At 42.9% G+C, this 72,089-nt stretch overlaps 2 protein-coding genes across 2 annotated transcripts; both read left to right on the top strand.

The window, feature by feature from the left end:
- The first annotated feature begins 9,315 nt into the window (after positions 1-9,315).
- On the top strand, positions 9,316-20,404 carry mtpn (myotrophin). Its single transcript, XM_076111588.1, has 4 exons — positions 9,316-9,682; positions 12,078-12,191; positions 13,263-13,346; positions 19,042-20,404. Exons 1-4 carry the CDS (start codon positions 9,617-9,619, stop codon positions 19,126-19,128), a joined length of 351 nt encoding a protein of 116 aa, XP_075967703.1. The 5' UTR covers positions 9,316-9,616; the 3' UTR covers positions 19,129-20,404.
- Positions 20,405-46,829: 26,425 nt separating this feature from the next.
- Positions 46,830-51,911, top strand: fam180a (family with sequence similarity 180 member A). Its single transcript, XM_076111463.1, has 3 exons — positions 46,830-46,905; positions 51,118-51,215; positions 51,582-51,911. The coding sequence occupies exons 1-3, from the start codon at positions 46,830-46,832 to the stop codon at positions 51,909-51,911; spliced, it is 504 nt and encodes a 167-aa protein (XP_075967578.1).
- The last annotated feature ends 20,178 nt before the right edge of the window (positions 51,912-72,089 follow it).

Genomic DNA, 72,089 nt, shown 5'->3' with positions numbered 1-72,089 from the left:
CTCTCTAATTCATTAGCAAGTCGCAATGAGGTGTGCTGCGATGGCACCGCCGAGCACAATGGAGCGTGGAGTCTGAAGAGCGAACATGCTGAACATAACATTCAGACACACCGCCACTACACAACGCTACAAGGTCTTTTTTTAATCTGATTTACAGTCATTGTATAGAGAACATGCTGCTGAAGCAGGACAATCACAGTTTATCAGCTGAGCACTGTACATCGATTACTAATGTGCATTACCTCGAAATTATACAAAAACCTGCCATCAAACACAGTTTAAGTTACACATCAAGTTTCAGGACGGGCAGATCACTCCAGGTTTTTGGAACACAGTATTTGAAATATAAACATAGCGGAAAACAAGTGTATAGTCCCTGATTTCTCCCAGAGGCCTGTACACATCGGGAGCGTTTTTTGTGTGATTAATTCGCACGTCACTGTATTTTTTCAACTGTTGTTTTAAGAGACGTACTTTTTCCAGAACAAGGTTGATTTTTCTGATTGGTTGATCTTTCGCACTGCGAAGAAAGGCATCGACCAATCACGTTGTGCGTACACGATGTTGTAAAACAACACTGAGGCTCCTATTCGCATTTTGTGTTGTATATTCGTCATGTGCAGGACTTAAAGTCACTTTTTCAAAAAAAATTTGATTAAACAATCTGTTCAAATAGATTTTTTCAGCAAACAGCATTACCTTTTTCCACCTCTGGAGGTTACATTGTTGGTCTGTTTGTCAGCAAGATTACGGAAAAACTACCGGCCCAATATTTGTGAAACTTGGTGGAATTGTGCAACATGTGCCAACTTTGGAGTGGATCTGAATCACGGGGCGGACACACAAATTATTTTTCCTTTTGGTGAACATTGCGAGATCGGGCATTTAGCCGAGGTGGAGGTCCGTGCTCTCCGAGTGCCCTTCTCGTTCTACTATCCTATCAACGTTAGCCTAGCTTTCTGACATGCATCAGTCGGGACATGCAGCACATTTTAGGAACGCCACTTTCAGGAGAACAAGCCACAGCCTGTTGCGTTCATCGCTGTGAATTTTAAATTCAGCCTGATCATTACAGATTTAGTATTTTCCCATGTTGGAACACGAGATAAAAAAATGAACGATGTCTGGATTCCATTTTGCTGCTTCAGTCTCAGGGTCCTGGTATCGTGCCTGCTGGCTCACCGTCACGACTTACTGACTCTTGAATAAAACAGACTTATCGTTAATGTTGTTAGTGCTGCCTGTGCTTTTCCGACTGTGACTAAATGAGTGCTGCGGAAAAATGCTGATGGAACTTAAAGATTGCAGCTTCACTTTGCTAACCTTGGATATTGCTTTGAATCATGTGCGAGAGGCAAGCCTTGGATTGATGTGTACATTTTTAATTAACATGTATATTTTCAGAAAAGCATTTTTCACAATGAATAGAAATACGCGTCACTCCATTCCCAAGAGATTTGGATTGGAGACAGGCTTCACTATAGAACCTTGAGCCTACAGTCTGCTGATTTGCTCTGCAATTGAGAAAAACGTTTTCTGACAGCCTTGCCTGTATTGCCTATAGCATATACAGGACATGCTGGAAGGCTCCCTGAGTAACCAGCCGAGTGCTAATGAGCCCATCTCCTGTTCATTTAATTTTGAGCGCGCATGGCTCCTCCATGGAGCCACTGCTCCGTCTCCCGGGCTTTGCTATACTGCTCCCAGCTACAGGGTCTCTAACCTGTGTGCAGCAATACAGTAAACTGTAATGGTATTACACCTTTGCCTCATGCATGCACACTCGCATGCTCCACACCCTCTCTCTCCAGTCTCACAGGTTACACCCCTGTGTTTCCTCGTAAAACGTTGATTTTAAACGCTCACTAAACAAACCTAACAAACACAAAACACAGATGTTAATATCTATAGTAGCAGAGAAACAAGGGAGTAAAGAAAGGTGTTTTTTATTTCTAATAGGATGGGGCGGACTCTCCTATTTGTGGTCTTCAAAAGTTATGGCCCTTATGATGATCATTTCCCTTATCTGCTGCATCTTTTAAAAGCTGCATCTTTTAAAAATCCAACTGGGTGCCAAGTCAACAGCGCACACATGGAGATGAGGAAAAACCATTTGGTCTTATTTCTGGCTACAGGGGACCTACAGCGACTGTGTACTCGTATAAATGGAGGTGTTCTGTGGAACCGGAAAAGAGGCGAAATCTTGAAATTGCAAGTATTTCCCTTGGTTGCTGATCAACAAATGACATATGGAATAGTTTACCTCTGGAAATATGCCACTACTTTCTGAAACACAAGCTTGATATTCCTTCTGAAGTGGCAAATATACATAGATATATGTCATATTTGTGCATTGATCTAACTTAAATGAAACATGTAATTTTTTGCGGTTGTGTGGGAAACTGTGCTATGACGGAGGCGGTCTCCGCCGCTTTAATCGATCACTGGGGAGGAAACGTGCTCAGTCCTCCAATGCAGCGCTACACCTCCTGGAGGTTTGTGCTGAAGCTCTTTTATAAGACAGTTTGTTCTTTGGCAATTCATTAAATTTGTCTTATTATTATTTTATTTTTAAGTTGAGCTGAGATCGACAACTACGTATAAAGAGCTAAAAAAAATAGGACATTCTTGTATTGTAACTGTAAAAAGGACTCATCACTTTGCCTGTTTTTAAGACAATCGCTTGAATATATATATGTGAAGAGAAGAAGGGACTTATGGAAATTGTCCATGCTTTCTGTCATCGCCTCTTTCTTTTCTGATCTCCCCCCCCGAGGGATGAACTGTTCACAAAGCCAGAGTGAATGCTCCTGAAGTGCAGAGAAAATGTTTATGCACCAAATCCCTTTTTGTCTTCCCTCTCCGTCCGTAATGCTGCTCAATTTGTCTAAACTTTTTCTCTGAGAAATTGGACGATTTCCATTTTGCTCTCGAGTGAGGAGCTTTGGGAACATGCCTGTGTTAATCTCCTCAGGATTCCCTCTGTTTAACCCAGCGCATGTGACATACTGACGAGGGGATTTCTCCTCCTGAAATAAATCAGCTCACCTGGCATAAATGGAATATACCGGAGTTATGGAAAATCATTATTTATCCTTGTACTCATTTATTACTACGAAAGCCAATCCTGGTTTCAGTGCCTTCAGATTTATTCCTCCTGATCCATGACAGTCAAAAGGATTTATAGAAGATGAACCTCTACAGCTGGCTTTATATGTGCAGCACGGGGTGGACGGGCTGATGAGCTATGTCATGTGATGTGACTTGGAGCTAACAATGGTCAGGAGTGACATGTGCGGTCGTTTTTGTGATGGGCTTGACGCTATTCAGCACTGACGGGGCCAACAATCCGAGCCACCATATGTCCCCTGAAGGGCCCCTGTAGTAGATGGTCGAGAGTTGGGGGAGGGCCGATTATGTCTGAGAAAGGCTCGGAGGCTTCGAATAAAAAGAGATGGATAAAAAGAGAGAGAATCCCACCCGTGACAAAAACCACAGCTCGGGGCGCACATCGCTCACACACGTCCGGCGCAGAACGAAACCTCTGCCGCCTGATTTGTGCCTAATAAAGTTGTCACATCCTATCAGGACTCGCATCTACTACGGAGAGCACAAGCCCTCAGTCAGGGCTAGTCAGGGGCGATCAGGGACAGCCGCTATTGGACAACACCTCGGAGTGATGGATGATGGGACAGAGCACTGCCTGATGGAAGTGAGGTCCGGATGATGGAAGGTGATACAGGTGCACAACGGACAGCCACGGGTGTCTCTGCTCGATTTATTAGGGGTTGTAAGCATTCGAGAATTACAGCGATGATCCTGGTCTCTTGGTTGCAATTTTATCACATAGTCCATGAGTGAATTTGTAGAGATCCATCCACTTTCATGGAGCGTCAGAGAACATTTCTTGGACTGCAATGTCTTCACACCTCTGTGCTTTAAAAACCCACTCTCAGCGTGACTGTTAGAGAGGAATGAATGCGGGGTTCACGTCAGTGTGCCTCTGCTTGCCAGGTCCTGTCCTGTGCCTTGCTTATTTCCTCTTGCCCACGCTCCTATTATGGAAGCAGTGTCTATGGCCTGACCTCTAGAGGGAGGCAGCGTGTGGAGTCAAAGGAAGCGGCATACGTCTGCCCACAGGCCGCTCTCCTAAACAACGATGAGTCCGCCAGATATATCAGAACACATACCTGCCAAACAGGATATTTACAGAATTAGCGGTGTCCATTTGTTGACTTTAAAGACCCATGGTGCTTTAAGGCCCTTAAAAGCCTCAGGTCCTCGATAGGTTCATTCAATCACAGCTTGTGTGTTCATTTTCTAAGGCAGCCTTGTTCATGGATCTGTGTGATAGTCAAAATGACCTTTAATGTGCAGGGGTCTCCGCAAGTCTTCAACAACATAACCTACAGAAGTTATGCTATCAACTATCTAGCATGACTGCCCATTGCCTCATGAAGTAATATTCCTTTATCTCAGCATTGCAGGCATCAACAGAGGCTTAATTTCTCTTGAGATTAAGCTCCAAAGCTTATGGGTCAATTGGATGGGAAATTATTTACGAGCAATGTTTCCTCTGCCCTCAACACACAACACGCTCCCCTGCAGTTACCAGTTTTTATTACTTTTCCAAACTGCATTTTTTTATTCCCGCTGTATAGATTCATCAAATAGAGTCCTGTTTGCAACCCCTTTTATCAAAAGTTTTCAAATAGAGAAGTCGGAAAAACCAGATGACACTCGCCCTCTCCGTCATTATACATTCCCCGGTTTAGAAACCAAATTTGCTCTGTGTGCAATATCTGAGTACAACAGACCAGCTGTGATCGAGAGGTTGGAGCTTTAAATCAATCATGGGTGGAACGTTACTGGGAGTTGCGGAAATTGCTCTCATCCCGAACTTAGTTATGGTGCTTTTGCATGCAACACAGATCTTAGCAACAAGTTCTCTGCGAGGAAGAAAAATGAAATACAATACAAACAGAAACCACTGAAGTTGTGCTTAAGAAATGCATATTAACATAAGCGTGTTAGCCTGCTGACGTTAGCACGTCACCCTGCTCTCACAGTGAGAGCGATGATCAAGTGTGACGCTCCCCAGAACCACAGCCAAGAAGAGTGGGTCTCCCACACAAAGAGGAGAGACTCGCCGTCACCGAACGGCCCTCCATGGGCTGGCCTTTTGCTCTGCTCTATTGCATGACTATTGCAGGTCTAATTGCTGTGTTAGTCATCATCTTAGTCATCTAACAAAGGTCTCTCCGGGTTCTCCGGTTCATCCCACACTTCCAAATATGAACAATAAAAATGTTGAATTCAATTTGTGATGTCTGAGAAACTTCTGTAATTAGAGCTAAAAAACAAAACAATTTTGGCAATGTTTTAAGGAACAAAATAAATCAAGCTGCGAATGACATATGAACAAACCTCTCAATAAAAACCTTCACAGTGTATACAGCAAAGAAACTGGAGAGTTTGGTGGAGATTTCTGGCTCACAGTCTGAGAAAACGGCTGTTGAGTATTATAAAACATACACATTCTGCAAGACACTACAGGTTAAATGGTTAAAATTGATATCTACAGACGTTCATAGACAAAGTAGAAAACATGTGCATTCATGATGTTTTCTTTCCACACCTCTAAAAGAAGCTAAGAAAAATAAAATAGTGTTTTTTTCTTATTGACGTTGGATCAAATTATCATGTGTAATGTGAAAGTGGTCAGACATCGTGATGAAGCCACGAATAATTTTTTGCAGCTTCACCATTTAAGTCTTTCATCGATCTTGTTTCCAGCACACAAAACACACTGCCAAACAGCAAATGGACTGCCTTTATATTGTGCCTTTCTACCTTCAGACAAAGCGCTTTATGATTTGCCTCTCACTCATTGATTCACACACACCTTCATACACCAATGGTGGTGGAGGTTCAGTGTCTTTCTCAACGACACTTCAACATGCGAACGGGAGGAGCCAGGGATCGAACCACCAGCTTTTTGATAAAAGGTAGACTCGCTCTAACTCCTGAGCCAGGGTTTATGCTCAAATTCAGTTTGATTTCAAGCAACTTTTCATGTTTCACAGACTTTCCAGGCGCTGGCATGATAGCAGCTACACTAAACTGTATAAATCCCTATGTCCTGACAATCTTAGGCTTAGTATTTGCTGTCTTGGCAAACAGATCCGACATTTAGGCCACTCTCAGTGAATCCCCAGGATTGTGCTGGAGCTATCAAGTCAGGATACCTTGGGTGTCTGCGACAGTCACAGCAGGCCTGCCTAATCACATTACATGTAGCCGTGACAAAGACAAGGCCATGTACAACTGGGATAGATGGATTAAACCAATTTAGTATGGATTACCCTTCAGTACACTAATCAACTTGATGAGGATGGTCTCAATAAATACTGCAGAGGGGGAGAATGAGCAGATCACAAGAGGATATACGATTATTTTATTTCGCAAACATGGCCAGAACTTAAACTCTTCTAATTATTGTTAATTAAATGTACCATGCAGAACAAAAGGAAACGTTTAAAGCCAGTCTTGTGTATATTTAAGTGTATATCCTGCAGATTTCTCACTTATTTGGCATACCAGCATTCTTCAGATGTCCTCTTTCATTTTGCAACATGCACTGTTATTGTTGGTGAAGGTATGGAAAGTCTAAGAGGTTAAAAACTGAACAAGAATTTTATATTTCAATGTTGGCAGGTGTCTGCACACAGAACACCAATAGGAGAAACTGACGCTAATTTTGTGGATGCAGTATTAGTCCACAGGTAGCAGTTGAAATAGTACTCACATTTTTACTGAGGTTGTAGTACCAATATTACAATTGAAAATGTAAAGCTACTACCAGAGACAGTTAAAGAAGAAGACGTCCCACTGAGAGTCAGTTTCCTGTATCTGTGTCACATGAGTTTTAGGAGACAGAGATAACAGTCCTGAGTCTATTTAACTCCAATGGGAGGAGTGAACGTGAACACAGATTATGAATGATTCTTTCACCCCATAGCCACCAGCGTAAATATTGGACCATTTGTCACAAGCTATATCTTCCACTAACATTCTGACACTGAAATGGCATTTTCTGACAGATATATCTGGAGAAAATTTAATTTGTTCGAGACCTTTCTCTGTCTTAGCAACAGCAGCTAACTTTGGCGAACACCCTAACACATTTTTGTAATGCTAAAGATGCTTGTTAGCTGTGTAAATGTCTTAAATATATATATATATATATATATATATATATATATATATATATATATATATATATTTATATATATATATATATGAATACATTATGCAAATGTGCCCCAATCTGCTTTCCATCCATAATTAGCAATTACAGATGTCAGATTAGTTAAATGTAGCAGAGCACAAAAAATATTGCCCTTGGAAATAAAGTGAGGCAAGTCTCAAGTAAAGTAGCATTACTTCACATTTTTGCTTGTAAAAAGCCTTTTGTATTAGTTTGGTATTCCCTTACGGATGCTATTCAATAATGTGTTTTCTCCTTTACGCACAATAAATAATCCTCAATGTATCATTTCAGCTTCAGCATTAATGTACAATGTACAGCAGAACTACAGCACAATGTAGTTCTGCTGCCTGAGCGCTGCTAATAGACTGAAAAATGATGGTGCCACGCTGTCATGCCTATGGATGGAATTACTTTAACATTTCTGTCAGGCGGAAAGCTTTCTCCCTGGCGTCCAAATATAAAAAAAAAAAAAAAACATTGTGCTGTTCCCTCACATTCCAGGGGCTTACATTTGCTCACAGTAACATGTGATATTTAGACTGCAAAATTCAAACCTTCCCTATAAATGATGTAAAAAAATACACATCCTGCTACTAGAGTTCATGTGAAATAAAGCATACATATGGATTAACCATTCTGGGACTCATTTCAGGCATATGTCACATTAGCATAAAAGCAGGAGAAACCTGCAGTAACTGTCTGTGTCCTTATTACCATTTGGGTGTAAAATCTGCAACATACACTCTGAGGACAGTTTATTACTATCACATAAAAGAGTTTTAATACCAGTGTTTCAGTCTGTTGTATGCATATAGTGTTGGGGTGTGTGTGTGTGTGTGTGTGTGTGTGTGTGTGTGTGTGTGTGTGTGTGTGTGTGTGTGTGTGTGTGTGTGTGTGTGTGTGTGTGTGAGTGAGAGAGAGAGAGAGAGAGGTGACTAGGGGCGGGATGTTGTAAAGGAGAGCTATAGGAGTAGGATGGGAGTGCGATTGAATCTAATTAGGGGCATTTTTATTCTCATCACACTGCCATATTGAATTTTTTTCAAAATGGTGTCTGTTATTGTCCTCTTCATCCTATGGACAAATTGGCTGCTGATTTCATGCAATGATAGTGTTGCAACATATTCACTGGAGAGAGGATGTACACAGTTGGGGGTTGGGGGGGGCAGATGTAGGAGGCTCTAATGGCGACACTATGGCAAAAAGGCAGTTGTGTGCCCTTGATCCTTTACAGATCAAGGTAAAACAATATTTTTTTCCCCTCTTGCTATGTTGTCTTTCTGCAGCTGATCCTCTCTTGTGCAGTTATTCAAATGGTGGATGACATGGCCCTGAAAGTGCAGATTGCTTCCACGAGTTGCTGCATTAATGCCTCGGGTCCCCGGTGCATAATGATGCACAAGGCGCCCAGCCAAAGTATCATCAGTCATAAGGTCCACAGGCTCTCTGAGGCCGGTCCCACTCTCTCATACATATGTATATTATAACCTAATTAATGTCTGACGGGAGGTCAGAGTGCAGGTAAAACAGAAAACATGTAGTGTCTTGTTCCAGCGTGTTGTAGCAGGTCGGGCTGTCACAGGAAGTTAACCATGATCAAAAGATTTGATCAAAGGCAACCTGCAACTCCGACGATGAAATAATCATCAAATGGACTTCACAAATCTCTCAGTTGTTGTTCTCATTCAGCATTGAAATTACAGCAACACAACTTTAAAGTATGATATTTTCGAGGAATCTAATCTTAGTCTAATGGATTTAAGTTCCATTAATTGTTGATGTACAGTTTTTATTAATTATTTTTAAATTGTTACTATAATATTGAATATTCATGTGCCTATAGCCTCTATTTTTTTCTAAATTATGATATAATAAGGATAAAAATAATGATTGCAATTTATTTGATATCTTTTGGGAAATCTTTTTCAACTTTTAATTGTCAAAATGTAATATCAAAATATTTCAGTGTTTATCATTTTACCGGTAGCACCTGCATAGACTGTACAGTGCAACATAACGATTACCTCACTTCCGGGTAACCACAACGGAAACACTTCTGGCATGCAGAAAGGCGGATCCCTCTCGGCTACTTTGCCTTACAGAACTTCTTTTGAGCTTATTTTTACCTGCCATTCCTCGGGGGGTTACGCCAAATCCAACAAAAATAGCTTTCTTAGGTATTAAAAGGAGGTTTTTATTCAGTCGAGTCCTACAACCGTCCTCACCCGCGACGACAGGAAGAGTTTTTTTCAGCTATAGCTAGCTAACTTTTAACGCACTAGCATTTAACTTGACAACTGCCTGCAGCAGGGAAGCAGCATCACCTGAGCCAAACACAGGAAGATGGGAGATTTGGTGTGGGCATTGAAGACCGGGGACCTGGATGAGGTGGAAGCCAAACTGGTAACGGTAAGACGACTGTGTGTGTTGACTGTTTTTATTTTTGTCCAGTGAGTGGCTGCTTAGCTAACTAACGTGAGTTAGCAGACTGGTTAGCTAGCTTGCTAAGCTTGCTAGCAAGCTACAGTTAGCTGGAGTTGGGTAATGTTGAGTTAGGTAATCTAACACAAGCAAGCTATTGGGTATGGCTGGATGGCATCGCAACGTTATTTGTAGTTTATACAGCTTTAGCTAAGCTTGTACTCGTTTCAAAATATTCAAGGTTGTAACACGTTAGCGTGGACTGAGTGTAAGTATTAATGTCAAGTTAGCATAGTTAGCAACACACAGTGCTAACGTAGTCTTGATTAAACAATAGTGGGTCAGTGTTTTGCTAACTATCGTCATTAACATTATACTTTGTGGGTTTAGATGTTTAGTTCGGCTGGCAAAACGCTATAGTTGCCACTTTCCGCAGAAGGCAACCTGTTGGTAAGCATACCAACAACAACATCAGCTGGTACGTGGTGGTACACATTGTATGTAGACAGCTAGCGTTGACTGCTACCGTCGTGTTTATTGTAAATCCAGCTGCAGCAACGACAATAGTTGTTGACAACGCGTTATTGGACAATGCGTGTTATTGTCGGTAGAAAGGTGCTGTGGGATAAGTGAGCTACCAACTTAACCACCACACGGGCCCGTGCTCTAGCAGTGTCTAGCTAGCTAGGAGGCTCTGCTACATCAAATCCGGCGGCACCCTCCACACTCGCCAACATAGTCTTGTTTTGGCAGACACTGATAGAAAAGTAATCACCTATAAGTGCCTGTTAGGCCACGCTGATTTCACTACAGAGCCTACAGTGTCTTCTGCTTTTTTAGATTAAAACCTGGCGTTTGCCTCTGCTGGAGGAGGCCATTTTTTGCTTTAACATACAGTCCTACATTAGGTTATTGTGTACATTGATTTGACGTTCGCTTATAGTTGAATTAAACTACTGTATAGTTTTACTTGCAAACAGGATAGTTACACTAGTATGCTTAATAAATTATTAGAATAGGCTATAATATGTCGTTATTTCATATAGACATCTGAAAAGTGTATGTTCTAGGTCAAGTTTAAATACACATGAAGATTTTGTCATTGGACTCGTCAATCAGTAGCCTGTTCGATGCCCAAAATCAGTCTCTTGAATGTCTTAACACTTTATCCTCTGTAAGCTTTGGTCACTGACAGAATCCATTGCAACTAACCAGTGTATTTTAAAGCCACTCTTGCAGTGTAATCCATTTCAACACCCTCCTCTTCCTCCTTTTTTTCTTGTCAGTCATATTTAAATACGTGTGCCGCGAGATAGTTCTACGTCGGCACACAACATGTGTCTGTGTTTGAAAAAGACATAAACATAAATAATACAGTTTGTCACAACTGCGAGTCCAAAATTAGCCTTGAAAAGAAACAACAAACCTAATCAGACACTTATGATATTGTAATCCTTTTCCATACTTGCCTCTGAGCAAGCTGATCTGATCACTAATCACAGTTATCGGCTCGTCTGCCGACTGCACGTAGCACAATGGCTAAAGTTAACGAAGGTTGCATTAACTTGCCTTATGGTGCGTTCAATCTCTACTCAATAAATGAGATTTTGGCAAAAGTAAATTATAATGCTCTCATGTGTTTTTGGTGAGAAACTTGAATAAATTTGGTTGTTTTGAAGGAGATATTTTCCCAGCAATATGAACTAGATATTAGAGGGGAAATTATGACCTGTTTAACTTACTAACACTAGCTTTAAGCAGCGTATAATACATAATTTAAACTTTTTTGGTAAATTATTTATTTCCTAGTATTTCAAACTGTTTTTATGCAAAAAAAACACGTAGGATGACAATAACAAAGTGAAAGGAATACACTGACTTCGGGATGTTTGAAACTATTTTTCTGGAAGATTCCAGGACTTTGGGAATCGGCAGGTTAGATTTTCAAAAAAATTAGAATTGGCCAAGAAAAGTGCATCTCTACTAATGTATGTTTTTTTTACCCCAACAATTAGTTAGTCGTAGTCAAAGTGCAGTTTTTGAGAAAATGTGGAAGTTGCTGTTACTGATACGTCTTCCATTAGGTATTGTCACTGGTGGGCCACCTGGCACACATTAAGCTGTATGTGTGGTTAATGGAATGAGGAAGGGCGGTGAGTCTATCTGTCTTTTCTCTTAGCTGTCTGAGAACTAACAGCATCACAGCAGGGAAGTGAAGGGCAAAGGATGGTGCATGTAATTGTTTGTCTTTTGTATTTCAGTGTGAGCTTGTATCAACAGTGAGCGAATGGGGTCCTCGGATCCGTCTGATGCATATTGTTGGCTTGTGCCATACACTGTATTCATTTCAGCCCTGTTAATGTGTTGTCTTTCTTTTTTCCAGGCCGACGATGTAAACCGGACCCTGGAAGGTGGGAGGAAGCCTCTGCACTATGCTGCAGACTTTGGTCAGACAGATGTGGTGAAGTACCTCATTTCTAAGGGAGCAGATATGAATGTAAGAGCCACAACGACCAACTACCATCACGTTATTTTTTGCATTAATTTGCATACTGTCCATGGTTACAATGCCCACAAAAAAGTAACAGTTTGACATGTCTACTTCCCTTCATAGTCAAGTTCAAACAAATTGATAATGTTCATGTTAGCTCAAGCAGTTTAACAATAGGCTTCAGGCTTCATATACTGTTAAAACCAGTATATCATATGCTATTTCAGCTAGTGTCCATTCTCTCATTCAACAATTGTCTGTTGTTTCCAGACCTTTAGCCTGATGGGCCCTCTGAGCTGCAATAGTCTCTTCTGGTGTTGTTGTTGTCGATTGATCCAGATCCACTTAAAGGGCACTTACCCATCCAACAGTATTGACATCTGTAATTTGGATGGAGCTCTATTGTAATTTACAGCTTTTTCTAAAGGTCTCATATGCCTGTTCAGTAACCAGTAGAATTGTATGTGCAAGCAGCATGAAACTCCATTGGAAAGAAACAAAGCTTTGTGATGTGTGCGTGAAACAAATTTGGATAAATAATTTACCGAACAATTTACAAAGCCTCGATGGTTTTTTTTTTTTATTTGTACATCAATGGTGTTCTGTACTGTAGAGTTTCTAGGGTGCTTCCTGATGCTCAAAGCTCCCACATTAGCTTGGTGCATTTCCCCCGCTTGCCTGAGATTAGATACAACAGCTCAACACCATAACATCCACTGGTCCGGTCTTCACAGACGCAAGGATTTAAAGTTGCACCAACATAAAGCCTTTGCTTTGCCTCCCAAGCCCCAATATGTTTGAGCATTTCTCAATTTCTCTTGATAACCAGCTCAGCTTCTGAAACATTTGAGATAAATATAGCGTTGGAGTGCAGTGCGTGTCTTTTCATTTCTCGCTTTAAGGGAGAAGTAAAACCTCTCACAGGAGTTATTTTTCTTATTTGAGAAAAAGATAGATGTGCTCTTGTGTATGAGGCTTGGGGTTGTGCTTAGGATCGGCTCATGCTTTTCTCAAGGAAACATTTTTTTCTGTTATCCACTCATGCCTTTCCCACCTGCTCCCCCCCCCCCCCCACAGGCTCCAGACAAACACGGGCTCACTCCACTGATCTCTGCCTGTTTTGAGGGTCACACCTCCTGTGTCAAGGTCCTGCTAGAAAAGGTTGGTACTTTTATGTGATATGCATGCTCACATCATGCGTCTGCACATAGTAGTGTCCTAGTGTCCTTCACCCCGCGGTGCATGTTGATGTGTCCGAGGCTCCATATGAGTGCTGATGAGGTAACTCACTGGACAAAAGGCCCTTTAACACAGTCCTGTGGAGGCTGTACTGGAATGTTCACAGAGCATGACACAGTATTGCTGCTGTTCACTTGTTTTGAAGTGGTTTCATTCATAGATGCACGGCCCTTTGCTGCGTCTAAATTTCTGTCCCATCCTTCAACCCTCAGTTGTTTATCTCTGGGACTATTTTAAATGCTACCTTAGTCGGATAGATGTGGGCATGTGCTCACAGCTGTGAGGAGAGAGACAATACGGAGTCAGGCACAGCTGGCATACGCTGCAGAAATGCAACCGAATAACAAGCATACCGTAATGAATGTCCAATCCGACAAGCGTCATCCGGCAGAAGAAAACGGATTTGTGGCGTTCCATCACAGTCAAATGGAAAAGCCTCTTTTAACGGAGGAGCTTTTTTTATAGGAAATCCAATGCCTCTTGTACACCTTACCTGACTGTTTAACTCCAAAGTACCTGCACAGCATTCATATTCATATAAATGACAGATTTTCCGCTCATCTAGGCTGGAGCTCTGTTTCCCCACTGCCCAAAATGAGCCAGACTGCAATGGGATTGATTCCCCTGTGGACCGTGAATGCCACACAGATGAGGGCCACAAAAGCTACTTGTCTATCAAGACCTGCTTCAGTTCTTTGTCTATGGTACACCTCTATCATTAAACACTCGAGTCTCATTAGAATACAACAGGTCTCTATAACTGACCACTTCCTGATTTGAGATCAGTACTCTTTTTATATCTGTAGCATGACCCAAATCACACACAAACCTCAAGTGGAAGTCAAGCATACTGGTCTCATGCTAAACTGCAAAAGTGCAATGGTGCAAACAACGTGAACTTTCAGTCTATTGCTTGGAACTTAAGTTACTGTCACAAGAGAGGAGCCTACAGCGCCTGCATGATGCCATGTAGATGGCTCACATGTGTTTGCAGTCGAAGTCTGCTGCAAACCAGTATGTGTCTCTGAGCAGCTGTCTGTTCCCAGCCAGGCTAAATGAGGCAGGGTAAATGAAAGCTCTACAGAGTTGTTTCACGGTGGCATCATCTTGGCTTAACAGAAGTAATGGGACGACGGGAGGAGGCGTTCACGTTACCGATTAGGGAAGTCATTTTTTGCACTCTATACAATCACATATTCATATTCGGGGCACATTTTTCAATCGGCTCTCAGTTTCAACTGCACTTTGAAGCAGACGTTTGAAAAAAAAAAAAAAAAGGGAAACAGTATCTATGTATGGGAAACACTGGTGTTCGGCTAGAGAGACATTTTCGGGGTACTCTACTGCTTACTTATTCCTGTTGGCATCGGATGTATTAATCCCTCATTTTCATCAACACATCCCCGGCCCTCGCATCAACAAGCCAGAGTGTTGCAAGCAATCGGCCAGCAGCTGGCCGGCAGCTGGCTACTGCTGTCAGCTGGCCTGGCAGTGCTGTTGGCTCTGAGATAAACTGAAAGCAGCAGCCAATGCCAACAGGAAGAAAATAGCAGTTTACTACCTCGTAAGTTCTTCTCTTAAAAAGTTGCATGCGTAACACTGGTAAGCATTTGCAGGTACATTGCTGACTTCTACTCGACACAGACCTGTGGTCTATACGCTGTATTGACTTTAAGTATTATTGTGACAACAAGATGGTAGATGGTTTCTTGCTTGTCTTAGTTTGGTGATACCTAAGCCTTTTCTTTTAGGTACTGTATGTCTGCTAAGAATGAGGAAGTAAAGGCTGTAGTTCAGACCCAAGACTGGATGACACATGTTATGGCCGTATCACACATTAAAACCAGCATGCCGTCCCTTTTTTAAATAATTAAATACTTCTAAGTCTTCATTATTGACTGCAGTCATTTTGCTTTATTTCCCCTGCTACCAGTCGCATATCCACACAGCTGCAGTACATCCTCCTCAAAGCCAGGAGCTCTTCTACATCTGAAATAGGCAGCTATGCAATTACCACCCCTGCATTGGAATTTAAAGCTGGCTGGGCCTTTGTAAAAGAAAAGCCTTTGTCTGTGGTATCATATGAGACAAGACAGGCAGCCATAGCTCATCTGAACAGGGATTACGGTGGACAGCGAAGATATTGCGTACTCGTCTCCACTAAGCACCAACAAGGATTTACACCCAGATGCAGCCAAAAGGTCATCGGTCACCACAGGGACCAGATTTCAATACACCTCACCCTGGCGGCTCTAAAAACTCGCCATGTGTCTTAACATGCGATGAATAGATTGTCCCTAAGCCCCCGTATTGACTGTGCTGCTGCATATCCACTCTGTCCGGCAGCACCTGTAGCACAACAGCCACGACTTTACAAGTGGATAAAGGGAACCCACTGAGAATACTGAATTGGGACTATTCAACTGTCAGACGGTCTTGTGTTTTCCGACAAAATGGCTTGGTTCCCTGGTGCATCATGGGAGCTGACCCCTGCCCCCCTGACTGCGTGCTGTGCTGTTGTTGGCAGTGAATTATGAAAGGCCATTTTAACCCCAATAGGTGACCCAGCCGTAAGATCTGGCGAGAGTGCTGATTACGGCCTGCAGAGGCCAGCCAGTTAATCTTTAGTCAATAATGAAAGGGCATGCACACATCAATACACACACACTTTTTTTCTATGAGAAACTCTGTACATGACCCATGACTAGGAAGAAATGCCGTATTATTTTGTATTTTAAAAGCCAAGGCAACAACAGGAACTGTCCTGTTGTTGCCTTGGCTTTTAAACCTGACCCTATAAAGTGTCTTTATTGTGTGTCCTCAATACAAAGGAGGATTTGCCATTTATTTTGCTCACAGTAGTCTATAAGTAAGAATTTAAACAGACTAGCAGGCATCATCTTCCGATGGGCTTTGCCGCACGCAACCCATTTTGTGTTGCGTGATATCTAAAGCTCACCTGGAAGGGATTTCTTCAAATTTGGCACAAATGTCCACTTGCTCTCGAGGTTTAACAGATTAGAATTTGGCGGTCAAAGGTCACTGTGAACCTCACCATACACCTTTTTTGGGCCTCAAGAATTCATATGCTAATTATGATCAAGCAATTAATTGAGAAACTGATGTTTTGAAGAAAAAGGTTAATTGCAGCTCTGAATCTTCATGTGATTTGTCTAATTTCTAAATAATGAAAAGTGACCATGTGAACTCCAATCAGCCCTTCTCAATTTTGAGCAAGATTTGATGCAGCTCCCTCACCCATACCAAATACATTCATTTCAACTAGGCCCTAGCGGACACAGCTCAATACAGATATTGACTTTCCTTGGCTTTTTTTTTTGCCGGGTCTTAAAGATTTGCACTTTTACAGATCAGTAATGTTTGACTGCTGCCAGCAGGTCGATGGGTCGGATGTTAGCGTTGCATTTCAAGTGAGTTTTGAGCGATTCTCTGGCTGCCCTTATATCTGAAGACTTCTGCATGGGAGGAGTTTCAATTCCATTCTCTAAAAGCATAATGAAAAGTTAATGGACACTTTAGCAGGTCAGTGGCGTTACGTTACTGCCCCAGTGCTGCTTCGTGTGGCTCCACAATCCAGGTTGGTGATGCATCTCAGTTTGACTGGAGACACCCTGGGAGGCCATTCTTAATCATTAGGCCGTGTGTCACTTTGCCACTAGCTTCTCCTTGACTGGGTCATGTTTGGACAGTGAGGTATTCAAGTTGGGAGGGAAAGCTCATTAATGTAAGTGGTGTCAGAAGTATGCCACTGAGCTGGATGTCCATTTGGGATGGCATGGTGTATCCTAAGAGGCAGCAACAGGGAGGAGTATGGGCCACGGATATTATTGCAACTCCACCATAAATACTCAATCTGTGGCGGACCCTCGAGAATACTGTTTGGGGCAATATGAGTGTGTGTTACAAACATGATGGTGGACACAAGTTATACAATTGTGCCTGTCAGGTAGACTCCTCGTTTGTCCCAAGGCAAGCGTAGTGTTGATGGTGAAAGGGTTAGACAAATGTTTTATCACGATCTTTATTTCAGCATTTTGTTTTTAAACATGTGTATAAAACAACACTTCATCAGAAAAAATATTAAAACACTATCAGAATCATTCTGACCTGTCTTGTTTCTGACAAGATACATTCCGCTGAAGGAACCCTCTGTGTATTTGCAGGTAAAATAAAAGGAGGATGATCTTTTAATATTCTTTTTGAAATAGGAAGACCTGGACATCAAAACCATCTGAAGTAGACCTCCAAATCATGAGTCAACAGCCTAAACTCTAGGACGTAATATAGCAAGGCACATACAGTAACCCCCATTTAAAGAAAGCAATTTTTTGGTTTTCTGTTAGTCGGATCTCATTACCTTTGGACAGAGCTAGGCTAGCTGTTGCCCCGTTTCCAGTCTTTTTGCTAAGCTAAGTCGTTGTGCCAGTCGCGAGCATGTTGTGTACAGCTGTGAGGGTGGTATCAATCTTCTCTCAGAAAGAAAGCCAATAAACATGTGTCCAAAATGTCACCAGGGGGTCACCAGTTGTCATAGTTGGACTGTTACACAACCAGACTTTATCGTAACATAAGTGTTGACAATGACAGGTGAAGCATGTTATGACTTTGTCTTTGGTCTTCTTACCAATTAGGATTGCAAATCCGCTCAGCCCTGGTAAATCTCTCCTGCTCGGGATGTGCTCTGCTGCTCCTGTGGCATGGAAATTTGCACCCAGACAACCATCCTCACAGGGCCGGGCCCTTGAACTGGGTCGCATTGTTTTTGATGCCCTGCTTCTCCACGCAACAATAGACTCTCTCTGCCTTGGCGCTGTAAGCCCTTTGCTAAGAGGCTAAAGTTGGCGGGCCAAACAAAGGGACGTCTCTCCACCACATGCCCCTCCACTCCTCCATCGCCCATTAAATCTCTTGTCACTGCATTCAATACGTTGCCTGTCTCATTCTCTCTCTTCTTTACTTACGTTTTTTGTCCTCTGAAAGATTATGTCCACTCACAGCTTTTACATTCACCCGGTTATCCCTCAGAGCTTAAATGATTCTGTCTCTGCGTCTGTGGCTTTATTGTGCATGTGCTGTTTGGATAAGTGACTGATTTAGAGAAAAGTGACAAGTTTCACCATTAATGTTTTGCTAACATAAGGATAGCTGATGAATAAGGGTGTGTGGCCATAGGCAAGACAATCGTAGGAAGAATTATAGACACTGATAAGCAGTGTTTGCTCTCCATGGCACATGTTTGACCTCCCAAATGTAGTCCCTTTCCACCCCAGGAACCATTTCAGGAACTCAAGAACCTTACCTGTGTGTTGACCAGGGTCTAAACGTAGTATCTGGGCCATAGAGAGCCAAAGTCCTGACTCTCCTCTGTTGATGGGAGGGGGCGTGTTCCAATGTTCACAAAGCTCTCCCCTCCGATTGTCCGGTACCTCTTACAAATGGGCAGAGGACGCGTTATTCAACAAGAGGCTATAGATTGAGGTCTCTACTCCTCACCTTAACCCCTGGCTCAATGAAGTGGATTTGGCATCACACCGTGAGGGAGACTTGATTCACCTTCTTAGCATATTTAATATTCATGTCCCCCTCTCCTCCACAGGGAGCTGACAAAGACCGGAAAGGACCGGACGGCATCAGTGCCTTTGAAGCTGCCGAGGACGCTGCTATAAAGGCTCTGCTCAAGTGAGACACCACAGTGTGGGAGGTGGCTGGACAGGTGGGTGAACGGACGGACAGATGGATGCAGTGGTCCCTTGACAGAAGATGGACTTGCCCCTTTTTACCCCGATCAGCATCTGTCTTAACACTGCTTTTGTCTGTTTGTTAGAGGGTTATTTGTCTGTCTGGTGATTTTCCTTTACCATGTTTATTTTTCTTTTCTTTCCCCCAAGTTTGTTGGGATAGGATTCTCTCTTGTTCTGGCCTCTGTTTGTAGCCATTTAACAGCAGGACTTGTCAGCTATGTCTCCCTTAGGGACCAAACACTGGGGGAGCGCTCTTGCATCTGGATCCTAAAATCACTGCTCTGAATAGAACTCACACTCTGTAATGTAAACGCAAAGCTTGGCACTTAAATACACCTCATTTGCAGTTCTCTCTTGGAAATCAAATGGTAATAGATTAATAGTGTAACATTTTGTACAACTTCACTATAAGTATTGTATGGCCAGGACTTAATCTCATGAAATAAACAGTAATTGCACTGTACTACACTAGATCGGTTGAAAAGAAACGTTGTAAAGTTGAATTATATTTACCTTTCATTATTTGTGGCCTCTTCCTCCACCTTGATTTCTTTTTTTTAAATAGACAAAACTGTTCCAATCATGAAATTTCGGAAACGTTGGCTGAGAGAGAGGTCCTGGGGTCAAATTTACCTTTTCTACTTGGCATATCACTTACATATCAAACAGTGTTTTTGACCAATCATTGCGTTGGTAATGCATAAACTATATTCTATACTCCTTGACGAATCACCATGCTGGTTAACTAGAAAGACTTGAATGTTTCAATTTTAAAATCCGTTACTGAATCCCTTTTTTCGAAGCAACATTAACGGCACAAAATAGAATAAGGAATTCTAGAAATTTGTTGATTTTTGTCACCCCTGGAGTGAGATGTCAGAGTGATAATTCATTTTTTGTTGCAGCTTCTCTGTGTGTTTTGTAATTGATGGGCTCTGGGGGCTCTGTGATGCGTAAATCGGGGTTAGAGTTGGAACTGGATGGTTGGGGGCTGTTGGCGTTCCCCTTGCCTTGGATTTGGTTAGAAGCCCTGCCTGTTTCGCTGCATGTCAAAACTGCCTCTGCTTTTCTGCTATGAAATGGTCGCTGGTCCTCACTTGGTTGCTTTCAAAAATGAATTACTACTATGTAATGGACAACAAAAAAAAAATAAAGATGCTCTTTCTGACTTTGTTGTGACAAGTCTGTAAAAACAGAAATAAAAATATCTATAAAACATTCTGACACCTGAACTTTATTTGACAAAGGAATGAAAACTGTTGGGGCGGGAAAGCTTCGGCGTGGTTAGCTGAGAAAGAAATTAGGTTTTGATTCAAAGCATCCTGATGGAGAAAATAAGCTGCAGTTATTTGACAGCTGACAATTTGTACAAATGGAACTGCCACTCAGTCCACATTTTTCCAGAACTATAGAATCCGATGAATAACGGGTAGAGTTCACGCTGTTTGACAAATTTGTCCCTTAGTGTTCCATTAGCCTCGGGCCACGTAATCGGTGTTTGTGACTCTGTCCCAAACTCTTCCACTATGGATCAGACTGACTTTACCTCCCACTAGATTTGTCTGAATGTCTGGCTCCATATTTGTATCGGAAAGTCAGTTCTCATACAGGAAATGCACCGCTATCCAGAGAAAATTATGGCAATCAAACCAAATACTGTCAGCGTTACTTTCAGAGGTTCATTTTGTGTGACGACTGCATCACATATTAAACTCCAGGCTCATGATGAAAGAAGTGGAACCACAGTGAGGGATTACACTGTCAAAAATTGTACTCATGCACAAAATTCAGTGAAATTAATTATGTGCCGCTTGCAAAAATGTGTATTGTTAAGCCCACAATGCACTCTGGAAAACAAGATTGTTGAGGCCCAAAATCCTTTACTCAACCAAGTGTCGGGCTTCATTGTTCCAAGAGGAACTACAGTGTCGTCGATCAACATAAGCATGTAGCGTGAGGTGAAGAGCTGCATCAGGTGCTGTCAAAGGAGCCCATCCAGAGGGAAGCTTCAGACCGGGACGCAGAGAGAAGGACCAGTGGCGTGCTTTGGTTATCAGACGGACACATGCCTCTCTGGACCGCTTGCCATGTTTGTGTACACGGGGCCGGAGAACAAATACAGATCAATTATTGCAATGAGGGCAAACAACAAGATAAAGTGACTCGGCCACGTGTTGACAGCCTCGTGTCCCTGCTCCTCTCCCCCCTCCCCCATATTATTCTTGCTCATTTAAATTACATTCAAAGCGAGCAACAGGAAAAACCGAGGTCCGCTCTTATCTGTCTGGGACATTCTAGGAATATAAAAGACCCCATTTCTCCTTTTGTCTTGGTCAAGCCATCAAATAATCTTCATGTCTGCAGAAGAAAGCATTCAGGCTGATGATACAATGTGAAATGAATCGTTGGCAACACATTTTCATTTAGTCCTTGAATTACTTTTCCACAGGCTGCACAGCCTTCTTGGGCAATTCATGGGCTTTCCCGGAGGAATTAACACTGCCTGGGATCATTAGTTAAGCGTCGTGTTTACATGCTGTATGCAGCGCTCTGGTCATGTACTGTGAAGATCAGTGGTTCCCAAACCTCTCCGCTTTCTTTCAGTCCAAAAACACTCTTCACGTGGCAGAAAATATGAGCATCGGTCATCAGAAAAGATTAGTGTAACGAGAAGGCATACGTAACTCTGCTCCCACCTGCTGTTTCCCAAAGAAAACTGCGGGAAGCTATCTCCTGAATCTGAGGACGTTTTTATTTAAATAGAAAATGACACACTAGAAAGAATCAAAATACATTATTGAAGATGATTTGTGGAATTCATCCCCTCACGTAGTTTCAGGAATCGGACCTAATTGATTGCCGAGTGTCTCTGCAGTGATTACCGGATGCTGTAATTAGCACATGTGCCCACATACATGCACAGAGATGTGTGCACATACACAAACACACAATCTTTTTGTGTCTCATCTGGTGTTTTTTCCCCCCCCCACACACACAGTTGCCAGAGAGACTCTATGCGGAGCTACCCTTGCGATCAAGCAGCTCAAAATGGTGGTTAATGAAGTAGCAAATCCAAATCATTAGCATAATTAATATGGACTCCTGATTGCCTTTTGGGTATTTCTCCCTCTCCCGCTCCCTCTTTAATCCATTATTGACTCCGTGTCACGTGCAGTAGTTGAGCTTATGACTAATTTTCAACAAATCTATAACTTATTTCCCTAGATTTAGATCAGGAGTCACGTAACCTGGAGGTTAAACCATCCGTGAGATCACGCATTAAATACAAGGAGATTGAAAATCACTGCATAAATGTGTTTTGTTTTTATTTATCAAAGTTCATGTCTGTTTTTTACATACAGTTCACTGCATAAACATGTTTGGAATAATAGATTACCCCCCCCCCAACCATTTAGAAGGTATATGAACTAAGCTATGCAAGGAAAACAAGTGAACTTACAATTAAATACCACTCAGTGTCCCGTGTGTGTGTGTTTTACTGAACATCCAACGTTTACCTGTGACTATGACGTACTTCCCCATCAACAGGCCTGCTAGCTGTGGTCTCCTGCCTTTACCAATGCAACACGGACGCTGTGACATTGGGCATCACGTACTGGGGCCGCAGTCAGTGTATCAAACATTCTGGTGAGGCAGTAAATGTGTATTTAGTTGTTGCTCCTTGTACTTGCTACATAAAGTAATGCTACCTCTACAGTACCTCTGCTCTTCCTCAGCAAGTATATGCTGTTTATGATAAAAACAGCCATCGCCTCCAGAATTTCTATATAGTCCATGGCACCCTCTAAGTGGGCACAGTTTGGCTGTAAACCTGCATGGCTACAGGAGCCAACTCTGTGTTTTCTATTTCATTGTGTATACAAATACAAAGGGCAATATTCCTTAAATTATGGATTAGAAGAGGGGGAAAGCAGAGCAGTACTTCTGAATGCACATGTATCTTAAGTTGAAGTTATGTTTTTTTTTTATGACATTGTCCGAAGTTGACCTTTCACACATGCAGGAGGAGATTGTCCGTGTCAGACGCCAGTTAGTCATTTGTTCATCAATAATCTTTTGCCGTCATCAACACACTCTTTGGCTGTGAATTCTCCAGACAATGACCTGCTCTATCCATACATGGGCTCCATTGGACACCACCGAGGGTAAAGTCTAATAAAGTCTGTTGCAACTGATTGGGACACTTGCGTTCTCACATACAGCTTCTCACAGTTATATCTCGATAAGCTCAAGGTTGCAGTGCAGGAGTGAAAGGGGCTGTAGTGTGTTGCAGAATAAGCACATTTCTGTCGCTACCTGATTAAGCCTGTTCGAACTGTCTATGTTGCAATGGCTCATTATATTATAACACTATCATAGCAGTCATTTTATGAGTAGCGGTTGAGAGACAGGTTGGGAAAGATGGAGAGAATGGACTGGGTTGGAGATTTGCATCATTACCGGTGTCTCCAAAGTCCATTGAGCAGACATAGACGGCAGCAGAAGTAATTTAAAAGCAGGCAGTTGTGCCGTAACAAGCTCACATACATAGGCATAAATCTCGTACGGGCTATTTACTTATCAGTCCCTCTTTGTTTGTACTCTGAGCCAATGTGCGATGAGCCAGATCCAAAACCCTCGAGACGCCGCAGTACAAATGGTCTCAGCTGAACAGCCATTTGCAGAGAAATCGATGCCACCACAGTGCTATTAGGGACATTTTAATTGGATATAAAAGCGGATTCGTTATTACTGTTGTGACGGCCGAGCACGTCGAATGCAGCGTGGCTGCCAGCCATGGTGGTGCGTGTCGCTGAGCACTCGGAGAGCGGCTGGGTAATGTGTCCGAAGACGCAGCAGCTCCTGCACTGCGTTTTGACTTTCTGTTTCAAAAATGTATGCTGTCCACATAGCGCTATTTCTAAACTTTTCTGCAGAGCCAGATGGAGATTTAACAAACAAGTGCCCATTTTGGCACCCAATGCATACGATGTTGTATTCAATTATATGGTTTCTTACGGGGGGGATTCTGTGCAGGCTACTAAAGATCAAGGCATACGCTTACATAGATTATAGAAATACAGTACAGGCATACAGTTTACAAACGGTAAATAATACGTCTTAAAAATAGATAATAAACAAATGGTTTATAATAAATAATCCAGGAGCCTTTTTACGCAACATAACTCATCCATAGTCATTTGCACCGTTTCAAAATTCAGCTCATGCCTCCCGCAGTAAACAGTGTGTTGCAGGTAATCATCATCCAATGAACCTCTGAGACCTTTGTGCTACCTGCTCCTGTAATCAATTCAAAGGAACACAGCAGTCTGTTTCATGTAGCAGGTCAATATTCCAATCAATAGGTTGATACAATGTGCAATTAAATGAACCCTTATTGTTTTTTTCCATGTAAAACAAACTGTTTTTTTTCACTAAACTCTAACAATGTTTGGTTTACTGCTCACTCCTCAAGGCTGTTTCACAGATATGAAGTTTCCAGACTGGGGCCACAATGTTTTGCAGTTCAATTTAAAAGGGGACATATCATGAAAACCCCACTTTTAAAATGCTTGTGCACATATATTTGGGTATCTGGAGTGTGAAATTGTGTCAGTATTTTGTGGGCTGCATCGATCAGAAAACATGTTTCAACAAGCCATTCAGATGTCACATGCAGGCTCGTTAGAATGTACCACCCTCTTTGAGAGGGGCGTATAAACATGTTCTATCAGAAGCCCAAATTACAATTCGAGCATATGAAAATGAGCATATACGTCCACTTTAAGGACTATAGCATGATCAAATGGGACAGCCATGCTGAAGAATCACTCATGTGCATCTCAGAAGATCGAGCATTAAAGTGCAGCGGCTACAGGCAACGACAGAGATACACTTCTGTCCGGTGAAAACAAAAAGATCAAACTAAAGTGGCCGAGTTACAATCCTGTCACCTCAATTGGATATTTGAGGGGTGGGAGAAAGTGCTGCCTCCTGCTCCAATATATTTGTGTTGTGACATGTTGATGGCAAAGTGAGAATTTGGTGTAAGCAGCTAAAAAAACAAAACAAATGGATCTACCGTAACTGGTGCCAACCACGCAGGTGGTAAAGGAGTAGTTTTTCTTAGCACTAATTAAATCCTCTAGTTCCTTTACACCAGGGTCACGTCAGAAACCTTAATTAACATCGTAGCTGACTTGGGGCCTCCACTTCATGGCCACTGTCAACACTGGAATACTTTCTGAGGGAAAACCCACTACCAGGTTTCAGAATGATCCTGAGAACATGACAGTGGAAAGCAATGGGACGTGTGAATCTGTTGCCACAAAAGCAGAAGAACTAAAAAGTAACATGAACATACACTAACCTTAAATCAAATGTCTATGTGTGTCTCAATAGGGTCCACTGCGGGAGAAATAAAAGAGAGAACTAGAAAATCCATGTTAGAATACGGAAAGCTGAAATTAATTAAAATAGAATTGCTGGGAAAAAAAACATTAAACTGCACTGCTGAAACCCCTTCTAGTTGAAATGTCTAACCGGCAGATTTGGAAGCTAAACTGTTTTTAATTCAATATAAATTAAAAATTTAATTAAATTTAAAAAATAAGTTGAATCAACTTTAAAAATCAAATTGAATTAAATCAAAAAATTGAATTAAATCAAAAAAATTGAATTGAATCAACTTAAAAAAGTAAATAGAATCAATTAAAAAAATGAAGATCAACTAACAAAAAAGATTAAATTAAAAAATTGAATTGAATCAACTTAAAAAAAAAAAAATTTAATTTAATCATCTTAAAAATGTAAATTAAATAAAAAAAATTTATTGAATCAACTTAAAAAAATAAGTTGAATCAACTCAAAAAACTAATTAAATTAAAAACAAAAAATTGATTCAGCTTAAAAAATGTAATTGAATCAACTTAAAATATAGAAGAAGAAGAGTGCCAAAAATGTACGGAAGAAATATAATTTAAAAGAATAAAGATTTGAAGAACAATACTAGGCATTCTGAAGCAGCATTCCAACAAGTATTGCCCAACTCTGTGGCTAAACAAAGTAGTGTAGGCTCATTGTGTTTGTTTCATGGCACATGTAACTGCATAGTTCAGTCTCACCATTCTTATCCACCCAGTTCAGGCAGCTATTTTTTTCAAAAAAAGCTCAGAAAGACCCACTGCCTGCTACCTGTCCAGCACTAAATGCTAGAAAGCTGGCTAACTCTCTTGCTAGCTAGCTAATTAGCTTGACTAGAAAATCAAACATCTAGCAGCTAGTGAATATTGCCAGTGAATATTGCAACATCAGCTGTGCAGAAACACAACTCCAATGATTTAATATTGCTCCGGTTCTGCTGAACAAGTAAGTACGCGACACGTCAGCCTTATGTCCGACTCTGTATCGGTTTGCTTTATTTATAACTTTTCTGTTGTCCGTTAGCCACAACTTTAAAAAGTGCCCACTCAAGAGAATTTTTCCTGGCCAACTCGCCGTGCTAAATCCTCTGACAACGACTTAATTAAAGAAGACACCATACCCTCGAAGTGCTCAGATGGAGTGAGAGTAGCTCTGTAGTGGCCTGTGGTGCTGTGAAATCTCTGAAAGATCTCCTTTGCTTTTCCTATTGATTCATTTATTTTCTCAAGGCGCTGTTTGTCTGTCCATGGCAGAGTGATAGAGGGAACTGAGTGACTAATAGTACAGGTAGCACTTGAGGCTAAGACCAAGTCCATCACGACAGGGCTGATGTCTCCACTTGTGTCGTCCCCTTTCGACTAATGTCAGGATCTGCCATGCTGCCATGCATTATGATCATCTCTCTTCTTGGCATCGGATGACAGTTCGTCTCCGTCCTCTCCTCTGTATTAACAGGAGCCAGCGTGGACTAAATAAGAGGGACACAGCCGCTGTAGCTCCACTGTGTTTAATTCTACATTTTAATGGGAGTTTTCTGAGATTTGTGGTCTTCGCCGTGTGAGAAAGACACAAAGCAATCGGTATGATACTCTGAGCAACTGAGAGAGAGAACTCTTAACGACATGCAACAACAAAACAGAGGGAACTTTTTTGGAGCTCAATCATCAAGGACCATTGTGCTGCCTCATTAAGAGCAGCGCAGTGAGCACATTAATGTCCCTCAGACACTCCAGACACTACAGTGGTTCAGGAGCAGACGTGTAATGGGACACTCGAACAAACACAAAAGCCTGCACAAAAATGTTTTGGGTAAAAAAATCAACATATAGACAGCACAGAGGTTTATCCCACCCAAGAAAACCGCTTCATCAGTGCTCACATATAGTAAGTGTGTTTTTATTAATTTTATGCAGTCGACCACAGACGGCAGTGAATCCTCCTGGCAGTCTCAGACAGGTTGTCCATCAAAGCATTGATCAAGTCATTAAACAGTCAGTGGAGTGTCGTTTATCATGGTTATCCTGTTAATAAAGTGTACCACTGCAATTGTCTGTCCAGGCCAAGGTGCCAGTTGCACGGAGTCCTGTTACGCTGGCCAGGAGCTGTCTGAGACGAGGTGAAGCATGGAAGAGCGCTTCGTCACCCGGTTACATGGGACACCCGTTTATCTGATCATTTCGGAGACTCCACCTTCTGAAAGATACTACTGCTACGCTCATTTAAATCTGGTTTCGCAACTTTTCAATTTCAAATGAATCCTCAAGCACATAAAACATTTCAGGGAAATGCTCGATTTCCTCAAGATTGGCAGGCCCAAGGTCCCCCCCCCCCCAGTGAAGAATGTTTTTTTGTTCTTCAAACAAAGTGCGTGTTGGATCGTCGAACAATGTCGGAGACTCCCTCCCATCACATGTCTGACATTGTAATTGGGGGATAGGGACACGCTACATGCACTCCCACCCTGACCTTCATACCTTTACTTTCCACTTCACTATATGTGGGTGCAGCTTACGTCATGCGGTGACACTGAATGCTGGTCTTGGATATAAATCCTGCACTGCAGTATTCAGGGATACAAAAGGGAGGTCGAGGATATTGGGGACAATTCGTCACTGAGGCGTAGAGAGCCTTTGGGAAATATTCTTACAGAGGCTGATCAGGGATTGTTTGAGTGTGGGGTTAGTGTGGGTTTTGTTCAACATATGGATACAGGCAAGCAGAGAAGGCTGGCGTACCGCCTAGTCAATTCCAGGTATGGCCATTCATGGTGAATGTAGCAGAACTGTGTTTTTCACAGACACAGTTCCTTTATAAAAGCGTAGGCATCTATGGAAAAAAACTCCCTAAACTCAAGGTTAAGAGATTTTAAAGTTTTGTACTCCGATAAGAAATACGTACATTTTGTAGGCGTGGATTTTGAAGCTTTTACGTGTCTTGAAAAAGGCCGTTGCTCAAAATCTCCCCATGTAGGTTTGGGCTCAATGTTCAAACCGTCTGACTCCGCCTCTAAATGAAGTACCACTTTAATTGTCAACCAGTTACACCTGTTGGAATGGGATGGTTCACCAGACTCATATGGTGAGTATTGATCTTTGTCATTGATAACTGGTAAAGGACAGTTGCAGTAACATTACATGAAATAGGAACTCCAACTATGTCTTATTTATAAAGACAAATCACTGAATTTGTTTGGTTTAAGAAGGGGTATATTCATTAATGCTGAATGCTGAACTGTATCACTTCCGTGGTCTTTGTACAAAGTGGTGGAGATGCAACTAACTGCACACCTTCATTTTCCCTTTTGTTCTTTTTACGGAGAGTTGAGTTTTTCCTCCCGGCTGCGAGGGTAATTACATTTCAATCTTTTGAGGAGGATAGATGATGTGCCATCTATTAACCTTTTCAGTAGCTTAGTCTCTCACTGCACACTTTATGAATATCAATGCTGCATCCTAGCTCAGCGTTTTGCCATTATTGCAGTCTTGTACTGTAATGTATGTTGAGGCACAATAGAAACATGTCTACAGTTGAATATGCAAAGCTTTATTCGCTGTAAGTGACGGATGGAAAGAGGTTATCTGCAGGGTAGAAATTAAACGTTTCGCTCGGCAACTAAAATCAAGTCAGCTGTTTCATACAGCGCATCTGCTTCACATGCAGCCTCAGGTTTGGTGTAATGCCAATAGAATAAATGTGTTGGTTTGGGCTGCTGGATGGAAGTATTTCACTACTGTTTTATGTGTAAATTTAAAAGCCAATCACATTGTTTTGCTCTTGTTTTCAGCACTCAGGCTCAAGAGTGTCATTATTGAAGGCCTGGTAGCTTACACAATTGCTTATCACTTTATAATGGATGATATACAAATTGGAAATGGAGACTTTGTTTGCTCACTTCTCTTTAGATATTCTCCACCAGTGCTAGAACATTGTCTGCAATAATGTTCCGACTACACTTGAGAGATACGTTTGACGTCGCACTACTTTCTCTCACAGAAACGGGTTGAAAAAAAATGCAATCACACACTGCGCTCAAAGCATTAAAAAGTGTGCCAAGCATAAAATACCTGTTCTAATTTCACGAACAAGTGCTTCTTTGTAATTGCAATATGTCGAATAGAAAAGACTTCAAGGAAGCGTTTGTCTGAAAGAACACAAAAGCAGCACAAAGAGATGTGACGTTAACGCACTTATAGCGCGACACTCGAACCACGATGAGCAAGACATGAAATGCGACGTTAATGACAATGACTTGCCACTGTGGATTTATGTTATTGTCATATTTTACTTGTCTTGCAGTTAGTTTGCAAGAAATGTTTTTTTACCATTTTGTACTGACTGAATATATATATATATATATATATATATATATATATATATATATATATATATTATTTTACAATGTTTTTGTTTTGATCAAGATGTTTGTGAAACTGAACCATCATTATCCACAATTTGTTGTCACGTGTTGCAGCTGTTGAGTAGCCCTTATTATTTCTTTTGTGATTTGCATTGTGGGAGAAAAGTCAAACATCAAGCACATTAGAATGCACGCTGACATTTTCTTTGATTATACGTGGTTTTGTCACTTCTCGAGTGTAAACTAAACACATTCTGAAAACCATCTTGGAGGGAGTATGCCGTGTGGAATTGGGACACAGCTGTGATTGCCTTGATTAAGGGCACCTGACATGGTCGTCACACGGGGCGATGAAGTTATATATATATCGCACGTGTCACTTCAGAATGAGGACGACTTGGTGTAGAAAAGTGTTTTTCATCTGCTGCCATGAGTTGAAACATTTATTGTGTTTGACATTGAAACCAATTTAGCCTCACAGGATATCCGTGACCGGGGGAGCATCTGGCCCAGCTAATAAAATAAGACAGAACAACCAGAAATGATGAGTCACTTTACCATCTCATTTAAGTCTTTTGAGATTGATGGTCAGAAGATTCTCTTTAAAGGCTGATGAGATATTTGAGAAACGACAGATTAAACTTCTGAGGGCTGCAGACAGAAGATCCTCACACTTCCTGTATTGATCACTGCAGAAACTAATTGGTTCCGACAGGAGCCCAGGAAGCAGCGCGGCTGACCTTTTTATTTAAAGAACACTTGTGAAGGACTTTCTCACAGTTGTCTCTCTCTGCCTGCCTCTTGGTGTTTTTGTTCATCTTTACCCACATTGGTGCACGCTTCCACTGAGACTGACAGAAGGGATGAGACTGCTTTCCCCCTTTTTAAGATTCATCTCCAAAATAACTTCACATTAATTCCTCGTGGTCCCGCCATCTGGGTATTATCTTTACGAGAGGAAGGAAAAACTGAACAGCAGGCATTTCTGTTTTTTAAATTTTTTATTTTATTTAGCACGTCTTGAGTATCCGGAGTCTATCCTGGGACTTTTTGGGAAGCTCATGCTCATTCAAATTAGTGTTTGAGGTTAAGAAATCCACCATCATTTACTGCATAATAAGCTGTTAAAGCGAATATGTGATCAGCCCTCTTTCCTATCTGCAAGACTTATGATGTGCTGATTAGACCTTATCATCACATAGCTCTCCCTAGCCACGCTCTGAGTTATAACTGTCACATGTGGCACTACAACCTGGTAAAAAAGGCATTGCACTGAAACTTACATGAAGCTCGGGGTAAAGGGGATGGACGCCGACATTTAACTTTTAATTTGAGGAGTGGGTGGCAAAAAGATAAATTCCACTTCACTTCCCTTCCCTCGCTTCAGAGGCCAGTGGCTCTTTCGACAGAAATGAAGACTGGCTTCAATCTCTTAGTGATCAACATAAGGAAGTGAAGAAGAAAGATAGCAGCAGGGGAAGGAGGAGGAGGAGGAGGAGGAGGAGGAGGTGGTGTAGAAATGGACGTTAAGATGGCTAAATGGATAGATGGCATCTCCTGAGAAGACTCAAAAGTTTGTTGAATTTCGTTGTTTGTAGAAAATGATCAGCAGCATGATTTCTTTTATGCTAATGAACTCCCTGCGAATTCCCAAGAAATGACAGAAATAGTAGTAGCAGATATTCTAATAAATGAATCAATATGTCATTAGGTGTACCTCTGTTGGTAATTGGTTTTAAATTGCTTTCATTTCTCAAACAACCAGGTTACTTTGGCCTGAACGAATGGGAAAATAAATACTGAGTTGGCATCATGTAACACCAGTAAGCCTTCTGTAGATCTGTGCCGCGCACCTCTAATCAGTATTACTATCTCGGCCTAAAGAACTAAAAATATACCACGCCTGAAAATGTGATGATGAGATTGCACACAGACATGCAGTGGGTGTTTGTGACTCCGCGACACAGATGTTTGCAATCTAAAAGAAACAATCTGGTGCTTTTGACTTTCAAAGGTCACCGGGTAAAGTGCTGACAGAAGAGCACCAGCGCAGGAGAACCTGGAGCGGGAACAGGTGGCTTTCAGGTGATGACTCAGATGGAGAAAGTGAAAGGAGGGGGTGTGTAGAAACTGAAGCTGGAGCGGTCTAAGGTGTTGGAGAAGGATAAGCTGTTAAAGGGAAAGCTACCATTTTGGGGACCAATATGCTGCTCGTTCTCTTGACCGTTTTCTCTTTAGCCGCGCTTACAGCGCGGCTCAAGGGATGGCACTGTCAGTCAGACGGCCATTTAGGTCCAGACTGAAATATTTCAACATTTAACGGATGGATTTGTCACCTCACTTTGTTCAGACATTCATGGTTCCCATGGAGGATGAATCACACTGACTTTGTTGATCGTCTGGCGTCCTCTGGCGCCGCCATGAGGTTGACATTTGTGTTTTTTAAAGTGAAATGTTGTGATGGATTGTCATGAAATTTGGTACGAGCAGTCTTGTGCCCCTCAGGATGAGTTCATCATCATCATCTAGTGCCACCATCGGGTCAAAAACTCAATTTGTCTAATACTTCGGGCGTTGGCATGTTGGCACTGTCATTGTGCGCATGTTAGCATTTAGCTCAAAGCACTGCTGTGACGAAGCACAGTTCAACAGAGCTGCTGTTGCGTCAGCATGGCGACGGCTGAGCCGGCGGCCAGCCGCTAACAGTCTTTGCAGCACAAACAGCTTAAACAACAGCAACAGAGCTAACAGTTTACATTCCTGCACTACATCTTTACATCACAAATCGTTTGCTGCTTTGTTTATGCTCTGAATTTAGCACCTTTTGGTTCACGCAAATGCTTCTTATACCTTCTCTAATAAACATAATAATAAATCAGGCATCGGTTCAAAGATGAGGTGGTCAGGGTGACTGGACGGTTTCCGGTTCGATCAAACCAGCGGCAGGATCAATTAGCTTGCCCCTCCATCATTCACACAACTGACGTGCCCTTGAGCAAAGCCTGTACCTCCCCCCCCCCCCCCCCCCCAAAGTTTCCAGTGGAGCTACTCAGTGACTCAGACTGGTAGTGCGTGGCAGCTGGTGTGAATGTGTATCGAGTGTGATCCTGCAGCAAAACGCCCCTGAATAACTAAAGGTTAAAACAAAGGGCAGCTTTTTGATTTTGGGCCGTTGCAGTGTAGCATAAACAGCTGTGAACTGAGATGAAGGTAATTGAGTTTCGGTCAAATTTAACATGATCAATGTGATCTTTTAGCTCATTATGTATATGTCCCTGTTACTATTTGACATTTCATCCCTTTCGATTACTCCTTTGTATACTTTTTAGCTGACCACGTTCACCTCTCAGACGGTTTCTATTAACTCCACAGGGCAGGACATTGATTGCTGTGTTTATCTCAACTTTTGGAGGCGACGTAAACTTTTCTATGAGCAGCAGCGGTGCATCATCTTCCAGCCTGAACTGTTGCTGAGCCTGAACTGCTGTGATTTTCAGTGTTGCCCTGTGGTTAGCGTTTATCTATAGAGATCTAGCCGGAGTCCCCCACTGGTTAAAAAATAAGCATCTTTTATAGCCGACGTGTCTGAACTGTGGTGGAGCTGTGGATCTCAGTAGGGATTTCAGTTTGGAAAGTCGGCTTCTAAGTTGAGCACATCGTCCGTGGTCTTGTTTACAGAATTCTGTCGTAAGTATCGAGAAAGCGAACTGTTTTTTTTGTCATTTCGTTCAAATAATGCCAGTTAAGAGCCTCACAGAACGTTGCTTTATTGACTCTGTTGGGGACGATTATGCACCCTGGCAGCGGCAACATTTAGTCCTCAATGCCTCACTGCCTTCCTTTTCATTTCTTGAGCTGTTGTACAACCAAAACCGCCATTCTCTGCTTTTTCATAATTAAACAAATATTCTATCTCTTCAAAAAAACTGCCAACAAACAAAAAAAAACTCTAATGAAAATGCTATTACATTCATAAGCCAGTGCTCAAGGGGTGAGACATTGTAATTTATATTGTTTCAGAGCTGATTGTTGTGTTGTGACATTGTGGAATCTGCACTGAAGTAAATGAACTATATGAAAACAGCTAATGCTCTGATACAGGCGTTCAGCGTCTCGGGCATGCATTGCTTTGTATCTGGTGGAGGTGGGGAGCAGGTGTTTTCCGGTATTTCCTTTTTTGTTTTATTGTCACTTGGACTGGAAAACCAAAGAGTGTGCAATTTAATAATTAGTGAACAGCAGTCGTGATTAATCTGTAGCTGTGGCACAGGTCTAGGCTTGGCCAACCGATGCAAAGTTTGGACTAGTCGAGAGCCACTGCACTCTCAGCGCGGAACGAGGGTTGACAATTATTGATTACACGTGATGGAGAGCTCATTCGGAAAGGTTGGAGCCATGTTGCCCGACGGGAACTCCAGTCATTTTGTTTGTCTAACAAGCCGCGCGGCCACAAGTCGGTAATGTTTCTTCATTAAAAAGTGAAAAATGATTCTTTTGATTTATGTTGAATGCACAGAAGGGGTTTCACATATCACCATAAAAAATAGATGCAGGGAGACAATTATTCAGCCTTAACACACATCGTAGGTGACGGTTATTTCCCTCCGGCTATATGCATCCACGCACTCACCGTGTGTGCCTCGGTGAATGCCACATGTGTGTGCTTTTATCTAAATATCTCCCCCCCCCCGCTCAAAGGCCTTTTCTTTCAGCTGGTAGATGAGTCATGTGACCTACAGATTCTCACTGTTCTGCTGCTCTTTTATCCCGGACTGTTACACAACGCTGCAGCTTCTCACAGCTGCCTCCCGGTTCAGTGTCTGGATGCTCTAATGTCTGCATTTTCTTTAATGAATACATCACGACGGGTCAACAAGGTCCGGCCCATTTCAAAGGCTCCTCCACATGCTGCCTGAGGAACGCAGCTTCTTTTCACTGGAGGACACAACCAGTGAATACTTTTGGGATTAAGTATTTATATACCAATCGCAGTGAACATGGTTTTGCTAGATGAGGTGTGTTACTGAAAATGGAGGAGACTACTGAATCTTTTTATATTCTCAATAATCAGCATCAGATTGTTGAGCACAGGATTCAATATTTGAATAAGTACAATTCAAAAGAAAATGGAAGAAAATAGTCAAATAAACTCAAGTTTTAAAGCATTTCTTATCAACTCACAAAATAAGGAAATATCAGGTACCATTAAATTTGTCCCTATGTACAGTTAATCAGCTGTTTTAGGGCAGTGCCCAAGTGAAAACATGGACATGTTTAGCTCTACATGTTAATGAGGGCACCTGAATGCATCATTAGCTTAATTCTCTGTGAGGCTCGTCCTTCGGTCTGGCCTTTAGGCCCCGTGAAGGACCGACGTTTGTGGCCCACGTATACTTGGACAGGATCCAGCACCGGAACTGAGACGCAGCCAAATGCTCCAGACAGGTAAACCTGACCCATAGTTCTGAATACTTTCATCTATCTACACATACAACAAGAAAACCTTTCCAACATACCCCCACGAACCAGACAGTTGCTCTCTGAGAGCTCTTTTGTTAGACTTCCCCGTCTCATCCCTGCCGTGCTCCCTCTACTCGAGCCCTCGCTGCAGCAGTCGCTGCTTTTAATTGCACGGGGCCTCGTCTGTGGTAATTATGGTGTCAAACGCAAAAGAGGAGCGGGTGCAAATAATGTAAACGGTGCAGCGGCTGACGGATTTGTCTCGATCGCGGAGGGAGACATCGCTGTGAGAGGAGATTAAAAACAGCGACCCAGGAAGCAATTGAGCATACAAAGAACATTGACACCTCATTTGTAATCAGGAAACGAAAAGAAACTATATTTTTCTCCACGCCTGAAATAGAGCCACACAAAGGGAACTGGGTTTTACAAAATAAAAGGTTTGTATCATGTTGTCAAGGAAAACTGATAGTATGGGTCTTTAATTATGGTGCGGCAACTTTAGAGTTTAATTATACAGAGTGTTGTGTTTATCTAAGGCTCTCCTCCAATCTTTGAGAAAGTTTCACACAACTTTAATGCTAATTTCGTCCTCACAGGTGGAAGTGTTTTGAATCAGCCTTTTGTGCTCAACTCAATTAAATATGTGTGTGTTGGACAAAGTGTGATGTCTTCGGGGAGGAGTTTGTCTACTTGTCGGCGGGGGGGGGGGCGGGGGGCTTGAATCAATGCCTGGCATGGTTTCTTGAACAATGGGAGCCCCCGGAGGGGAAGCTGCAAGGTCATTCAAATAAATAAAAAAAAGACTCCTCAGGCGTTGCCATGCAATCTCTGAGAATTCAACGGTTTTCATCGCACCTGATGCAGGTTCAACGGATGAAAATCATTCTCTTGAAATTGGCTTGAAATCCAGCCTTTATTTAACCTCACCGGTTGTTGCAGAGCAGAACGCAAAGAGAACTCCAGAAACATTATCTTATATTGTTAACTTCATCGGCCGAAATATATATAAATATATAAGATCTACTCTTCTTCGAACCCAATATCTTTTCTCATCTACTGCAACAACAATAAAAATGCATCTTGGGATTCCGAGGCCGCGTGTGCTCGGTGCTGATAAGGCCTCAGATTTAATAAATATTCTTTATGTGATTTATTTTATACATTGCATTAAAGTTTTATCAGTGCAAAGCAAACCTCAGCCGGGTAATGCAGGATTATGGGCCCAGCGTTGGCCCTCTGTGCCCTGCAGTCTGCCGTTGGGATGGACTATTAACTGTGTGAGACGTGATCAATGGGGGCCCCCAGCTTGCCAGAAAGCTTGCCGGGTCAGTGTTCGCCTGTGAACGGGGATGTATCAGCAGAGAGAGGGGGCGGAAAAAAATCTATACAATGCCACTGGTGGCCTCATTCTCTCTATTCACAAACATACACGCTTGCATGGAAAATTCTATGCAGGCTGGCGAAACGTGTCTGTGGTGCACGTAGATGAGGGACTGAGTATGCGCAGCTGTGGTGCGATGTCTTTGCCCGGTTGCCTGGGTCAGAACAGTCATCGCCGGAGGGGCCTGGAACGCAACCTCGGGGGTCAACCCGGGGAGGGACGTGACAAGCAGAGGACAAATGATGATCAACAAACACGCAAACAAACAAAGACTGACGCAACATGGCCAAAGAGGCGTAATGACCCCGCGTGACCTCCGACGAAAGCGGAGGCAGAATCCCGACCAGCATGTGCATCTGCAGGGTTTTTCCTGACGCCGCTGCGCTCGAGGCTGGGCCACTGCCACATTTGTTAGCCTGCATCTGTGAGTCGTTGATTAAAACAGAAAACATGACCTTGAGGCTGCAAGCGAGAAATCGCGCGCATCCTAACACCAAGGAGGAGGATTAAAGAGAGGCAAAATGACGGAAAATGAAAGACGGAGAACGTGAAAAAGGGGAGGGAGGAGGCTCGGGGAGTTGGAGCGAGAAGGAATCAGAGAGACATAATTGAATAAGTTATGAGTCGGCAAGATGGACAGATAGAGAGCAAGGGGAGATGAATAACAGAAAGGACTGCTGGGGAGGAGGGACATATCTAGGGCAGTGCCTTTTCACGGTCTGGGTTAGTCACAGAGTTGGGGCACAGAAAGATTAAAATGAATCTAAAGATTATCCGGAAACAGAAATATGTGGCTTCAACAATTTGAGGATTTTGACTGAATAAATTCAGTTTTTTTTGTCTTAAGTCCCTTCATTTATTCTGTTGCTGTGTCCTCCCCAAGCCCCCGTGTTGTAAGGGAAGTTAAATGGGATGCTGAAGGCGAATGTCAGAGGGAAGCTTATGCTTCTTAACAATTGCCCTTAAAATCATTTTGGATCATCAGAGGGGAGAAAACTCTCGGAGGCTGTTTTAAAGAGATGGGAAGAAGAAGCGTGGCGGCATCAGACTGGCAGAGAGTGGACATGAGGACAGCCTGATCGCCAGCAGTTTATCCTTCCTTCCTATCACTTTGCTGATATGGCAGAGAAACCCAGAAAAAAAAGCCTAAATATTAACACCCAAAGCACAAAAGTGGTAGACACATCAACATATTTACTGTCTGTTTACATCCTGTGCCAGTGGGGATGCACCAAGAACAAAGACTTGAAGTCGAGATGAAATTAAAAAGGCCATTGTAACCCTTTAGATCACATCCCCGGTCATATTGTGCAAAATATTTATACAAAATCTATTTTTTTGTATTCTTTTATGAAAATCTATTCATCTTTTCTTCCTCTAAATTAAAATAAGATGTGTGCATAAGTAAGCTAGTACTAACCAATGATATCATAATATACATCCATCAATCAATCAAACTTTTAGTGACAAGGGAGGTGTGTGTGGGCTACATTCTAAGCCCACCCACTTTTTGGCGGTCCAATCAATTGTCCACTGTTTGATTTAAATCCCTCTTGTGACTGTACATCGCTCAAGTATTCTATTTCACTGGGACTTTAGGAATGAGGTTGGGAATATTGTCTGTACATTAAATACAAAGCTACAGCCAAGAGACGGTTAGCTTAGCTTAGCATTAAGACTGGACGCTTGGAGAAGCTTGTCTTAACATCCGCCTATCAGCACCTCAATGGCTGGCAACCTCACATTGACCAGACTCCAGGAAGTCACTGTTCCCGGCCAAGAAATAGTCCAACATATAACCCTCTGCAAAACCAGCTTTAGAGAGCTTTAGAAACGTATGTCTCAACGTATATATTGTGCCCAGAATAGCCAGGGTATCTCTCTAAGGCTCTGATTCATCGACTACGTCTGTGTGACTAAAGATGTATCTGTTAGTTCATGACATCTTGGACTTGTTACCGCTCTAATGGGTGGTCCATGTTTCCCCATAACAAGGAAATTGTTCACCGCAAAGGAAATCAAGACTCAACTTTTGGACATAACAAACTGAGCTGTTGCTTTTCATGGCAGAGCTGTAGCTGCGCAGCGAGGCGGATCCCAGGCTATTTGCTGTCACTGGCTGGTCCTGGAGGTGTGAGGGAACGAGCAAAGCAACCGGAGCGAGTCTGCGCCAGAGGAAAAGCCTTGATGGAGGAAGCTTTGAGAGCCGACTTCACAGCTAATGAGACAAATGAATGAGGCGGCAGAGGAGAGGATCAGTAAATAACATGAAAAGAGGAAACAAACGCAAGAGACGAATCGCTTCTGGACAAACTAATTATCAGCTGTTTGCATCTCTGATTAGGACACATGTTTTGCGTAGGCGTACATTAAGTCTCTCGGCACATCTCCATGAATCTGGGTGCATGTGTCGTGTGTTTGTGCGTTGATGAGGGCATCTTTGAAATGCAAAGATGCAGAGTTTAATTGTATAATCCAGACTCTGTGAGATGGGGATATTGCAGGAGAACCGGCGACAGATCTGATCTAGCAAGACACTTTTGCTCGGCGGCAGAAGGCTTTGAGAGGATTGGGGCGGGAGAGAGAAAGACGTGTGAGATTTTAACAAGGGAGAGATTTGGATTTGGTCGGCTTTGTGACTGCTCGACAGTCACAAAGCCGTGCGCACAATGAAGAGAGAAGAGCAGGTTCAAGCTGAGCTCCCTCCCTCCAGATGTTGTTTTTGAAATGGGATACAGAAAGTCAAGGCTTGAACGTTTTCAGCAGCTGTAAAGACGAAGCCCAAATCCAGTCACAAGCTGAGAGATGGAATGTTTCCGGCTGTTTTACTGCATTGTGCATCCACACCTAATGGTGTAGTTTAACATTGACCCACCCTGTTTGATGTGTTTTTAATGAAAGATGCCTTTCATCAATAGAACTGGCCAGGTCACGTGGTGAAATTTGATTTTGAGTAATGGCATGGATGATGCTGATCATTCTGACCACACAAATAACCCTGAGACATGTTTTTTCCTACTTCCTCTCCTTAGTCATGCCAATTTTGTGTCTAGTCGGATGAAGCCGCACCTCCACCTGTTTCCACTGAAGTGCTGCATCATCTGCAGAAGGCTACAGTCTGATCCTGCTTATTACCCATCCGGGGTCGGCGGCTGCAGAAGCTTTGATGTGTTGCTTAGCTCTCCATTTCAGGGCCTAAAGCAAACACCTCAACCCTCCTCTCCAAACTCACCTCCCACCCCAGTCTAAGACCCGACACACAAACAAAAACGCACGCGCACGCGCCCCCCAGACCTGGAGCTGACCTCATTCACTGGGTTCAGCGCGGGTCTTCTTGCGCTCCGTCTTTCATTCATCCACGTGACGCCTCCTCACAGAGCAGCGGCTTTGTTCTGTGAACCAGGTGCAGGGGAAGTTTTTGCCCGCCGATGTTGAGGAAGGTGCCCACCAGGGGCACAGGTGTCAGATGGAGCACAATGCCGAGTTTCAAGTCATGTGCTTTAAAGTTGACTGAAATAAAGTGCGGATTTTATTTTTCAGGTACGCAGAGCTGAGCCCTGAAAATGACATATATATTTTATTGAGTTTGGCAGCAGAAGTCCAAGAAAACATTTGCGTCCACTGAGAAATGTCTGGCTTGTGGTCCGCCAGTAGGACAACAATAAGACCAGAACCCCAAAAATAACTTTGTTTTTTTTTGGATGAACAGCTCAAAAGCTCAGACTCCGAATGATCTCAGAACTCACCAGGAACTTCCGTTCCCTCCAGACGTCTCCTGTTCCCTCATCTCTGTACATGCTTGAAGTCACACAGCTCCGGGATTAGTTCATTTCAACAGTTTCAACTTGCACCGAAGTGTCTTCGTCTCACTTTGCTTCGCCCCCAGGAAACGTTGTGTCTTCATGTGGTCATTTGCATTTTTGCACTGACTTTATATGCAGTTATGCCGCCAACCAAATTTGCTTCTAGTTCATTTTGACCCCACCATTCAAAAATAAAAAGTACACACCCCTGTAGCAGGTATACATGGTATGGCTAACTGAAGATATATGATGCATACATTTAAACTTTAAACTGCTAAGCAACCTGATCAATAATATGTCCCTTTGAACATATGGAGATAAAGTCTGAGGGAAGTATCAAACTGAGTCAAGGCAAACTGAAAGCTTGAAAGTTTTTCCATCAAAACGTTCAAACTCTTGAGTCAAAACGTATTTTTAGTCAGTCATATGTCATGAAACCGAATCAGGATAAAGCGATTGGTCTTGAATGAATGCCATCTACAGTATATTTCTGAAACTTAAAGTTACAGTACAATACACAGGTGATAAATGACAGAGACTGCCAAAAAAAATAAAACCACAACAGCCACAATGACGAACCCTTTTGTTTAAAAAAACAGGGAGAAAAGTCTGAACCATCCTGCTTCTTCTTTGGCCAACTTCTTGCAATTTCCCGGAATAAAGTTACACAAACACTTCCTGGGGGGGGGAAGGAAACATATTTCATACCACCAAAGCATTTTCATTACCTCGTTATGTGTGCACGAGCCCGGTCTGATTCGCTGCCTCTGGCTCACGTCGTGACAACTCCCCCTCTTTGGGTGTTTTTTTAATTCGGAAGGCGCTGATGATCAAGCCCAGCAAACACATCCTCATTACTTTTGACCAGCTGATGATGGCGACTGGAACTCGTGAGTCCTATTCATACATCGGTCATGATCATAATGACAGATGTTATCGCTCCGTCTGTGTGTTTGCCTCTCGCCTTTCATTAACATGCAGAAGCCCGCCGACGCACACTCGAGCATGAGCGGTGCAGTGATTACACAGGAAATGAAGTATGCATATCCATCATTATTGTAGTTATTAGGCAGCAGCTGGGGGACACAGGGAGTAGAAAGACAACTAGACCAAAAAGTCAGAAGGTATATGACCTGCCGAATTGTCAGCTTTTTCAGCTTTGCTATCCCTTCACTAGACAATCCCATAAGTCGTCTTAAAATACCCGTAAGCTTCTTATATTTACATGAATTGGTGTTTAATAAGAACCTTTGAGAAGTAAAACGGTTAGTGTTCATTAGCTTTATCTTTTATTAACGATTTAAGAGTTTAAGCTGATAATTTAAGATGTAGCTAACTACGCTGTTCCCTGGGGTTGCAATTAAATTTAAAGCATTGCATCTTAGAGGTTTAATGGGTCATGATTGTATAGTTGCTTACATAGTTAATGGAATGATTAAGGCACCTTTAGTTTAGGATGAACAATGTTTGGTGCTTTTAAATGTGGCATTTTTCACTCACTGCTAACCTTAATTCTGCTTTAGCAGGTCTGCAAACATGCTTATTCACACTACTATTTAATATATATATATATATATATATATATATACCCACAAAGTAAATGCTGCAGAGACAACCTCGTGGCCTGCGGGGCTCAGAGAGCTTGCCAGCTTTGTCCAGTTGTGGGATTGTTTTGCTAACTTCAGAGGTCAAGAGTGAACTGCCAAGCTCAGCCTTAGAAGCGCTCACAACAATAAAAGGTTCCAGGACAAATGAGCACACTGCATCTGGATGAAGACCATGTTATTGGGTTGAAAGCACCAGAGGCAAGAAAGGGGAACACGAGTGGACATTTGTCAAGAGATGATAACTGGCACTGTAAAAAAAACAATCTGCTCTTAAGGCACGATGCGTATGTGATAAATTCATCGCGCTGCACCTCTAACTGTGACATAATTGCTTTGCCGTTCACACTTGCTCATTGTAACAGCGGCTGCTATCTGGACCATGAATCAGGTCACTATGAATTAATTGGTTAAAAAATTACAAGCAGGAGAACAAAGGAGGACATTAGCAACGTGAACTTCACCAAGATGCTTTATTTCACATCACAACAGTTTTCTAAAGCTTTATTTACTCTGATGACTAATTAGGTGCTGCATGGAAATACACGGAGGATGCCACAGTAATGAGACAGGTGGTCTATTTAGACTAGACTGCTGCTGTCTCCTCTCCAGTGCGCGGTGTGCTTCAGGCAGACAGATAGCTACTTTTTTTGGGGTAAGGAGACGCCCGGCACCCACCGGGGCCAACCATGATAACGCAAGCTGTCCAAGACGTGGCAGCTCCATTTAAAGACTCGACGCTGAGCTGCGACTGCGCTTCTATTCAGATGAGTCTTGATGAAATTGTTTGCAGAGGTGCGATGGACAGTTGAGGTAATTATTCTGCTTGAGGTATGATGATTAGGCATTGTGGTTGAGTTGTTTTGATGCGTGATGTGCCTCCTGCCAGCGAGGTAGAGATGTGCCAGACAGCCTGTTCTCACGCCGGCCTCGCTCGTTGCGAAGGCCGGCGTGCAGCCAGTAACTACGGTCAATCAATAGGTCTTGGTTTTAAACTTTCAGAGGGTTCATTTCCAACTGTTCTTAAACTTCTTCTCAGTTTTCTTTCTCTCCACGTACAGCTTTCTGAAAGACAAAAAAAGTCTTGTTTATCCTCACCTTTCTCTTGCCCCCTGTTCCTGCTTTTCCCCCACATTTTCTGCTCTAACTCATTTATGACAAATATAACCTTCCAAAACAAAAATGTATTTCACTTACCTCTGTGTTTTTCTTTTAGTTTTACCTTTTTCAACCTTTTGGATCAAGCGAGAACAAAGTGTCATTGACAGTGAAAGCCAAAAGGTACAAAGCTTCTCAGCAGAGCTTTGGTTGGGGATTAAAAATAATTAAAAATTCTTACTCATAACCTCTTGAAGGCTTTGGCTTGGTTTCTGCACAGACTGTGAACACATCAGAAGTGAACTGCAATATGGCAACAATGTACATACTACGCAGTTAATATAGCTGGAGGCTGTCCTCCAGGATGGTAGTGTGTTTTACATCCATTACATGCCGTCTCCTGCTGCGGTCTCCAAGCTTCAGTTCCTGTAATCTTTCAGAAACAGTATTCGATGTATTAGAATATGGTCTTAACTTTGAGCCATTACTCAAAACATTGCCCACGAGTCACAGTCCCTGGGCTGGGAAAAAAAAACATCTTAGCACTGCAAATCTCAGCATCTTCTATATTTGCACAGGTCTAGGTTCTGCTGTTTACCTATTATTACCTGGACACACAGCATTGTATGATGGCAATTTAACTATTAAACAAGCCTCGTGCCAGATCAGCTCTACACTGACCTTTTATCAATTTGCATATTTAAGGCATTCCAGGAATTTATAGCACGGAAGCAATTAAACTAAAGGATGTCTCAAGGGTCCCCACCTGGGTTGAACCCAAACAACCCTTTGATCTCTGTTAAGTGGCTGCATTCATATTCTCAGACCTTATCTGAATAGAATTCAATTATTTCTGAATTCATGCAGCATCACCAAAAGAGTTGGGGAGCAGCAGCACATCATCCTGCAGGATGCTGGACACATTTGGGATCTCTCAGGATGTGTGTCATAACACTGCCCCCTCATGGTCATAACCAAAGAAGGTTTCCACCGTGCGTCATGTGTGGAGTGTTTGTGTGTTTATGACCCCAAATACTCAAGGGTCAGAAGCATTTTTCTTGTCACGCACCCGCAGGCGAGCAGGAGACGTGAGCTGCAGCAGAGGCTATTTTTTGGGCTTTTGTTTTGCCCCACAGAATACCATCTGCCTTCGCCTTGTTGGTTAGTCATGTGAATCACATGCAGAGTTACAGCTTGTGCACTCAGGCGTTTTTTCCAGCTTCCTCATCCATGTGAATGTGTTTTATGTTCTGCAGGCTTAAAAGATGTTTAAAAAAAGTGCACCCCTTGCCTTGGTTTCACATCTGCTGCGAGCAAATATTCAATCAAACATATGGCGGCACGAGAGCAAAATGACATCGCTTAAAGTCATCCGGCGCTGTGAAGATTAATCAAAGCTTTGAATGCCACTAGATTAACAAGACAGTGTTTTATGTCTCCTCATCAAGCAGGCAAGGGAAGTTGTGTTGCGGTGTGAAATTCCTCCGCCCCTGCTCCTCACTTTATTTACCACCATCATGTTTTTTGGAGCATTAAAATGGAGCATCCCGAATTGTTGTTGACTTTTCTTTCCACACAGAGACATCAAACCGCTTTAAAAGTACCCAGATAAACGGGGTTATGGCTCCCACATGTACACTCAGTGTTTTTATCGCCACTGAAATGAAATGGGAGCATGAGCACCACTCTGCCATTTATGATTGCGTTTTTGTGGCTTCAACCGCTGATTCTTTTCTCAACAAGGGATATTTAGCTGAAGACGTGTAGTGCCATATGATTCAATTCATAAGCGGAAGCACACCAATACAAAACTTCACTGTGCATTCTAACAGCACAGCGTTGATAAAGAATAGTGTGCTCTTATCTGCGTTACATTGTTAGAATAAATATTTAAGTTTAATATCTGCAGCCTCTATTTGAATAATTAATCGTTGCTCTCTGATCTACTGATTGGGCGTAAGTGCTTTTCTTTCACAGGAGGCCATTACTGGCATAGTATCTGTATATTATATTAGCAGATGCAGCCTTAGAGGCTGAGACAACATGGCAAACCATCTGAAATCCAGGGCACCTACACAGTCTATTGTGTGCTTTGGCACTAGAATAGGGACTGTATGTTTACTGCACATATTCTGTGACAACAAAGAGCAGAAGACTGTGGAGGAGAGAGCGTAAATACAGGGAAAGAGTCTTGAATCAAGATGCTTTGAGTGGTCCTCATGTCGCGGTTGGTGTTGACTTGTTGACACGTGGTTGTTTGTCTCCGTCTGCCTCAGTCTGGGTTCCATCGTCGTCTGGTTGCTGCACGCTCTTACCATCAAAAGGGCCTTTTAAGTCAGGGCTTTGTTCTTTGCAGTGCAGAATTTCAGTTAATTAACCTTGAATTTGAACCAAAATTCATAAAAAGAAATGTTTTTGTAACAGGGAGAAAGATGATTTCCATTTTCAACAGAATATATTAAAGTGGAAACAAAAAATATTACGCCTTGGACGGTAAATGGACTCTTACTTGTGCAGCGCTTTTCAAAGCGCTGCACAATTCCAATTCATAATACGGGGGAGCACACGTGCACCAATTCATTACAATCCATTCAAGTTGTTGGGACATTTCACTCAAAACCACAAATGTCAACCTCATGGTGGCGCTAGAGGATCTGTCTAGGGATCATCAAAGTCAATAGGATTCAGCAGGATTCCTCTGGGGACCATGAATCTCTGTACAAAACGTTCTGACTTCTCATCCAATAATTGCAGAAATATTTTAGTCTGGACCAAAGTGGTGGACAAACCGAATGATCATCCCTTACAAAAGATCCATGTGAGCCAAACTCACAAAGGTAGATCTGTCAAACTCTCGGCTTGTTTCCAATCTGTCAAATCCCCCGACATTTCTTGTTCTGTCTGACTCTGTTGCAGTTATCTTGGTGTGCACAATGTTATCCGAACTGATGGTCAGTACAATGGAAATAAGACCTATGTTGTAAGAAACAGAATGACCTATTAAGTAAGCTGTTTGGCATGCTTGATCGAGCTAGTCTCTTGTACTAGCTCCGGTTTGGTTCTGGCTCACGGGATGCCGACATGTTCAGTCAATCACTGGCAAGTCAGTCAGTCAGCCGCTCATCCAGTTAGTCAGTCTCCTCCTTATCCAGTCAAATGGAGAGTCACACAGTAACTGAACCGTGGTCAGCCAGTCAAGCAGCCAGCCAGTATAGCTGTGAGAAAAGTCCAGCCAAGAAATCCTGATGATTTCCAGATGAGAGCCCAGACGGCCAGGCCTGAGCGGAGAACACACACACACAGAAAAAAAGAGGGCGAGAGGATGGATGGAGGGAGGTGGCAACAAAAACAAAAAATGAAGGAATGATCTTTCATGTGACACTGGTGCAAGTGAAATGCTGAAACTCAACAGTCGGAGCATTTTCATCCACCGTTGTGATGTTCATCCCCTGAGAGAGACAGAGCAAGACGGGTAGAAGTGTGTGTGTGTGTAGATCTGTGTGTGAGGATCAACATGACGCAGTGGTGGGCTCTGCTCATCATTGCTTACCTGTCCATGTACCTGGCAGCCACTCAGCACCACAGGAAAGGTAGGTGGACCTTCCGACTCCATGCATACATTACATCTCTGTCGTCTTTCGTGTAGTCCACAATGTCGACATCATGTGAAAAGCTGATTTGAATGATCTCTGAGACACAAATTGCAACCATTAGCATCCTCATTTAAGATATTAGCCCTTTAGAAAATGGCAACAAACATTCAAGACGGTTAAATCCTGCTTTGCTAATGTATGTGTGTGTGCCTGTGAAGGAATGTGTTTATCTTCTGGTGGTATTGGGAACATTGCGAAGTGCAGAACGTCAACGGATCTTTTTCCAAAGAAAAGAGACTGGCCTTTTACTGGATCCACTCGCTGAGGAAATTCCTTTCTCAACACTCACAGAGCTTGATGCTCGTCACATGATGCTAAAACCAGCTACAGGAGAGACTCGATTCAATTAATGCTTTGACTAATAATCAATTCTGTCTTGGAGTTTTACTACAAAACAGTTTTGGACAAAGACTAAACACCTGTTGACCTGCAAAGAGCACTTTTATGACAAATAGTCCAAAAGGGGGTGTTGGTGTTGAAGTGCTAAATTTGCATGATCCTCCCAGCGTCATTGTGAAGGAAAAGTATTTGAAGGGTTGATCTGGCGATACTAAGTGACTTTATTGCAGCTTAGTCTCTCATAGATTTGTCTCGCAGTGGGAATATTGAATTGTAAACGGTAGATGTTGCATTTGAGCTGCTAAAACAAATGCCGTTTGTTTGAATTTTAACATCATTTGGAGGTAAATTTAAATGCTAAGCAGCAGATTGGCCTTTGTGGCAACGATTTTATTCCTCATGTGTCCTTTTCACCCGCTTTTACCGAAAGCCGGAGGGACTCAGACATCCATTTTGTTTTCATTTTTGTTTATCCCCCCCCCCCCTCTCTCTCTCTTTCCCTCTCTCATCGAGACATCCCTCCAGCTAGGAATACCATTTAGCCCCGCTAATTAATGGATCTTTGTTGTTCCCTCATCTCCTTGCAAGCAGTTAGCGGGAGATTACAAGTTCCCTGACTGTGCATAATGACATTGGGGGAAGCCTGCCCATCCAAACGTTGATTGTTTGAAGCGCTGGAGGAGGGAGGGGAAGCATTAAGGAATGAACAGGCTCAGAACCAGCAGCAGGGAAAGCTGAGATGTTGTAAGCAGGGACGTCTACATCAGAAATTCCCTCCCTGCTCCAGCTCTACCCGGCAGTGGCCCTGAGCTTTTCCCGCTCCTTATCATCACCTGACCTCCACAGCCAGCTGTGCACCTGCTCCCGACTCCTCTCATCAGCGCCTCACTTCCCTGCCAGATTGTCTGCTGTGCGACCCAGCCTCAGTGTTTCCGCATTCTTCCGTCTGCCTGCCTTTCTTGTTGTTATTCTTTGCCTGTATTTTTAGACTTCTAGCAAGACTGCCTTCCCTTGTTTTGATCTTCTTCTCTGTCCTGCCTGCTGCCAAACCCTGTTTTTGACCAGCTACACAGTGAACTTTGCTTTTAGCTTACCTTTTAGTCGCACATTAGAGTCCTTTTACCTGTTTTTATTTAGCTGTTACAAACGTGCAGCATTCATTTTGTTGTGTTTTCCTTTTTTTCGAAATGTAATTAGACACGTGGCCTGTTTCTGTGTCTGCAGCAGTGCTGCGCCAACCATAATGTTTTATTGCAAACTCCTGTTTCCCTCTGCTGGAAGCATAAAACACACTTCACTGCTTGCCAAAGTACTATCGCGTAGAGCAAACAATGACAGAGAGTAGTCGACAACTTTTATGTAAATTACATATTAATCATTCTAAATGTAAATCAGCATTGGGTTGGCCTCCGATGTGTCATTTCCCTGCAGCTCCTTGATCCTTCAACATAACCCATGTTCTAATGAGCACACACTGTCCTTTGGGTGTTGTTTTGTGTGCATTGACAATGTCCCACTGAAGCTGAAGTGTCTCTTCAGTATCTAATTCTATTTCTCCTCCGCTGCCGATCTTGCATTTGGGAGTCACTCAGACAATGAGGAGTTTAAATCTTCCGCTGCAAGTTGTGATGCATTCATAGCTGCACGTCAGTGTGGGATCGAGGGACATATTCTCAGGACTGGTATTTGGTGTTTGGGTGGATTTGAAACGACTCAAGGAAGGATTTTCATTCTATAATTACACTCAAATAAAAAAAAATGTTAGGCTTTGCCTGATATAATTTACAGAAATTGTTTATCCGTTTGAGGTTTGAGAGGTGAACGGTTTGAGATAACGTACTGAGGATAACGCAAATGTGCCAAATTGGCAGGTGTTACTATTCTAACACTGGAACATAGAGCTGCAGAGTTTCTTTACCTCCTGAACGGTGGCTGGCTTGCGAAAGCAAAGCTGAAGCTGAGACTGGCAGTCACCCAAGCAGGAAGCGGGTACACGGGGAGATCAGCCAGCGCATGTGGCTTTGGCTCGCCTCAGAAATGCTATAAAAGCCTAAATGCGTCTGGCCGACGCGGCTCCGGGCGGCGGGGCCGATCATTACTGCAGAATTGGCGAAGCGGCACGCTATAGATGCTGCTGTAGGGTAGGAGGTGGATCGAATCCAAATCCAAGCCCAGTGTTCGTCATATACCTCCATTAAGATATGTGTGTGTGTGATCTGCGTGTTGGCTTACACGCTGAGCCAAGTGGCAACGGCATATTCAATGCCGGGGGAAAAGAGTCTGTGTGGAGAAGATCGAAAGCAGGTTTAACTTACTTCATTTAGCTGTGAATCCCCTTTCAGCTTTAATCAACTTTGCTTTTCACTTCCCCCTCCTGAAGCACTCTCGTCAAATTGGTGGTGGAGTCTCACACAATGGATGGAGTCATAATAGGAACATATTGTAGGCATCTGGGCAGCAGTAGTAGTCGTATTATTAACAGCATGGAAGGGGAAAATGTGCGCGGGGCTCCTTTGCATCCTTGTGTGACCCCTCTGCTTTCTTAGTCATGCCTTATTTCGGGCTTGACCTCCAAAATACTTTCCATTACCAGCGAGACTGCTCAATGTCACACGGGGCTGTTCAAATGAGAACGCAAACATGGTGCTGTACGGCCAGGCCAGGCCATAAATCATTCCTCGTGAACAAATGTGAATTTAGAGAAAACAAAATACAAAAAATAGTTTAAAATAAGTCCAACTTTAGTTTGTTTTTTTCAGAGTTTAAAATAAGTCTTCATAAAAAATAAAGTACCAAATGTCTATTGTTTACGGAGACAATGCTACTAGAATAAAAGGACATGGTGTAGTTAAATCCTTTAAAGAGACGATCCACCTGCGTTCTTTTCTTGGGTTATTAGTTAGTTACTTAGACGTTAGGTTACCAAAGTAAGCTAATCAATAAGGTTTTGAATAATGCGAACGCTAGCACTAGTTTAGTCAACATATAACCAAAAGGGTTAGTAGACGTGGGGTTGTATGTACTCTCCTGTGTTCTGCAAGGAGAACTTGTCAATGGAGTCTTTTGGCTTTGAACAAAGCTATAAAACAACTTTATTTCCTCGCCAGAAAGGGCTGTCGAACTGGAGCATCAGAAAAAAACGTATTTCAGCCTTTAAATAATTGATATCAGGTTTAGTGTAAGCTATATTTCCCCTTTCAAGAGGGAAGCGAAGCCAATATCTGTGCTCTCTTCAAAGCCACCAGACCCCTTTTGAAAAAAACCTGTAATTTTACCTCGCAGAGCATGAAGTTGAACTTGAAGTACTTGAGTAAATGTAGGCTATTTAGTTACTGTACTTTCTGGATAAGAGGTGTTGTCACCATGTGGAATGGCCTCTGGTTATCACCGTCGGTAAAATATGGATTTTATGGTATTTGATGATGGAGATTTGGCCGCAGCAACAGGTTTCATTCCAGCTCTGTCTGCACAGCTCAGAATATGGGGCCTCTGGTCTGCTTCACATACGGACGGACACTTTGAAATCTGACCAAGTGAGGCTGGCAACACCTGCGCGGGGATATCTCACCTCTGGATGCAACTGCCACTTGTAAATGTAGGAGCATCTACTGCTCGGGTTAAAGACCGATTACCCTCTGCCCAGCTGGGGCCAGATCTATCTCACTTGCATAATATTTGAGCAGTAATGTAGTTGTGTTTTCTCAACCTCTTGGCCCACCCACACGCATGCCACGTTGGATAACGTGGTGCCTAATTTCATGAATGCGAGGGAGATCCTCTAATCCAATTTCCTGTACTTATGTGTTCTAGCTCTGTATCCGTCCGCGTGTAGGATAAAGCGTGGGGCGTACTCGCTGATCAACCCCACGTTCCAGCACTCGAAGGAGGATGTCGACCTGCTTTTTGAGGTCAGTCTAGATCCTGTGGCTTTAGAGGTGCTGATATAGTTAATGGCTCAGGGCTTCGCCGCTGGAAAGCACTTTAAATATGTTGAGACTGTGCAAAAGACCTGTCCAAGTCCCATATTTGTGGGCCATCTCCCTCTGCTAATCATGTGCAGAGATGTGAAGTATGTGTTGAGCCAAAGTTTTCCTGACATTGATGAAAGGACTATGTATTGAAATCTTGTGACGTCTTTAGTTCACCTCAAAAAGAGGTCAATAAATGGTTTATTTGGGAGATTGGAGGTACCTAACAAACAAGTTATTTATTTATTTGATTAGTTGTGTAAGTAGATAGTTCCTGAGTATTTTTCTCTGGATGGACTCTCCCAGATCCTGCTCGCTGGATTGCAAATCCAAGGTGGGGAGCACGACATGCTGATTGCAGATGAGGAGCTGGCCTCCCTCAGGAGCGTGGAGAAGCTGGAGGTCATCTGTGAGGACGTCCTGCCCAAGAAGCTCTCAGACATTCGCCGCCTGACCGCGGAGCTCGCCCGGCGCCGGCAACCTCTGAGCTGGCAGGACTTTGAGAGGACGGTGCTGACCCTGGTGTACGCCGCTCAGACGCTGCCTCGAGCCAGCAGCCAGCAGCAGAGGGAGGCGTGGACGGACGCCGTGATACAGCTGTTCAGAGCCCTTCAGAAGGACCTCGGACCTTCTTGAGGAGGACTCGGAAGATGTAGTTTAGTTTGTGGTGATTTCACTTGTTCAAAGTCACCTATACACGATGTACTGACTCAAACTGTGTCTCAGTTTTATACAGACCCTACATGATAACTCTTTACAGTATATACGAGTGGAAAAGGCTAGTTAGTGGATTTTGAGTTTGTGCTTCCGCTAACAAAAATGAACTTTCAAATTCAAGAAGTAAATGCACTTTACTGTTTTTGTACTGACAAATGATGCAACACATTAGCTGCAAGTCAAACTTTAACTTCCAAAGATATTATTTCCCAGAGATTTCATCCTTTTTCTTTATTGTTTTGCAGCATCTCCTCCAGTCCCTTAATGCAATGCTTTATGGGACAATAGCACCAGCAGCAGCGCGCTCTAAATACCAAGTGCATCTGTCCCAATACCCAAATGTGCAGTCCGAGCATTGCGGTGCAGGTTTACACCCCCTGAAATGTTAGGCAAGTGTGCCCCATGTGTGAAGAATGACTACACGCGGTACATTTACTCGACACTTGACGCTCACAAATCTTATTCCACTTTGAAGCAGAGCTATATCCTCTCAATATCTAGTGGGCCAAACATGCAGAGTTTAAAGTATTTGCTTGATTCAGCCTGAATAATAGAGTATATTGATACAGTACAATGCATTTTTGTTGATGAGACTAGAATATCTGACATTGTAAAAAAAATAAAAAAATTCTCTAAAGGTTTAATCAGAGAGAAACCATTCAAGATAATACGTATCTTTTATGTAAAGTCCATCTACATGCTTCTAGCTAACTTGGTTTAGTGGCTGTTTTTGGTCATGTTGCCTCTATTGGACAGTTTAAAAGTAGAGATGAAGACAGGAAACAGTCGCAAAGTCAACTCGGAGACTCTGATTTTATTGCTTTGTCAATTGTATTCCTCCACCCTGCTCATTAATGTTCAGTTCTCTTCTGACTGGAACTGTAATGCATTCTGTTTAATCCTACGTTATTTGTTCATTATGTGGAAATGAAATAAAAGCAGTAAAGCATCTGTGCTCCTTGTCTTTGAGCAAGCCACAGAATGGCCTCATTAATCAAGTGTGTCGCAGTGAGAGCCAATAAACTTCCTCGCCATCTAAACAGCACTTGGGCGCTGTGCCGGTTAGAAATACGTCACAAAAGAAGGACTATTTTGCAAACAGTGCCATATTTGTAGTGGACCCGTAGTTTGCATCCTGACTTTTCTGATTATACTGACCTTTGAGATACTTTTAACATATGCTAAATCAAACTACGTGCAGCACATTAGTTAGACAACTCCGTGCCGACTGTGTGCATGTCTGATGTCAACAAATGACTTGAGGCGGCATTAGATGCTTCGCCCCGTCTATAAAAGGCTGCTCAGCTCATTTGATTTGCCAGTAAAAGCCCTTTGAATGAAGAGCACAGATTTGTACTGAGGAGTCTGTGTACATCAATACCCCTGATTGCTCATTTGAGCAAACTGAAAAATGTTTGCCTCAAAGCTACCCATTTCCCTCACTAATTTTGGGAAATAGGTACTTTCCGTAAAAGGCCTTCGTGCAGTTCTCTCATCTTGGAGTGGCAAGAAAACATATACACATATATATATATATATATATATGTGTATATGTTTTCCCTCCTTGAGTCAATTGGTTTTGCATTTGCTTACATTTTGTGTTTTGGTTCAATTCAAGCATTGGAAATGTTGCTCTCCCGTTGTTTGTCATTTCCTGCCACCGGAGCTGAATGTCCTCCACAAGCACTTCATTTCTGAAATTGTATATGATGATCACAGGCTTATTGTTTTGTTTCTCAGCATGTCAGCATTCATTCAGGACTGATTGATGAGGAGGTGAAGACTGTGGTGTGGAGTTTCAGGATCCGCCTTCCGTCCCTGCAGCGCTCTAATGATGATGATGAGTTTCGGGATGTTTCCGGGCAATACTTGACAGAGAGTAAAGAAGCCGGGATATTGAAGAAACCAGTTAAGCTCAGGATTGTGCTCCCAGTGTCGACCCTGACAGTTCCATTAACACATTCCCACACTTACAACCTCTGTGTTCCTTGTGACAATTCCCACATTGTAATGCAGCGTAGCTTTGGATGGTATCGTTATCCGCTTCTGGCATAAATTACCTTAATTGTCGGAAAGGTTTAAAATGACTCACTAACTGCATTGATTCTCTTTATTGCCATCTCTCATCTTCTGTGATTGTGGCGCAGATTTAATAAGAAAAAATGAGGCTTTTATCCGGGTTATTGACTTATCAGTACACATGAAATATGAGTGTGGACAGTTTATCCATTTAGCGTATTATCCTTCTAATGTCATGCATCACCCGCAGCGGCATAATGCATGTTGAGAGAGCAGCACCAAGTGGCTGCAAACAGAACTGCTGTCTTGGAGTTCTCCATCTGAAACTTGATGAGCTTAAAGTTTAAAGTCTACATGCTGCAGCTGGTAAAGGTGGGGCTAATTGTACTAACTTTACATACAGCTGGGTATAGCTTGTGCATCTCCCCCCAAAAACATGACTTTTTATACATAACATTTTGATTTCAAACAAAGGACTTTGTCTCCTCTGCTAAGCTCTACAAGTAAGATTACAAAAATCTCTCCCTCACACAACTTTATTTTATAATAACCCAATCAGCAGAAAACATTAGAGCTGAATGACCGTTACCTGAAAAGCATTATATGGATTTCATCTTCATTCTTACTTTAAAAACATAATTAACAATGTCTTTTCTCTCCAGAGAGACCATTAAAACTGCCTGTTTCCATCAGTAATGTGCCGGCTGGACGTTATCTCTGTGTAAATATTCTTAATTATCACATAAACACGCCCACTAGGTGGCAGCATTTCCAAATGTTATTCCCTGTATGAGCCTCACTCATTTTATCAGTCACGGTTTTGTTATTTTCCATTAATTTGTGCAGATGTTGTGAGGATTATTGGATACGACTGGACTTAAAGTAATAGCACAAAATGCATGAGTGGTAATACTCTTACTCTCTGTCCTGTACACAACATGAACTCATTGCAATATATTTTTGTTATGCTGACACAAGACGTGGGCCGCTGCCAGACACAAACATCAATGAACGTTGCATTTATAATTTGATTTGGGTTTTTTTTTCTCCCTGTGTTTTTATTTGGGTGTGTTTGCGTTTGAGGCGGCTTAATTGGAGCTGAGTCTTGTCAAAGCTGGAATGCGTCTTTCTTGGTAGAACTATTCTGTGATCACCTCCAGCTGAACACCCAGTTGTTTTAACTCAAGCTTATCAGCTGCATGTGTTCCCCCCCCCCCCCCCGCAGCTGTCAGACATATTTTCATGCTTCAAGTCTCAGTCTGCTGTCAGAGAGGGACCGACGAGACTTCACAATGTGTCGCATACACACACGCGCACTTTGCTTTTCTGCACCAAATGAAACAACTCAATACCTTATCCATTGATGAAATGATTTCCCCCTGTCTGCCACTCGGATGACTTGTGGTATAACTTGCCGACGTCTCCCCGGATATTATGGGAAAATAATTCAAGATCTGGGTCTCAGGCATCAAACGCTTCGGCAACACCATTAAAAACATTCCTTTGGCAAAAATCAGCGACAGCTCATACAGGGCACATTCTTCTCTTTGCAGATCCTCTGACACGATATGTTCATGTGGAAAATTCAGTTTCTTATTAGACAAATCACTGTCAGGAATAAAACACAGACTGAAAGCTAAAAAACACTCCAGATGTGAGACATGCATGCTGGGAGATGATTTATGAGCTGCAGCCACAAACAGGGTGAAGTCATGGACTGTCAGCTAGTGTCATGCGTGTCTGGCGCGGGGTGATTTTGCAGCTTTTGGTCATTTTAACTGACACCGCCCTGCACGGTCTGGATCTTATGGTTATGATAATACAACTTCTGAGGAGTTAACAGTTCATTTGTTGAAACCACAATGTCTACAAACAGGTCATGATCATCTCTGCAGCCCTTTAATTCTAATGTGGCAAATGTGGTGTGTATAAAGAAGAGAGACGGTGCCAGCGAGGGAGTTGGACGGATTGATGGATAAATAGATGGATGGGTGGAGGGAGGGCGGTGGGATGCATTAGTCAGGGAGTGGGATACCTCGCTGTGTCGGAGAACTAATTAAACAGAGTGATCGGACAGCAGGGAGCCTGCTCAAAACACTGCTTCTCTCTCTCTCTCTCTCTCTCTCTGGCTTCCACAAAGCAACACAGTATTTCAAAAGAACATCACAGCTGGGAGAGTCAGGGGACAATTGCAGAGCACAAATAAAACAGAAGAAACAGCGTTGTTGTCGATTCTTATTGTACTAATGCAGTATTCAAATAATCAAAAGCTTTTGTCAATATTGTTCATTTAAGTCGTTCAAATCGCTCAAGCATCCATCCCAGTTGGGGGATACTTTTCAGCTTTCCCACCCATTCGATATGTCGGGTATGACGGAGTCTTTGATAAGGCGATGGGAGAACGTTAGCAGGCGATGGGAGAACGTTAGCAGGCCATGGGATTGAAGATAATGCTCTCTCCTCCAACTCTTATCGGACATTGTTATGAAGACGTGCAGGAATTGTGGTATGTGTGCTTCAACACAGCTCCCCAGGTGCCTGATTGAATTTGGCTCGGTGCAGTACAGCTACAGGTGGAGCGGCCTCAGACGGCCCGTGAGTGATTCATAGTGCAGCTGTGTGCAGATGATGATCTGGGTTTCTTATCACACAGCCAACAGCTATGAGATCCAATCGATAATCTTTTTTTATTGAAGAAATAGTTCAACATTTTTGGGGAAATACACTTTTTTCATACTTTAGCTTAGCACGAAGACTGGAAACAAGGGGATATCGCTAGGCTACCAGTACCTCAAAGGTCAGAAATAAAGACATTACATCTCATTTATTCAGTCTGTAAAAAAAACAAGTCGTTGTTGTTGTTGATAATTTGTTCTTTTGGCACCTTTGACCTCATAAAACCTTCCAGCCTGCTGGCGAGTCAGAGGTCAGGCTTTAGGGGTGAGGGTTAAGTGAAGATCAACAATGTTTGGAATGATTATTAAAAGGTTTCATTGTCATCAAAATGCAGTCCGTGTCAATTGCTTTTACTCACTTCTGTGACACTGAAAAGAAAACCTATTGAAGCATTGTGATGACTATAAAACATTTTATCATTACTCAAAACATTGTTAATTATCATTTAACCCTAAACCCGCCGACGTTCAGGTGGGTTTATGCTAAGCTAACCCTCTCCTGGCTTCTACAGACAGATATGAAAGTGGCGTCAATCGCGTCATCTAATTCTCTGCAAGAATGTGAATATGTATCTCTAAAAATGTGGAAATATTCTTTTAAAATAGGTCAAATTACTGCACGTAATGTACATGTGGATGCCTCAAAATAGGCTACAGCAGTAGTCACTAGACTGCAGAACGAATGTGGAGAAGTCCTTTCTTCCCTTCTTGCAGTAAACAGCATTGTACCCACTTGGAATGAAGCCACGACGGCAGTAAATTCACGTTTTAACTCGTCACCGTTGCTGGAGATGGTAGCCGTGACAAATGGCATTTTCCATCTCATGTTCTTCACACGGCTCTTCGCCTCGTCATTTACTGAAGACATACGTAGAGGATTAATCGAGGCAATTTAAACAGAGAAGACCACCAGAAGATTGTTTTGGGATTTTGATTTGCTTCAGATGTGTTACAAGTGTGAGTAGTCTTGAGCTGCCCTTATAATGAGGGTCTGCTGATTCAATCAAATGTCAGACATACTGAAATCCACGGCTTGCTGATGAAACGTTATGGCAGAGGGGGGGAGGAGACAGTGAGGCCCAAAATCCCTGCACTTCAAAGCTGTTCTTGACCCCAACCACCCTGATCCTCACCTCTGCATCACGTAACCACTCCGCCATTTTCTTTAATATTTCCTGGAATGAATCCTTGCATGTTGGCTTCGTTCGGACGCATTAGTAGACTTTTGATATAAAGGTTCATATAAAGTTTCATAGCACTCCTGATTTGCAGGATTGTGGGTTGCAGAATTCCTCTTAATATAGCTCTGCAAATTTGCAAAAGTACCCCTGGCAGAGATTTCTAAAGACTAACCATGGGCCAAAGATAGACCCTGGCGGGACTCCGGGGAACCAGATCCTGCCTGTATGAGTGACAGCCGGAGGGGCGGACTCGTGGGTAGTAATCCATCGTGTAAACACAGTGAAACATTTGATTTCCCCTTTGGAAAACGAACGTTTGTTGACACTCGGCCTCACTTCCGTTGAAGTCTGTGATCAATGGAAAGTGATACAGCAGAAGCAGGTGGCCGTGGCGCCAACACTTGACTGTAAATGAATCTAAGTCAAAGCGGCTCCTCTCTCTGGCGCATTTCCCTGTTTAGAGAAGAATTTATCACTAAGTGACTCTGAGGCTCAGCAGCGTGCCGGCTTTGTTTTAACTGTGGCCATCTTAGTTTGGTTTAATGGACGCTGAGTTTTTGCATAAACACGCTCAGGAAACGATGCGTCAGAACGGGGAATGGCAGTTTTTTTCTCAAAGAGCCACCGTGACCACTGTGTTTGTCTGTGTGTGTGTGTGGGGGGGGGGGGACTCCTGCCCTGGCCACATCCCAAGAGGCTGCCTGCCTGCCTCATTATGTGTTTGGTGTCAAACTGAGTGTGAAGAAGTGTACAGGGCCCCTGGGAGTCATATACCAAACGCTAACTCACACTTTGCTTGCGCTCTCATTTCTCCATCTGATTTGTATATCATCTGTATACACTCTTGAAGGTACAACGGTGGCAAATGTCCTTGTCCTCACACTGACCTTACAGCGTTGTATGACCGCTACCGCTCCCTGCGTCGTCCCAATTCTTAGTCAGGGCTTTTGTTTTCCTTCCCCGAAAAAGACGAGTGTTTACGAGGAACAAATGATAGAAAACAAAGACAACAATGATTCATTGCCCTCTAGTTGCATTTTACAGCAGTCCAATTTGAGGAAACAGATGTGGACATAGTCACAAAGTGGCTCTGCAGATGCTTTCAGTTTGGAAGTTGGGACAGCAAAGCTCCACTCAGCACACAGCAGACAAACACACTCTGACATGTGGGACTGAATGTTCATTTCCTAACTCAGATCTGAACTGTTTTACTGAACTTCCCTGTCACGGTGAGTAAACAGGTGGGGCGTTTTCATCCAGAACAAGTTATAATCGATGCTTAATTAGGCTGAGGAATGTGTAGCTTGTGGGCATTCCTTTCAAAATACCAGAATATAAGATCGCATTCCTGCAAATCCAGCCCACTGTCCCCAGGACATCCGTGTCTGGTTGCGGTTCCAGGGTTACCCAAAGTCAGAACTCATGAAATGCAGCACATGCTTCTCCTCTGCTTTTCACCGGCAACGAATACTTTGCATATAATCAAACAAAAACAGACCTGCTTATATTAGCTGACTGAATAATTAACATAGCTTTGTATGGTTTGTTTTCAGCATTGACCTCATAAAGAACGTAGTTCATTTACATTCTTTTTCAAAGAGCTCTAATACTGTGCATGGCTGGCTTATTAGTGTGCCAGAGCAACGTTGTGTATGTGATCAATACAATATTGATTGTGCAGGTCTTGCACTGAATAAGTGATCTCCATAAATAATACCACAATCAATGCAGTCTGTCATTGTGCTATAGAATCGGATAATGTAACTTCATAAATTAACTGTAAACTTGATAGTTACTGAATTACTACTACGGTACTTTAAACTAAATTTAGCTTCAAGTCGGCTTCGTAGAAAAAACAAGACATTTGTCCCAGCTCTCCCTGCTGCTACTGCAACTGGAGGCCTCAAACATACACTTCAAGCTTCAAGCGCGAGTTTCCCGGGGCCGCTGCAACCGATATGCATATAGTAGTCCGTATCTTGACTCTATTCTGTTGGTATGTGTGCGCTTGGCAAATGTCAGTAAGCTCTGAGGCTCCTGCTGGTTTTATTGCTCTCCCACAGCTTGTGGGCAATTACGTAAGAGTGAATACAGTATGAGTGAAATTACGGCGAGGTCTCTTTAAATAAAAACTGCTGGTATACCTGCATTTTCATATATCACAGCTGTTCTACTGGCGTATGACACTTACACACTTATTTTCTTAAAACTAGACAACAGGCATGCTGTCACCTTTGTGATGATGCCTCAAAGGTTAAATGCGCTTTAAGGCTAGCGCAGTTCAGCAGCTAGTGCAGCAGCACAGACACTTTGACATGCTCCCCAAACTTTGATATTTTTTTGGGGAAGGGGGGGGGGGGGGGGGGGGTTGTACTCCCTCTTGCTTTTTTCTTGTCTCCACTTCAAACCCACACAGTCAAAACACACCTTTGGCTCTCGGTGCAAAATTACAGCGGCCACTACAAAGTGACCGCTTTCTTGCCGCTTGAGTGATTGACCCACTCGTGGCAGTGGTCCAACTCAATCCGGCACTGAGACAAAGACGCCCCCCCCCCCCCCCCCAGGACAATGAGTCCACAGGTTAATGCTGACCCAATCAATCAGAGACTTGAATGGAATTACCTGCGAGTATTCCTGATCGTCCACTCGGCTAATTAGCACTGTTCATCTAGTTGGGTGGAGACAGTCCCACTAATTAAACATCTTGGCTCTATATGGATCCTCGCTGCCGCCCTCCTCCTCATTTACTTAAAGTCTGAGCGACTCCATGGGGGTTGGGGGCGGGGCCTTTCTTTTGATCTGCAGATGTGCACTGGGTTTGATTATTGATCCCGACGTAAAGTCCTTCAGTTTCAATGTTTAGATGTCTGATGGGGGTCACCCTGCAGACGTAATCAAGAAAATGGGGAGTGACAGGTTGCAGACCTCATTGTAATTGAATTGTTGTGTGGCAGATCAAGCGACAAACAACTCAAAGTGATATGGAGAGGGGGAGGGGCTGGTCAGAATGAGGGCCTGTGAGGGATTTCCTTACTTGTCTTCCATTGGCAGGCAACGATTGGTGCTGGAATTAAAAAAGAACTGTTGATTGATGATAAGCTCACGAGTGAGTGTTTCTTCCAAATGTTTTGAATAGCCTCCAGGTTCCCTTTAAGATACCTTAAAGTTGCCTCTTCTTCACATATGTTTATAATTTATAGTTCATGTGGTGGCCTGATTGTTTGCCGTAATGAGCCTCTTCCTTGTGACGCAGCAGGGCTGACCTTGGATACAGCAGCAGCCCCACATTAGAGAATGAAGTCATTGCTGTAGCCTCCTTCAATAATGTAATCGTCTCTCTATGCGATTCCAGTTTCAAGCTTAGAAGGTATTACACTCAACAGCGTGAGTGATTCAAATCAGAAATAATAGGGAAAATGGAAAATTCGGCTGCATAGTATGCTGCACTGCCTTCACGCTGCGGGACCACTCTGGAGGAGGAAACAAGTGGGACTCTAAATGATACTGCAGATCGTATTGTTGGATCTTAGAGGATTGTGTGTCGTTTCTTTAAGCACCGGAAAATACATTTCGGAAAACTGTGATTATCTAAACTGAGGGAAATTAGACTTGGCAATGTTTCAGGTCTGTTTAAAAGCACTGCTTAGGTCCAGCAAGCAAAGCAGCAACGATAATTAATGGTTGTCGTTAGTCAGATGACACAGTATTAATACTAATCCAGGACGTATTGATGTCTGAGCCTCAACCAGTGTGTCACTCAGGGTTTGATTGGCTCGGCCTTTAGGGGCCCCAGACTGAAATGTGAGCACCAATAAGTAATAGCTACTGAGGCATTGAGCCATGTTGTTAATAAAGCATGAACAGAAACTGCACCGTTTTTTTTGGTGAAAGCGCTTTTAAAGTTTTTGATTTAAAACTGATTTTTTTTTGGCCACTTGGAGGCCAAGGAGCAATCTGAACATGTGACACATTATTTACTTGAAAAAGTATTTATATACATTTTACTTTTTACACAATTTGCACACTTTGTTCCAATTTGTCAAGTGATTGTCTCAGTCTGTCTCTCTGTTCCTCCCAGGCCCATCCACCAGATGTCCTCGGACTTTCCCTCTTTTCTCCTTCACACCTGACTGCCCCACCCGTCTCCACACCTGTTAACCTGACTGTCCCCGCCCACCTGATCACCCGCATCTCATTCCCTCGTCAGCCTCTCAGTACATAGACCATCATAGCTGCCATGTGCCTCATACCACTTCGTATCGGGTATGCTCATTTTTTTTGTGTCCCTGTTGTCTGCTCTGGATTTAGACCTGCTTCCCCTCGTTGGATTTCTTTGCCGGAATGGACTGCCATGTTGGGGTTGACCCTGGCCTGCCTCACAAATCTGTAAGCCTACTGTATACGGTCTCAGCTGTAATAAATCATTGTGCTCTACCAGCCGGTCTGCATTTGGGTCCAGTCCCTGTCACCCTGCACACAAACACACCTGCTGTACAAATGTTACAGATACGAACCCCCAAAAAATATAACTGGATGCACGGGTATACTATTCTCAATTAATCTTTGATGTAACGCGCGTGTTACATTTCAGCACTTTCAGCTAATGCAGCGTCTGCAGAGTGTATATGCCCGCTCGCTGTTAAAAACATCATCCATCAAAATGAGTAACAACGGGGCGAATCGAGGCTCTTTACAATAATTTAAAGCTAATCGAATTCTAGTACGCTGATGACAAAATGCTTTCAGACGTTGATTTATCTTGTGATTATTCATGCTCGTCAGATGACCCCTGACCTCAGGAAGCATATAAAACAGCAGGAAGTTTACACAAGCCCCAATTTATAAGTGAAGGGCGACACCGGGCCGGTATACCCTTCCATGTTGCTGCCATCCAGGCACTTTAATCTGATAAATGGGCCTTTTGTTTCACATGAATTTATACATTAAGTCTTCTGTTGAGTCTGTACATTTATTGGGAACAGTCGTAAAATAAAGTCATGAGCGAAACTGATATTAATCACGTGAATCGATAAAAAGGGACGTTTATATTTTCAAACTCGAAACACATATATCAAAACTTTACAATGTTGGGATTCATGAATGGAGTTTGCTGGTCTACAGTTGAGATTAATGTGGAGGAAAAGCAAAACCATAATGTTGTAATGAAGTGGAAAACCAAGTCACCCTTTTTTGCAAAGACTATCTCCGGTAAAATTGCTTCCATTCATCCTTCAAGTCGCAGCACAAAATATCGGTAGTTGCTGGATTATCTCTTCCATTTCACCGTGGAAAGAAAGGCATATGTTGATATTCCTGGTGGAAGGACAAGAGTGCAGCAGAGCCTCTTTTTTTTAGGAGCATATTGGCTAAATGGAGAGTCTGTGTAGTGTTCAATAAATAATAAAAGAAATCCTCCGTGCTGCAGACGTTACGAGGCCAGGACATGCTGAAGCCATGACCTACAAGCTGAGACATAACTTGAACCTTTTCTTGCACTACGTGCTTCCTTCCACAGGTGAATGGCTTTGGTGGGTCTCTGGGGGCTGGTTGGTGGAGGGGAATGCCGGGTGAAGGTGAATGGAAGAAAGCGTGCCGCTCCTCTGAGACTGGATAATTTGAGGTGGGTATCTGGGAAATGAGGGTTCATGGCGAGTGGCTGCCGGGATTGCAGCTCCGTGGGGAAGTCTTAGGCGTGTCAAAGGGCCTGCAGTCCCCTTCCAGTCCCACCACATGGGAACTGACATCATGCATCTGTGTCTAATGCCAGGGTCGGGTAAGGGATACGACTTGACCCTTGGCCTTTGGTGAATTTCAACCATTCGTCATGCGTCTCCGCATCAGGGACTGCAGCTCCTGGCACATCTGCTCATAATGCAGGTAGTGTGTTGGGGGGCCGCGGCTTCTGTGAATCCGAACAATCTGCTGATGTGTATAAATTGATGGCAGTTGAGCCGCGTGCCTCCAGAGAGACCCTGGCTCTCAGCCTAATGAGGTTGTATATCCTTTTGAGTTTAGGCCACTCTGATGCAGACAGCGCTCACCTTTGAACTTTGAAAAACCCAAAAGAATCTTGATGAGATGCATTTAGAGATAGCAGGAAAATGCCAATACATCAAGGGGTTTATTTTTGCCCGTTGCTGCATGAAGAGTCCATCCATCTTTACAATTCAAACAATGCCACGATTGTTGCAAAGTGTCCCATTTAGCTGTCCGCCGGTGTTTGAAATGATTGTGGAAAAGGAGCCTTTAGGGAACTTCAGGTGTTTACCTTGTCTAAGACGGATGACGCTAGCTCTCTTTAGGTTGAACACTGTGTGTGCACGTTGTACTCTCATAGAGCTGGCCACAGAACAGAAAACAGTTCAAGTAGAGAGGCTATAGTTAGTTGGACATATTGATTAAAATAATAGATAACAAACCAAAGACTGTGAGGGTGAAACCAGGTGTGCCCGTCTACATAAAAGCTTTTCATTTTCTAATGGACTGGGTGTCATGTGTTGACATATTCGTCAGCTAAAGATACGAAGCACTGGTTTTTTGTTTGGTTATCCTGTTAATGCTTGAAGCGGTGGTTAGTCTATACGTGAGAGTCTGTTCACTGCAGCCTTTTTGACATGTCAAAGCAGGGTACACACAGGTGTAATGGATAAAATGAATCATGGTCCTGTTCTATTTAGTGTGTCACAGTCATTCCAGTGAGCGCAGCATGCGCAATACCAGGGGTCTGACCCACCTAAATGGAACAGAGCCGTAATTAATGTTAGTAATTACACTTGCGTTTTCCTCACAATGACGTGTCAACATGGCTGCTGTGAAAAGGGCCTTTTGTGAAGCTAGTTCCGAGAGCTGACGGCACAGTGATGGGCTTTGTTGTCCATCGCGTGTCAATGTCATTGGAGTGCAATGTTGAATAGGTGGAGCCGAGGGCGTAGGTTTCCTTTCAACATTTTGGGGGACACATGTTAAGTGGGGTGATCTGGGGGTCCTCTCTCAGGAAATATTGAGCATCAAACTTGGAATTTGTATGAACTAATCTATGGTGGAAATGTCTTAATTTATCTAAAGAAAAACACAAAATTCAGATGGCATTTGACTATTTAAAATATAATATAATGCAGCCCTTCACACCATTAACAGTCGCTGTGTTTTGACCTGTGGAAGGAGTTACAGCGACAGCAGAAAATCTGCATCTTATGCATTTCCCGACTCGGTCAGAGAGGTCATCATGTGATTGACACCTGGACCGTTATTGACAAGTGACCCCGTGACCTTCGATGAAGGCTCAATCGGACAATCATGACCCTCCGGAATTGACGCTGACATGACCTCCTTTAAGCCAAGAACGCCCACAGAATATATATTGCCATCAACCCCATTGAACACAAAGGCAACTACTAAGTGACCTTGTAGCTATGCGGCGATTGCGAAGAAAATCCCTGCGGAGGGTCTCCTCCAAACTGATTGAAATTCCTGTAGAGGGGCGGCGTGTAGATCTGACGTGGCAGCGATGATCCACAGTGACAGTAAAATTACAGGAATTCAGATAAAGAAGATAAAAACAAGCAGACTTTTATTTCTGTCTCCATCCTAAACTATTGGCTTGACTCATGTAAATTATGATAAATGGCGGTGGGGTGGAATGTGCTTGCTGCAACGGGCTTTTTCTTTTGACGATTGTCTCCGATTGATACCGATGTGTGCATATCAATCACTGAGGGTGTTTACTGTCAAAGTACTAACAGTAGATCTTATCAATGTTCGGGTAAATCAGCCGCTCCGCCGATCTGCGAGTTTAACTGGAGGTTAAACCAACATGTTCCCGACACCAGAGAAAGGAAAATCAACTGATAAGAAAAACAACTTTTCCTATCAGTCGATTTGGCTCAAAGCTATTGTTGGAGGGTCAAACAGTTAGGTACATATTAGATTTACCTATTATAAGCTTTTCCAAGCATCTGTTACTCGTTTTTGTTACGAGACAAAATACACGCATGTTTTGCATCCCAAACAATTTGCAGTTGTAGGATCAATGTCTGATAGTATTTTCATTGTAATACAAAAAAAACAAAGATTGACGCAGTGACAATTCAGGGAAATGAGGGGTGAAATTCAATAAAAATGCAGCAGAAGGCCCGGTAACAAGATGGGAACTGGCATGGCAAGTTAATGAGCTGTAGCTGACAGGCCAAAATGGATTTGCCTCTGCGATGATGATGAATGAGAATGTAGCGCGATGGGTGGAGGCATTTTATGCGCAGCATAATGTACCATCTTATGCTGCTCAGTCTTCAGGTCCGTCTTTGTCTCTCCGGCATGCTCATCATTAAAATAACTTATTTAGCTGATAGCATCTGCTGAGCGGCTATGTGTTCGCACTGTGAATGGCAGTCTTTCATTATGAGGCGCATGGAAGGATAGAGTGATTTCAAATGAGTTCATAGATTTGGAGATAACCCCACACACAAATATAATGTGCCAGAAACACTCGTGTAATCAGTCTACATTTTTCTCAAGTTTGAATGAGGGAGCTTTTTTTTAATGCAGTCTGTCAACTAAACTAATCACAGACCTGCTGGACCTCATTTCACTGATTCCAAAGCTGTTCTCTCATTTCAACTCCTCGCCGGCTGATCAAGAAATCCTAAAAGGCCGCACTATTTATCATAACAACATGGAGAGAAAAAATGCTCCTGTCGTCTCCTTCATCATGTCTTCAAATCTTGACTTGGTTTGACGATCTGGATGAACACATCAACTGGATGGACCAGGTGTTTAAGATTGGGGTGAGCGACCTTAAGACCTACAGTATACCTGCCTCCTTTCCGCAAAGACGCTTCGCTTCAAGCTCGCTTTTTGGGCGCCGCAAATACAGAGTTACTGCTTCCTCTTTTCCATCTACGACATTATCCTTTAGTGTGGTAGCTTCGATTCTACGAGAGCCTCCCATAATCAATGTTGCTTCCATTCAATCGGCTGATAACATTCAGAATTGGACCGAATTGCACCACCAATCGAGACCAATATCCATATCCTCTTCAGCATCACTCCACACTGTCCTCTTACCAGACTGCCTTGTGATGCTCTTATTGAAACACTTGTACCTCATTCCTCTCCAAAAGACCTGCTGCGTATTGAATCCTCCAGAACATATGCCAGCCCCATGATCTCCAAGCATACGTCTGTCTTCTTCCAAGATTACCTGGCAGGAACAAGCTTCCTCGAGTGACAATCTGGACCTCATTGTCATTGTCTCAGCTTGCCTACTTCTCCTGGATTTCATACTCCCAAATTTGCATTACACTCTGCAGAACTTCTTTTATTCCCAGCTTTAATTAAGGCAACACCACTGCCCACTTCTTATTAAAACCCCTCTCTGCACTCAGCCCTTTCCCAGCTCTTGTCTCAGCTCTCCTCCTCAGACCCGCTCTTCACTTCAGAGACTGGCTCAGTAGCTACCAAACATCAGATATTCAACCACCTGAATGGTATCCAACACTGTCAGCCTTCCAAGCATCCAATTTCTCTGGTGTGAAATCCCCAACACTACAGTCCAGCCAACAGCACTCCCAAACCTATCACCCTTACAACCTCACCTTCCTCCAGCAAGTCCATTATTCCAGGATTCTGCTTCCAGGACTCTCCTCCCAGCAGCTGTTACTCGCCCGAATGCAACCGCTTCATCCAAAAATCAGAGTCTCTGGAGCCGGTTGTCTCATTCTAATCCCAAAATGATCATCCAAGAGCCAAATATCCACATACCCGACAGTCTTCTCAATATATTGTTTCTAAAAAAAAAAATCCACTGCCAACCAGGCCTGTTATTGTGTTACACATTTGAATGTCGTCCAGCCTTTTGAGAAGCCACAGTGTCTCATGTTTTACTTCTTGTTGCAGGTTAAATTTAGTAACCTCCTCTTGTATTGTGCATTGATCAAAAACTCTTCCCACCGTCTAATGTCCTTATATTTTGCACATTCGTTTGTATGTTCTGTTACAATTCATCTTTCAAACTGTGGAAGATAGTTTCATGTCAGTCCTGCTTTGAAGTTGGGAACTTGGGTTAGTTGTCCAATTATGATATTTTTAGGTTTGTTACAGTCTAGAAGAAACTCTTCCCCAGATGTATCAGCTGTTCTACAATTCAAACCAAGATGTATTCTTCATGTGAAAAACAGGAAGCTCCTTTAATTAAAGGGAAACTAAATTCATATGGTTGGATGTAATCTTTTGGAAGTAATCTTGTTGATCCCTAAAGACAAATGCGTATGACTTAAATTATTACAATGTCTGTGTCAGGAAATCAGAAGCATGCATCAAGAAACAATCAACACAGAACACTGCTCTCTCCCAAAACTGAGATTTTGATATCTGGAAATATGCTTAGAAACCAGTGAACATATAAATCCAACAGGCTCGTAAAGCTGCCTCTGAAAACCCCAACTACTGTAACAGTGGCTGTTTTATGTGTAAGTTCATTAAGTTTATTAGACAGACTAATAAACTTGTGGATTGCGTTCTCTATTAAATCTATCAAGCAGTAAGTGTGGAGCCCTGCACCGTATCGCATGCAGTAGAGCAGCTACACAAGAAGCAGAACGTGGGATAAATCATAACCAGATTCCATTAGTTCCCCTGTGGAAGTTAATGCCTCCAGTGGAGAACTTTTCATTTGATTTATTATGTCGCCCACCAACTGAGATGGAAGTGAAGAGGACAGGAAATGATGTGCAGTGATGGTAGAGGAGACACGCACGAGAGCTCACCGGTATAGTGCGTCAGGTGAAACAGGGACAGATGGGCTCCTCACCGGCCATTTTCTAACCACGGCATTTGATTATCTTGTCAAAAATGCTCTTCCTCTCTGCTAAAGACGGTGGCATAGTGCTGCATGTTTAGGGGTGTAACATCAGAACATATTTGTTGGTTTCAAAGAATTCATAGTGGCAAAATGAGTTGTACGATAATGATTTGTGATTCTGCGTTTTGTTTTTTGGTTTCTTATTTCCTTTGATTTGGACGAAGCTCTAATGATCCTCCAGGTGCTCTCAATGTTTCCTGATTGTCCAGACAGTCAGGACTGTACCAGGTGGGACTCAGGTAGGGAGGAAGCGGTGCGTTCTTTTCTTTGTAGTTTGGTTTTTCTTCCAGCCCGAAGAGTAACTTTTACCTGTAATGTTGCAGAGTTACCAAACATCTTAAAGCTCGGTTGAAAAATCGAGTGTTGCCGACTGACTCGGCAGCTTTGATTGTTTTTTTCCCAATGTTGTTGTTAATATGTACAGTAGGTGGTTTTTACCATTACGAATTTTGTCTTTGTCTATGAGTTGTTCTTTTGTTTAAGCCCCGAAACTGAAGCAAATCTTGAAACCATTACATGAGAATCTATGGCAATTGTATAGTCGAGACTGGAAAATGGTAAAAACGGATGTCTGAACCACTATTCTTCAGCCACATGTTAGCTTACATGCTCATTAACTAGGTTTAGATCCAGGTTTATAGCGATAACGTGGGTCTGGCTGTGTTTCGTTTTTGTAGACAAGTGAATCACTGTGATAGGTTCACTAATTGTTTCTCTTCTGTGGCTCATCAACAGCTTTGTCTGCCCTCTGTTGTTGTTTTTTTTACCTTTACCTATTCCCCCCCCCCCTCTTTGTTCCACTATGTGCTGAAGCTTTTATGTTGCATCTGCAGCGTGAGATCGAGCATCGCCGATGTCCTCCCATTATGGAAATAAGCCTCTCACAGAGAGAGTCATGCACTCCATCTCGTCTTTCAGCCCCGGTCACTCGGCATTACAGAGCAGAGAGTGACGCAGACCCCATCGGCACGCAGCACTGTTCTTGTACAGTAATGCATGGATTACAGCTGATGGCTTCAGACGCTGAGAAAGAGGTGCAAGGAGATTTCTCTCCAGCTGTTTTGACACAGAGCGTGACTCTGGCAGGATTCCTCACCTTTTTTTTTTGCAGTGGTGGCTAAACCACTCGATTAATCTCCCAGAGTGAGCTGTTGAAAGTGAAGGGCGCTGCCTATTCCTCTTTAGCATTAATCAGATCTGCCCTTTGTGGCCCAGCAGCTAATAGGCAATCCCGTTATTCACGTCTCTGCCTTTTTTTTGTTTTTCTACACTGTCGTGGGCTTACGGAAGTGTCAGCCACAAGCATACACTGGCTGCACAGATGGAATGCACATAATGTAAAATCGGATCAGCTGCCCTGATGGGAATAGTCTGGATTTATATCTAGAAACAATATGTGCAGCACAGTAATCAGTTGGAGGTTGGAAAATGACAAGCTGCTTGTCTCCTTGATATTTCAAGAATCATTATCAAGCAATCGTCAAACGGCTAAAGAAGTCTTTTTTTGCTTTTGATTTGATTTATTTTAAAGAGGACTTTGTTTTGTGCTCTGGGAAATTGGGATTTTATGCTATTTTCTGACATTTTATAGTAAAAATAATTGGTTTCAACCCCACCAAATCTTTAAATCCCAATTTTCAGAAAATATTTAGAAGGAAGAAAATAAGTCATTGGAAAGCTAAGAAACACGCAAACCACAGAAGGGATTTTCTTGGCCAAAACATGTGAGCTTTACTGTTTTTTCAGCTTTATAGGAAATAGATGGATTTCCTTGTTCAGCTCATCGTGTTTCTCACAGTCTTAGCTGCACAGGAAAGAGCAAACCCCTAAAAGAAGCGGTGACCTATAAGGAACTCTTACAGCAGTGGTGATAGTGTATTAGCATGCTACAGTTAAGCCTGTGATCTTACCAAGTGCATACATGTGCTGGTGACACGGCGAGCATCACGGGAGGGCCCCGCCCTGACCTTGGCCTGCGCATTTAACGTCAGCGTGACAAATGCGTAACATCTGCAGTGCTAACAAGGGGCATGTTGTGTGTGTGTGCATGTGTGCCAAGAGATGAAGCAAGAGAGGAGCATTGCATGCGCAGCACCCTGCCAACGCCATAAGCCTTGCCACCTGCAAATTGTGTAACAGGGATGTTGCGTGACTGTATTTCCGAGCTGCGATGTCTCATCATTTTTGGAGCGAACCGTTTCACTTACTGTAAGACAGTAGTTCCCTGTAATCAAGTCTGATGTCGGACGTTACACCTACGTGTTTGGCTCATCGCACTCATTAAGTTAATTTACGGCTGAAGCTCTTTCGTGGGGACAGTGAAGGATACGCCTCATCTCTATTTTGCTCTCGCCCACCACTTTCCATTCTTCTTCTTCTCCACCAATGATGGGCGTGCAGTCGGGGCCCAATGAAAAACCTGCGTGGCTCTAGTGGGCTATCCTGACATTTTAATTTGAGAGGTGTAAATCAGGCTCCATTGTCAGGGAGAAGGGTAATTATTTCCTCCTGTCTCAGCTACCAGCGACCCCCCCCCCCCCCTCTTTTCCTCCCCCGGGCACACACACACACACTCCCTTTCATTTCTTTCCTGAGCTGTGATTTTAGCAATGAGCTCTAATTCACCTCAAAGCCTAAAGAGCTAAATTGTGAAATCCTTCACATCCTGGCTCATACCTGCAGTGAAGTGACACTCGGGAGCAACACAATTGCATCCATTCATGAAAATGCAAACCTTGCATAGTTTCCCTCAGTATGGATATAGTTAAATCAAATGCATGTTGCTTGTGGCTAACCTATCCAAGTCTTTCTAGACTCCTGACTCCTCTGGTTTGGGCTTGTGTTGAAGCTACCAATCTGTCCTAGGATCAGCGTTTGTGTTGATGGAGTGCTTGGCATGGTTTTAGACCCTCTACATAGCATTTTTAAGTCCCTGTGCTGGGCAAGATTCCCCCAATGAGCACAAAAAAAGTGATGTGTGAAGTGTGTGTTAACTAAGTTTTTCCTTCTCTACAAGTTGGGGGTTCGCGGGCTGTTTTGAAACGGAGCGTGCTACTCTCACCAAACGCATATCCTCATTTAAAAAAAAAAAAAAAGTATGACCGACCACATCGGATGAAGAATGTCCTATGTTAGTACTTTACTTCACTACCTATTATGATGATGCAATCCATCATTTCTGTGGCAACATTACTCAAAAGAGTGGCTACCATGGGTGTAGACCTTTTTAGAGCTGGATTCACACCAAGTAAGGCGTTGAGGCAAAAACAACAGTCCTGCCATTCATTTGGATGAGGGTAGTGCGTTCAGGCTGTGGTGATCACCACAGCGGATGCCAAAAGAAAAAGAAAAATGCAGCGGCCCT

Source organism: Anarhichas minor, unplaced genomic scaffold (genome assembly GCF_050575085.1).
Source record: "Anarhichas minor isolate MPS153535 unplaced genomic scaffold, ASM5057508v1 ptg000045l, whole genome shotgun sequence".
In the NCBI taxonomy this organism is placed as follows: Eukaryota; Metazoa; Chordata; class Actinopteri; order Perciformes; family Anarhichadidae; genus Anarhichas; species Anarhichas minor.
The sequence above is the reverse complement of the archived record's forward strand: the minus strand, read 5'-3'. Positions and strand labels throughout refer to the sequence as shown.

Coding starts and splice junctions, on each gene's coding strand:
- mtpn (XM_076111588.1), top strand. CDS start 9,617: ATGGGAGATTTGGTGTGGGCATTGAAGACCGGGGACCTGGATGAGGTG. Junction 12,192..13,262: donor CTAAGGGAGCAGATATGAAT/GTAAGAGCCACA, acceptor CCCCCCCCACAG/GCTCCAGACAAACACGGGCT. Junction 13,347..19,041: donor TCAAGGTCCTGCTAGAAAAG/GTTGGTACTTTT, acceptor TCTCCTCCACAG/GGAGCTGACAAAGACCGGAA.
- fam180a (XM_076111463.1), top strand. CDS start 46,830: ATGACGCAGTGGTGGGCTCTGCTCATCATTGCTTACCTGTCCATGTAC. Junction 46,906..51,117: donor CACTCAGCACCACAGGAAAG/GTAGGTGGACCT, acceptor TATGTGTTCTAG/CTCTGTATCCGTCCGCGTGT. Junction 51,216..51,581: donor ATGTCGACCTGCTTTTTGAG/GTCAGTCTAGAT, acceptor GGACTCTCCCAG/ATCCTGCTCGCTGGATTGCA.